The 72,089-nt window shown below is 40.6% G+C and overlaps 1 protein-coding gene and 1 long non-coding RNA gene across 4 annotated transcripts; one reads left to right on the forward strand and one right to left on the reverse strand.

Annotated features, from left to right (window-relative positions):
* Positions 1-8,394: 8,394 nt before the first annotated feature.
* Positions 8,395-54,263, reverse strand: snx1a (sorting nexin 1a). 3 transcript variants are annotated; one of them, XM_062546916.1, is made up of 15 exons: positions 54,117-54,263; positions 39,709-41,452; positions 35,791-35,927; positions 35,611-35,668; positions 34,806-34,849; positions 31,360-31,501; positions 31,186-31,264; positions 26,274-26,349; positions 23,060-23,173; positions 22,803-22,896; positions 22,462-22,667; positions 9,702-9,845; positions 9,470-9,550; positions 9,304-9,375; positions 8,395-9,210 (listed from the first exon to the last, which is right to left on the reverse strand). In XM_062546916.1, the coding sequence occupies exons 1-15, from the start codon at positions 54,228-54,230 to the stop codon at positions 9,160-9,162; spliced, it is 3,156 nt and encodes a 1,051-aa protein (XP_062402900.1). In that variant the 5' UTR covers positions 54,231-54,263; the 3' UTR covers positions 8,395-9,159. The 3 variants fall into 3 exon arrangements, with proteins under 3 accessions (XP_062402900.1, XP_062402899.1, XP_062402898.1); XM_062546915.1 differs by having other exon boundaries at positions 35,611-35,671; XM_062546914.1 differs by having other exon boundaries at positions 35,611-35,689.
* A 5,571-nt stretch (positions 54,264-59,834) lies between these two features.
* LOC134093718 (uncharacterized) lies at positions 59,835-62,067 on the forward strand. The gene is made up of 3 exons (XR_009940378.1): positions 59,835-61,026; positions 61,716-61,920; positions 62,016-62,067. It is a non-coding gene; the product is annotated as an uncharacterized LOC134093718 (long non-coding RNA).
* Positions 62,068-72,089: the final 10,022 nt, after the last annotated feature.

Genomic DNA, 72,089 nt, shown 5'->3' on the forward strand with positions numbered 1-72,089 from the left:
TAGAGAAATTATCTGGAAACTATTTCTCTGAGCATGTGGTATCAATCACGTCATGTAAATTTACACTTTGATATTCAGAAAATCAGACCTTACCTTATCACTTTACACTATTATTGTAATGATAATGGTTATTGAAGTCAAAAGTATCTACTAAGAAACATCAACATAAACATTTGTGTCAGGCTAAGCTTGGTGGTAGAGGTAGGTCACTTCCTTGTTGTATGAGCCACACACTGAAGTCAAGTCCACCAAGATTACATAGACCAGCTAAGTGGACAAATGACTCTCTTTTTCCTGAACCCCTAAACTTGGAATACTGCAAACTGCCTGTCCATCCAAATGTAATCTTTTATGTAAGTCTCTTTATACTAAAAACAACACCAATTCGATTTTTGATCTTAACAGAAGATAAACACTTGGTTATAAAAGCAGTTTTTGCAGTGAGGTGAATTAACAGTTGTGTGCAAAAACACAACTGATTCACATCATGTCTGCAATGAATATCTTGCAGTATCTTGCACTCAATAGGACATCTTAGGCTCAATCAAACTGCTTCAGTGCATTTACAGAAGCAAAATGTACAAATAAGAGGAACATTTTCACTCTCGCAGTGACTTTCCTGACACACTGAAAGAAGTTATTCAAAGAAAAGAGAAACAGAAAACAGACAAGGGGATGTGAAACTCAACTGGGTTTAAACACACTTTTATTCTCAGAGGCAGTTCCAACTGTAGCAGCAACAGAAATCTTACAAAAACTCAGGCTAAACCATCACCAAGATACATTTATCTATATACTATAAAACAATTAAACATAATATACATCATTAAGAGTGAAATGAAGTATAATAGCCCAAATATTTTTTTGTTTCCATAAATCAATCAACTAGAAGAGTAATTAGGCTAGGTCTAGTGTAGTTTGGCAGCTGAAGGTCCATACGATGTAATCAGTCAATGACATGCTAAGTGATGGATTATCGGTAAATTAAACCACAGAGTAGGTGGCATTGTGTTGCACTAGTGCAGTGAGCAAATGATCTGAATCTTTAGGATGAAGATAAGGGCCAGAGGAAAGGGGGTTGGTATGGATGGTGGTTTAAAGAAATCAGCCGTAAGACATGTAGTCATCCATAAATACGGCTACAATTAAGAAATAACTGTCTGCTGGTCATTATCGGAAAACAAGACCTGACAGGGCAAAAAGGTCTGTTTCCTCCAAAAAGAAGACAGTGACCCAAACCACAGGTCCAAACTATCCAATAATCTTGTAGGGAGGAAGCAGTCAGTTGGTATTCTGTCTATAATGTGGAATGGAAAGTCAAAAAAGTGACCCAAAACGTTTGAAAGACAATGTATATGAAAACAAAAAAAAAAATAATCTCAAACTGCAATTGACTCGTCCAAATGGTTCTCAACATAACATTGCCTTGAACATTATTCTTGCCCAGATGGTCAGCAACAGGAGATAGGGTAACTCTTCCTCCACACAATAATAACAGTAATTATAAATCACTGAAGCAGCCCATCTTGCTGCTGGTGATGTAAACATGACCTGTTGCTATCTTGACATTTCTGCCCGATAAATTACTTTGCCTATCTGTAATGAGAGTGAAATTTGCCTCTTGTGTTGTTGCAAGGGAGGCCGCCGTGGTTAAAGAATATGATAGTGACGTCAAGTCCGACACATCAGGGCACAAAATTTACGCGCGAGTCTCCGAAAAATCCAACCTAATTTTGCGTTCAAGTCATTTTTCTACTCCACTATCGGAGGTCAGAATTTCCAAAGATCCGATGTGGCATGAAGGCACTATTAGTACTGACTGATGCTAAGCATCATGCTTCTGCTGTATGTAATAATGCAAAAATGATCAGTGAAATTTTGGAAAGTGCAACAGGGATGCAAAGTATTCAAAATATTTGGGGGCCAAGCATCGAAGCTGCATAGGCCCCCATTGTTTTTGTACATTTTGTTATTGTTTTTTCTTCCGCCATGGGAGTCTATGGCAGCCCTGATAGGGGACAGTCCCATGATTCATTTCCTCAAGTTTCATGTCGGCACCTCGAGCTCCCGTATGCCTGATCTTCAAAAATGAGGCATTGTTGGAATCCTTGAACCAAGTCCAGTTTAATGCACTCTATGATGTCAATTTCCGCCATGATGGATTTTCCACCATTTTGGATTTTATCAAAAATACAAAAAAGTTTTCACAGGTCACAAATTTTGACTAATCTTCCACCAAATTTGACATGTCATCTTCAGTACATGTCTCACAAGGGGAGTCTATGGGGCTAGACAGCTAAATTGGTCTATTTCACCTGATTGTCATTAAAAAATCGAAGATTGGATTTTAGTTTCTACAAGCTCAATATGGGTTATAGGTCGAAAGTTGAATGAACAATTACTTATGGCCCTTTGGTTTCACACAGGCTTGGTCATTGTTGCCCATAACACACTAGCACCCTGCTAAGGAATGACGTCATTGACACGTTTGAAAGGCTTTTTAGAGCGATTAAGAGATTTAAAAAATCTAATACTCAGCCGTGTGTATTTTCCTTGACCCCCCTTTCACATGCAATATTCCGATTTCTACTCAAAAAAATATATCCAGAGAAAAGTGGATTTTAGGAGAAACTCCATTCACCTCCATTCATTCTCCACTTGCTCGCGATCGCCCTCTAGTTGCAGTACCATGCGGAAGTATTCAGCGAGTGGTCATTCTCCCCTTATTAGACATTCTCTGATCAAACCCAAACTTAGAACATGAACTTCAGACCCCATTGGAAGGATGCACAATACATTTGGTGACCTTTGACCTCTAGGGGACACTGAGATTAGCAAAACTGCATTTTGGCCTGTGGTGTTTGGTAATACCATCGGAGGTCTTTAGGCCAACACAGGCCAACTCGTGACACCATCATAATTGATTCGGCCGCCATTTTGGATTTAATCAGAAACACTAAAAAGTTTTCACAGGACATACATTTCATCTAGTCTTCACCAAAATGTTTATTGGCGCAATTGACCATTCGCAAAACCCCGCCCTCGAACGGCCATTGTCCAATCGTAGCTCAGCAACGGTAACTAAGTAGAAGGACGCCCGTCAAACATTGCGAATTCTGCTAGATGGTGCAATGATGCGCCTATGGCACGAGAAAGTCATACACCAGGTGCCCCAAAAGTTTAGAGGGAGGGGGCGTTTTTTCGCCTTTCCAAAGCCCAAAACCCAAGTGGAAAGATGCCTTCAATGGATTAAGCAGTGTGAGAGACCTCAATCACAGCTAAATGTCTCAAAGATTCATAACTTTCCATATCAGAATGACCTCACCCTCTTACATATGTGGCACTTAACATTAATCTCGTTACACAAGACGGCGGATCCGGAAAGAAACACAAGCACCCACACCTTAAGTGTATCTAAATTAGCTACCTACCTAAAATGACATTTTACCGTGACGAAGAACAGTGTTATGTTGAAAGATACTTGTAGGCTACAAAACTGCTTGGAGGTTACGTCTGCTCGATCGAGTCAACTTGAATGCAATAGTTTTAATCACCCAAGCAGCGTCAGGTGCACCAGTGCAACCTAGATTTTTTTTCAGGCTCACTCTAATACATTTTGGGCGCATTTGAGCTCTGTAGAACGTCTGTTCTCATTTGTTTGACTGGCGTAGTAACAATAAGTAGGGGGCGCGGCTTTTGCGAACGGTCAATTGACAGACGGGGTGGTTGCCAAAGAGGGCGCCATTTATTCAAACGGACCATTTCAATACCCAGCCTAAATATAAGGTTTTAATTGGGCGTGTAAAATTGCAATTGAGTTTAATTTTTATGAATCAACGTTGAATACTATTGTAACATCAAAGAACACAGTACAATACTCGATTCATCCATTCTATGTCCTCTTTAACTAAACTGCAATTTGGCTTGTACCTGTTGATGTGTTTGGAATTAAAACTTACTCGTAGTGTATTTTAATATTGTTCAGACTGAGCCTTACAGTGGGTACGGGTTGAGAATGCACCTTTTCCCGTGGGACTCCCGAAGAGATCCCGCAGGCTGTCAAGCCGATTTTTTTCGAGGCTAAGGCAATGTACCCAAACAACCACCAGGTGGCAGAAAGTTTCAACCCACATTTCAACATTTAATGATGAAGACCGCATATTAGTGATGCGCGGGTGGGCTTTTTTTAAAACCCGCCCCAACCCGACTCTTCAGGAGATCCAAACCGCCCCGCCCAATCTGCATAAATATGTTCGAATTGTGACCCAAATCCGACCCGACCCGACCCGCGGAGAGGAAAAAACGCACCTAACGTCTTTCGTAGCTTAATTAGCCTAATTCTCCCACATGAGCACAACAGCGGGTTACAATAATCAGTCATTTTGACAATCTGCGCTCTTCCACACCATAATCTGCAGCCTAGACATAGCCAGTGTTAAATCTTCATCTTCATGGACATAACAAGTTTCCATTCATATTTCCCCTTGCAACTTCATAGGCTAGCCTACTTTTGCGTGACACACTGCCAAGCATTTAACAAGCACAGCTGTTTATTCGTGTATGACAGAAGCAAGGTGTTCTCGCATTGTGCACAACCTTCGATATCCCAGATCAAAGGCTCCATGTCCATAAAGTAGCGAATGCGCATTGGGTGCTGAATTTATGAGAAATTATGTTTTGCGCTCGACCACACCTGCTGTGTATTGCAGGCGCATCGCCACCTAATATGTCGGAAGTTATTGTTAACAAGTGAGAAATGTGCATTTTTACTTTTTTGACCCGACCCACCCGCAATATTTCGAAAAAACTACTAGGCCTACCCAAATCCGCCCCGACCCGCGGGTAAACCCGCGGATATCCGTGGGTAATGGGCTGAACCGCGCATCACTACCGCATATCCGTCAATAGTCGACTCCTAAATCTCATTTAATCATTAAAATGAAGGTGATGACTGGCGAAATTAATCAAACGACGTTTCAATAAACCATTGTTGAAATGAATGAAAATAGTTATAGAAAATCGCCTACAGCCTACCGCCGACACAGCTGATTCTTTGATTGATTCTAAGCTGTTTTGATGTAGGGGATGGGTAAACTGGCGCGCTACAAACATGCTACCAATCAAATGTAATATTAGTAGGACTAGCCTACTTAGACACTTTAGTCATAGGCAACGTTGCCATGTTAATTTGGGCTAGAAGTGCTTGCTTGTGGTGGCGCTCCTGTCTGCTGCTTCTCCCGAATTGTTTGGCAAATTTGTTATTGGGGGAAACGCGGAGAAACGAGATGGTCAGTCCTCGTATTTTTTCTTCACGTTTCGGCTAAGTAATACGTTAAAGTCTTCTTCCGTATTGAACAGACGCTCGACATGTCAGATTGCAGTTGCAGAGTTTTCGAATGTTTTACAACCCAGCTGGTATCCGCTGTTCATTCCGACATATCCCCACTCGGCGGTATTTAACTTTTTTTTTTTTCAAACAACGTGCCATTCCGACATGAGGTCATTAATAGGCTATTAATGTCATAACTATTAGGCTATCATTAGGCTTACTATGCATGGCTGTAGGCAGCTATGAGGCCACTGAGATCTGGACCTCATCGGTTTTGAGAGCTGGAAATACATGTTTGCTAAATATCGATTGTTGTGCATGTTGCGTTCGCGACTCGGGGAAGTGAAAGCAGTTCTGTATAGACATTGCAAGTTTTCATGGTGATCATCTGCGCCGCGCAGCTGTAGCTGATTGTGAAAGCCGATTGGAAATACATAAGTTTAGAGCGAACGTTTAAACTATGTTTGCCATGGTAGACAAAAACACTCAAATAAAACAATAGCCTAAAAAATAACTGTAGTGCGTAATGGACACGGCTCTATATCCTAAATAATTTTCGAGGTTCGCCATTTGGTAATATGACCTATCCTTACTGACAATAATTTAGATTGAGCACAACTAAAGTTGCACGAAGGCAAAATACAGTCCTAAAAGCCTATTCTAGCCTGGCCAATATTGTAGATGTGCAAAAGCAGCATTTGCGTGCGTGCTTGCCGGTGAGGTGTAGCCTACAAAAATGAGCATAACATCTGATTATTAACTCATTCACTGCCATTGACGTCTTTAAACGTCAATTTAGACACATACGTTGACTGCCATTGACGTCTATAGACGTCAATTGCCTTTTTCAATGGGGAGGGCTCCTGGGTGGGCTTGGGAACGATCTGGCAGAGTTTCAGGCTTGTAAACAGACTGTACTAGCGATCCCAACCGCTAGATGACAGCAGTGCCATTTGGATGATTAGTATCTGCCTATAGTGCACATGCAGAGGCAGCATGCAACAAGCAAGACACTGAAGATCGACCACAGTGGATCTAGTTTGCACGCGATGCAGGGAATAAATATGCTTACTTCTTACATCAAGGATGGAAAACACGTTAACGGTATGATCCATTTACATTGGATATTGCTATATAGACTAACAACTTTGCTAGTGCTAGCTTGCTAAGTCTACCGTCCTGTTCAGAGTCTTTAGCGACCATCAGAGTCCCTAGCAACCTTGTCGAGACTGACGAGATAACAGTGCAATCGTGGCAGACATAATCCTGAATCGCTAACGTTAAAAAGTTGATTTTCACAAAAAGATCATTTTCTCCATGTTTTGGTCAAAACAGGTGTTTTTAGCCAAACTAACCCTTGTTCTACTGACGATTACTAAAGAACGGAAAATGATAGAAACAAACCGTTTTTTCCTGGTGAAAGAAGAGAGTCTACTCTTTCATTTGGTACCTTCAGTGTTTACATAGTCATAAAGCTCACCGTTCGGGTGATCTTGGAAAAACAGTCAAAATGCTGTAAAACGTCTGGCAGTATGGAGCGCTCTGCACTGAAAATCGCTGGCAGCCAATGAGTTAAAGTATGGCTATAGGATATAGGCTACTGGTAAGAGAAGAGCTGGTTTAAAATTCAAGTAGTAAAAAAGTTTGTGCACATCCCCGGTCAAGGTGCAGAACAAGAGTAAATCATAAAAAATGGAAAAAGGTTTGCACACTTGAAATCCTTCTTTTTTGATTTTCTTTTCTTTTCTTTTCTTTTCTTTTCTTCCCCAATGCTTCCACGCAGCCATATTCACAAGCGTTTGCCCAACACAGCCAACCGAGATCCATAGAGAGCCGAAGTCCCGCCCCTTCCGTTTGCCTCCATGGGACCTATCTTTGGATTTTTTTTTTTATGGCAGTCAATGGAGAAAGATAAATTATTTTCTGGTCCCGATTGTCTTGTGCCTTGAATTACCCATATGATGTTTGTCAATTTTAATGACAATTTTTCACGTCAAGACATTTGAAAAGTATGTTGTAACTAGTGAATTTCAACATTGTGAAAGATCGTGTTTCCAACGACTACAAACACATCAGTCGCGTTAGTGACGTTAGACCAATTCGCAGCCACGGGCGCCAGCAACAGGTCTTATTTGAGCTTCCCCCTTGCCGATGAAAATATCATGAGTCAGAGGATTAAACTCATCAGATAAGTTGTATTTCATTCATAGACTGTACAAACACTACTGTTAAGTGACTTAGCTGGCAGCAAGATGTAACCGTTAACTAGCATAATAGCTAGCTAACTAGCCAGCCTCTCGTTTGCTAGTTGGTGACGTGCATCGTTTGAGACGAGAGATGTAGTCCACTGAACGGATTCGCACAAAACTTTTAACTTCTAACGAAAAACAGAACTTTATTAATGTGAAAAATTATCTTTTAAATTCCCACACATCATATGTGAAATGCACGGTCCAACTGGAACGGGACCAAAAAATAATTGTTATCTCTCCATTGACTCCCGTGCATAAAAAATCGTGAAATAGGTCCCATAGACCGGAAGTAGAAGGGCGTGACTTCGGCTCTCTATTGTGATCCTGCCAAACAGAGAGTGACTTCATATCTCAGTCTTTGGTTGCTAGACATGAAACTTATAACAACATTAAGTTGTCATGGCAACTCCAGCCTAACTGCTTGGCCCCTCATTGCTGCTTGCAGCTATATTTTTTATAATGTATTTGCACTTATTTAAAGAGACCCTATGCAACTTTCTGCAGGAGACGATCGCTCCTTGTTTACATCTGGAAATCTGAGACGAAGAACTACGCTTGCAATTTATATATTTAAATATAGCCTATACATGTATAAATATACATGCTAAAGCTGTCGGGGAAAATGTCGGAGAAAATGCAAGCATAAAACGAGCGAAAACGAAAAACGAAACCGAAACCAGAGATGAAATCGCCAATCCTGCATAGTTCCTCTTTAACTGTTGCAGTGACAAAAACAAAGTATTGTATGTAGTAATTTGTTGTGGATTAGATGAGGGGTCTGACTGCTTAAAAGAAACTGACAATGAAAGGGGATGTTTATAACGTTTTATTGTGCCATCTTCTGTATCTTTAGATACAACACTTAAAGCAACCCCTTGCCACCTAGTCTAACTATTGTTGCTTACATAGCCACTGGCTAAATTGTGATACATAGTCCTAATTAGTGGCACCGATAATGTGGATGTCGTAATCCAGAAAGTTCATATCTGGATCAGGGTGATCCAATCCAATATAGCTGAGGTAAAAGAAAAATAGATTACCTGATCCTGAATAGTAAAACATAGAGTTTTCAAATCCGGATAATTTTTATCCAGATTAAACAACTGGGCCCTGGTACTCCCAAGTAATCCAGCTCTGGGCCCCTATTGATCCCTTTTACAGTATGTGTTTTTAAACAGTTCTTCGTTATCTAGAATAACTAAAAATGAGCTTGCAAAGCAAATATATTTAAAAATGTTCACCCAGAAGAACATGCCCCTGAATCCTCCTAGTTGGCTGGTTTTATTTTTCTACGCAATGTACTCGCCTTTTTTCCCCTTACCTGTTTGCCATAAGAAAAGTCATTGCGCCAGGGAGACAAATATGTTTTCTCTAGATTCCATCTCTCATTTTGACCAAAAATATCAAATTTTGTCATCTAAAACATTAAAAACAAAACAATCAATTCAGTGCTGAGCATTTTCAGCCATGTGTGCTAGACATCTCTGGTTGTTTGTGTTCATTTCTATTGTGTTCTGCTTTTAGACAAAACGTAAACAATTGTAAAAGAACCTCTTCTCCTCCAACGTACATGCACCATCAAGCAATGGCCTTTGCTTCTGGTAGGAATGACTCCCAGTATTTTGTCAGCTGGAATAGAATAGAAAAATACAGTTCAAATATACTACATGTATTCCTCCTAGGCAATGTTATGTATTCCACTGACAAACCAATATACTGTACCTGTTGTTGTGAATGTAGTAAGACCTGCAGGTATTTTAGCATCTGTTTCTTAAAGTCCTTGGCCTTTTCCCTCTGTTGGAGAAATGCAATCATTTATAGTTTGCCCCTTTCTGTTTACTTAATACCAGACAGATATATACCATTCTTAAAGAAATCATAGTCACACCTCAAACCAAATGACTTCTTTTCGAACAGTTGCTGAAATCCTTTCAAAGTCTCTCTCATACTGAGTCACCCTTGCCTCCCACTGTGAATAAAGGACAGACAAAGAAACTGTGTTAGTTTACACGTGTGGTCCCATCACATTCTCACTTGATAAAATACACTATAAAAAATATTTTGAATTCAAAGGAGTTTATGATCTCTGTAGAACAAAATGTAAGAGTACAGAATGTTACCTCAGTAATTTCATCCTTAGCTAACTGTAGTTTCTCTGGCTTGTTGGCCCATAACAGCTTGGCCTCAGCTTCACGTTTCTTCTGAAGCATGTTCTGAGCATCCTGCCAGCGCTGCCACGTCTTCATGCGCTGGTCAAAACACCCCTGGTAGAAAACAGACCAGAAATGCACTAAATAATATGCACTAAATACCTTTGTATAATTTCACCAGTAATTACTAACTGCATGTTTGCATAATAACCAGACAAATGTGAAAAGGTATTTGAATCTGTATTGCAGATCCGTCTGAACTCTCATTCCAAAATCACCAAAACCATATCGAATATGAGACAGAGCTGCACCCCTTAAAGTGTAAGTTTGGCAGAAATTGAAAATAAAGCTATTTTCTGAATGAAAATACATCAACTAAGCCGTGGAGGAAGTAATTTTCGCTCATCTAGCAGTACAGAGCTATCACGGGCAGGAGCGACAGCCCAAAATCGCAAACAGTGGGTTAGCATGGGGATTAGAGCCACACGCTTTCAAAATCGCATTTTTAAACCACTAACATTGCTCAAAACAGCGCCAAACCTCATCAGTAGCTTGCTCTAGGTGTCTACACATAAAACGAAGCACCAATCAGTCTGTAAACTTTGGAATAGTCAGTATACACGTAGAATCAATTCGAGACCGCAACCCCGTCTGAACCACAGAAATGTCTCGCGAGATCTCACACGGAAGTACGGGAGCTATTCCTATGGTTAGTCAAAATCGCATTTTTAAACCAATAACCTTGCTCAAAACAGCGCCAAACCTCGTCAGAAGCTTGCTCTAGGTGTCTACACATAAAACGAAGCACCAACAACTTGGCTCATGAACCCGACGTTTATAAAAGAAGACTGTTATGAACTCTTACCCCTTCCAGCTCCTCACGAAGGAAAATCCACGACCTCTCGTGTGAGATCTCGCGAGACATTTATGTGGTTCAGACGGGGTTGCGGTCTCGAATTGATTCTACGTGTATACTGACTATTCCCAAGTTTACAGACTGATTGGTGCTTCGTTTTATGTGTAGACACCTAGAGCAAGCTACTGATGAGGTTTGGCGCTGTTTTGAGCAATGTTAGTGGTTTAAAAATGCGATTTTGAAAGCGTGTGGCTCTAATCCCCATGCTAACCCACTGTTTGCGATTTTGGGCTGTCACTCCTGCCCGTGATAGCTCTGTACTGCGTGATGAGCGAAAATTACTCCACGGCTTAGTTGATGTATTTTCATTCAGAAAATAGCTTTATTTTCAATTTCCGCCAAACTTACACTTTAAGTAGTCTGGCTAACACCGGACCGATACTCAAATCTCATCTGCGGTTGAGCTGTTGCATTTTTATAGAACAGTATATAACTGGTGATGGCTAGATATACAAAAGTGTGTTTCCAAGGACATGGAACTCAGCTTCATCCAAGGATTCCAATGGTACCTCATTTTGGAAAATCGTATCTTGTCGTGCTGTAAAATCGCTATTTTAATTCGCCTTTGGCTAAGCCCCGCCCCCCTTAGTTATTGTTGCGAAGTCCGTCAGTCTAACCGGTGTTCAGACCGGAGTTCATTATCGAAGCCGTATGCCAGTCTGTAAAAGTTACAACCCATGAGGCTTTTTTACAGAGCCACGGAACTGTATTTTATTTAAAATCTGTTGAACAACCCCAGTACGACATGGATACACACGAATACAAATTAATATCTAGGTTTGTTGCGTGACAAACTTAAGACAGGGAGCCAATTAAAATCACTGTGCTAGATAGACTTGCCTGCATATTAGACTACAAGGACACCGGGTAATGTCATGTAAGGAACTAGTAGCCTACTGCAAATAAACGGAAACATAGTCTATATTACGAAATGACTTCAACTTTATTAATGTATGGTGAATAAATGGTACACTACTGTGCACAGACCCAAGCTTTTCTGAGGCGAGCACGTTAGGAGCGGTTAGCTAACTATGCTAACGATAGTTATCTACGAGTCTCCTCTAAGTGACAATCATATTATACACAATGCTGACAGTGCTGAGAACATCCTCGTTTATCTTACTTACATCCGTGTTTATCTTACTTACACTGAGTTGACTGTGTGGCTTAATCCACAGATGTGGTGCAGCTGTTTCATTACGGTTTGCTACGGAGTAACCCTTTGCTTAAAATTGGGGACCGCTGGGAGAAGACACTTTAATCTAATTTAACATAATTACAAAATAAGTATAATCAATATTGAAAGCCATCATCTGTGTATCGGTGTTGCGTTAATCCCACACATTTCCTTTGCCCGTCCTTTTTAAATTTACATCACTATAAAATAATATAAAACCGGAAAAAAATCACGGCTTCCAAAGCATTTCTATGAAGCCATAACGTGAAACCAGAGACGGTTGAAAAAGCGAGACGATTCACAGGAGGCTTCTTCCTGTTCCCCTATGACGTAGGGTTCGAACGCGCCACGCCTTTTTAGGAGACTTGGGGGAGATTTTTTACAATGTAACCCTATGGAAGAAATCTTTTTTTTCTTGGATTTTGCCCCAGCCTTAATTTATACAGTTCGATATTGAAAATGTTAATGCATTTTCTGTAAATCACATATGTTTTTCACATTCTGACACCGACATGGTATTTTTTTAAATAAGCAATTATGGAGAAAAACGACTTTGTTTGTCACTTGTCTGGCTGTTTCTGTAATCCACTGGCACGCGATCAGATGCAGGTTCGGCCCATTCTAATTTCTGGAGCCCAGCACCCTTGACGTTCAGTCTAATATCTCCACCATACTTCATCCGATTTTGTTTATCAGAACTTCCCCATAAACGCCACATCATAAGCTTTACGGTGATATATCGGTTAAGGAATTTATGGCGCGAATCTATTTAACTAGCCTACGTGAAATAAATCAAGAGTTGACGTAACGTTTGCTTCAGCTGGAAGAGAAACAGGGGGACATCTTCACGTCTGATGGAGAAACTGCTGGATGAACTAAGGTAAATATAAGTAATTTTACGTTATTATTAGGCTACTTGCTGTCCATATTATTACACCAAAATCGTTTGTAAAAGTTATTTTTGCCTGTAATTACATCTGTGTGTAGGACTGGCACTTAAAAGATTTCTTCTATTTTGACTGATGTTGTTTGTCACGTAAATGTTGGAGGAACTAGCTTTAATTTTGGTTAGCACCAGAAAAGGCTGCTTGCATTGGCTTATGTCCCTGTGGCGTCGTCTGAAATCTGGTAAAGTTTAGTCAAGGGAATAGGTCTAGGCTACTGTAAGTAGTGAGCTGATATGACCTCTCCAAGCTGTGAGTCCTCAAGTAGCCAACAATACTTAGTGAAAAGAGTTATGGTTGGTTGTGATTAAGAGTATGTGGAAGTGATGTATAATAAAGCTAAAAACCTATTCACTCAGACTTGTTTTTTCCCCCACAGATGGCTGGAGATAAGTAGGCCTAGCCTACGTGCAACTACATGGGGTGGAAGCACCCGACTGCAAATATGAAGTTGTTTGAGTCATTTCTAAATAAAATGAAAAACATCGTTTTCCTTTTGCAAACCTAATACCTGTTCCAGTGTCTTTGTCATGTTTTCATAGTAGAATGTGGCACACAGAGAAGCAGTCACCATCAGCTGTTCTGTACATCAGCTTTTGCCTGTCCTCCACACTTAGCCCCCATATTTAGTTAAAGATTTAGATGGTAAAACATCTTGACCATGACCATTATCTGTATTTTTGGGGCAAATGTCAAAAACATGAAAACATTCTACCCTTTAAAAATTCTAGTAGTTACTGCAACTTAAGTTATGAGTGAATTGATTATAACTTCTGATCAAAGGTGATGAATTGATTGGGTTTTTTTTTTCACTGAGTAGATGACAACATTGTGAGTTTCAAATACACTCTAGGTTTTTCTGTATTTACAACAGAAATTGGGGGAAAATTAGATTAATCTTGATAAATTGGTTTGTAGGGGTTACATTTAAAAGAAATATGTGTGTTCTCCTCAACCTTATTGAAGATATTTTATACCATGTTAACAAGCTCTTTCTCCTGAATACAATGGTGGGTATAATGTATCTCTGTTATGTAGCATAACCACCATAGACTAAAAAATAACCACACAATAACCCTCTCTGTGCCACAAGGGCATCAAGTATAAACAAATGGAATGTTCTGTCGAAGCATTATGACACGCATATTTAGGAGACAGGAAGTGTGTACAATTCCATCCCATTGTAAATGCCTGAGCTGCTTCATCTTGGGTATTTAAGTATCTTTGGTGAAACTGTCAGACTCTATCTTCATGTGCAGAGCTACTGCACTGCCATTGGCTCATCCGCGTTCGATAGGCGGGACTTAGCCAAAGGTGAATTGCATATAGAGCTCCACAGTCCTGCCCACAGCCTTGTACGGAAGTAAAAATCCAATACAATTTCTCCATTGACAACTGGAGAATAAGCCATAAAATCGTAATCGTCCATGGTAGACTTAAAACCAGCTACGATGTGACTAAGCGATTATACTGGCTCATATAGATGTCAAAAGTTAACGGGGCATCAACCTTGTTTTTGAGAAAACAATGTTTTATTCACGATTTAACGAGAGTACTACACTACCCAACACCCTACCGTGTAAAACTGGTGAAAACAGAGCCTTTGATTGGTAGAGATCGCCGTTGCCATGGCAATCCCAAACAAACTGTACTCAATTTTTCCCGCGCCCATGTCCGGCTAGCGTCTCGCTGGAACTTCAAAACTTAAAATGGCTGCAGGGCTGTCAGGACCGATGTGTGGTCTTCCGAAAAAGAACAGTTTTCTCATCTTGAAGGTTGAATTTACTCAATGGAAACGGTAGGAAGTAATCATCTTCTTTTCTCAGATTAATATGGAACCATGTTAAACTATCGTTAGGCTGCAAACGTTGGAAATGTGTGTACGTTTGCAAAGCATCATGGGATTTGAGTTCTCTAACTAGGAATTTAAGATATGTACACAGTCTTGTACCTTTCGCTTTTTTTACATTTTCTGTTCATTTTTTCACTCGAAATTACAAGTTATATGCTTATGAGTCACATCGTAGCTGGTTAGCCTAAGGCATGGTCTAAAACTCTTTATATCCGGATTTTTCCAGAAGTCAATGGGAGAAATGAATGAGAAATTTTCTTCCGGACAAGCACCTCTCTCGGAGGAGGGGCGGGACTGTGGAGCTCTATTTCCAAGGGCATGGAACTCTGCTTTATCCAATGATTCTAATGGTACCTCATTTTGGAAAATCGGAGATATAGGTCAAAAGTTACATGCACACACCTTCATAGACAAAGACAGCCCAGCCCAGCTTCATAATTATGCAGCTGCCAGATGGCTTAAAACTCTGCAAGGTGTTCGCAATCAAGAGTCTGGGAGCTAGAGCCATGGTGTCATAATGGACCAACATTCTGCCATTAATTTAGGAGATCTAGGAGAGCAGGGCAGGGTGGTAGAAGGTCCTTAACCCAGTAGCAGGATCAGTATCTGCTCCTTCTGCAAAGAGGAACAGTAGGAGCCCTGCTAGAGCCCAACAGAATGACCTCCAGCAGGCCGCTGGTGTGAATGCAGGGTATAAAATTAACTTTTTGACCTACCAGCCAATGGCAGGCAAGGTGTGAATACTTACCGGCCAAAATATATTTTTACCAGCCACTAATTTTTTATAATAGTAAAATGGTATGAAATTCTGTTAATTGTTCATCAATTAATTAATTGTAAGTAGGGAACTATATTAATTACTGTTTTCTGAGGCTGTTAGAAGAAACATCATTTATTTTCATCATACTTTATAAAACAATTGGGTTTGATGGAACTATTTATTTGCTCCTGATTGGCCGAGAGACGTTCCATGAGTTTAAATATCCCATGATAATCAACTCTGACGTTAATAATAAATCACTCCACGATACAATGTGAAGTTGTGAAGTCTGTCTGTCACGTTGCATCCAAGCTGAAATACAGACGCTCAGAACGTAGTATATGACGGAGGTGAATGGTAGCTAGTTGGATGGCATGTAGGCTAAGTAAAATAGTGATGTTTCAAAGCTAAAAGCATGTCCTAATCAGACGCAACGCGAGCTAACGTTTAATTAGGCTACATTGCTTGACAACAGGAGAGATAGAACCAGAGAGGGTTAAAACTGAGCGGATAGTGAAGGATCTTTGATAGAACTAACGAACAACTCACTAGCCTTTGGCCATAGCAACCATCCATTTAGAACTAGTAACGGCAGTTTGTCCTGCACGTAATAGAAATTTGTGGCGGAAAGAAGTAGTTCTACAAACAAGACCGTTTTAGCGATTTAAACGTTTACATTATATTGGGAAATTAAGCCGGCCACTGGCGAGTAAGCCTATTTTTTTGTCCGCCAAAACATATTTTTACCGCATTTGACGAGTGGCGGGTGCTAATTTTAAACCCTGTGTGAATGTCTCAAACCACACTGTCAGAAACAAACTTCATGAGGGTGGCCTGAATGCCCGAAGGTCCTCTTGAGGGACCTGTGCTCACTACCCAGGACCGTGGAGCTCAATTGGAATTTGCCATAGCATACAAAATTGGCAGGTCTGCTACTAGCGCCCTGTGCTTTTCACAGATGAGAGCAGGTTCACCCTGAGCACATGTGACAGACACGAAAGGGTCTGGAGATGTCGTGGAGAATGTTATGCTGCCTGCAACATCATTCAGCATAACCCCACAACATAGGCTGTGTCTCATTCCACCCACTTCTACCCTTCGACTACTAAGTTTTAAAGAGACCCTATGCAACTTTTTCATAGTCATAAAATCGCTCAGAAATCGTTGTTTTGCTTGACTGACCAGTTTCATCGAAAACAGTAATATTTCCTCCCGCCCCCTGTGTCCCTATCCGCTATGGCAACCTTGCAGTTTCTGCAGGAGACGTATCGTCTCCTGTTTACATCTGGAAGTCTGAGATGCGTAAAGAACAAGAAGAACCACGCTTTTAATTTATATATTTATATATAGCCTATATATGTATTAGAGATGGGCATAGATTAAGCTATAGCCTAGAAAAAGCTTGAAACACAATAAAAGAATATATTCTTTACAAAATTATTTAAATAGGCCTATTCTACATACTGAGATTTCTGATATTCATGACAGCACACTTTATGCAGATTGATTGTAGCCTACTATTCATATTACAACTCCGCCTCTTTAATTCAGCTGTCTGCTTGAAGCCTCAAAATGTAAACAACGTAGCATAGTTGGCTAGTTTATCATAGTTTACTGGTTGGACTGTTCAGTTTCACTTTTTCTCCTTTCGAGTTTTGGAGTTGCAAAACATTGGTATTGAGATCATCAGTCAACTCGTGCAAGAGTGACAAATGTAAGAGTTTTAATCAACTTTCTGCAGGAATGATGCTAACCGGAATTCTGAGCTTGCTCCTCAGTATGCGTCCCTACCTACATTTGGACAGCACTAACTAGTTGGCGTCACCTGACTCGGGGAGGGGGGTGTGTTGACAATTTGCATGACGTGTGGAGCTTGACCTGCGCTGCGCAATGGATTATGGGATACCTGAGGGCAAAAAAGATGCATCGATGCACGCTTGGAAATCACGCCAAACGAAGTACCCAACTAGTGAGAGCGCTTGACTTTCGGACAGTCTATTCTGATGTAACTTCCGGAAAATGCACACTGCCCAGCGTGCGTACTGATGTTTCAGACACAGCCTTGGCATGTAACTTTTGACGTGATATACATAAAACTTGCTCTGACAGCTTACGGTATATGTCTGTTTGCAGCATTGAGCAATCAGCACTGAGTTGTCATGGTTACTCCTGCCTACTGCTTGGCCCCTCATTGCTGCTTGCAGCTATATTTATTATTATGAGTAGTAGTAGTAAACCCAGTTCTCATTACAAATTGTACTGTATAAATTATAGCCAACTTTTTTCAAGCCACCTGCATGTCCACACACAGGCATATATTTGAGATGTTTTGCCACACAGAACACATATGTGACCCTGCAAAGCGAAACCAGTCGCTTCGGTTAAATTTACAAAAAGTTACAAGTCATTGTGCTCACATGAACGGCCATAAACTAAGCTTTCCAACGATATGTATATCGAGGGTATTACACAAACTATCACTAAGATAACCGCATACAAAGTTGACATGGTTCTCCTGTCATGATATGCCAGAAGAGGAGAAAATCACCTTTTTAAGCGACGCGGGGACAACGGGAATGACTGCAAATGTGTTGAATCTTCGCCGAGTTTAACAGTCAAAACGTATGTTTTTCCGTGAAATGAGTTCACGATATGAAACTGTAGACTGTATACTGCCGAATTATGCGAAAACGTGGAATTCAACATTTTAAGCTGGAAGTTTGTTTATTGTGGATTTTCTCAAAATAACGTTGTGCGCAAAGCGACTGATTTTGCTTTGAAGGGTCACATATGAGCAAGGCAGCAAATTTGTCCTTGGAAAGTGTATGGCATTTCGGTGATTTGATGATTTATTAGCCACACAGTTCCAGGTTTGGTGGGTCCAACGTGTTTATTTCACATGTACTGTATAATGTGAGCAAGTTGTAGCTAACCATTGGACCACATAGTGAGAGCAGTATTAGTGGGGTCGGATGCATGTGTAATTTTTCTCAGTCATTTCAAATTTGTGTTAAAGTTTGATTTTCACTTCTAAGTTGAAGTTTAGGGTCTACAGAAAAATTTGAGTCCGAGTGTCAAACACACAGATTAAAAATGGCCTCTAGGGGGCGCTGCAAAATAGTAAACTGCTACAATTTTTGATTCGATTTTCCAATTTTAACAAATGAGGTATGCATGGATTCAGAATTAAAAGGAGAAACTGGTATGCCAAGCATTTGGTGACCAGATAAAAATAAATACACTTTTAGCCCAAAATATTACATGGACACAAGCAAAATTATGCTTTTTCAAAGATAAAGTCTGAAAATGTCCTCACAGTTGCTAAGGAATTGTACTTTTTAATGTTATTTCACAAGTCAAGACTGTGTGGTGATTAAACTGAAATTGAAATGCTCCTCACTCTCCTATTCTATGCCCTAGGGGGCGCCGCAAAATGTAGTAACAGCCATAAACTTTCTATGTATGGATTTAGGATCAGGAGTCTCAACTTTTTTCAGTCAATCAATCAATCAATCAATCAAGCCATCATTTATTCACAATAAATTTTCACATAAGAACTTTATATCTGGAAGAAAGTAAATCAATAACAATAAGAAGATAAACAATATTTTTTCTGGCATTCAAAAAATGAACAGAAGACCATTGGGCTAACATTTATTCTGAGAACTTCACTCTACAATGATAACTATAATTTACTTCTTTGATTTATTCTATGTCAGTCTTAGAAGTTCTGACAGTGCACTTTAACTTCGCCTTCATGCACTTGCACCGAGAACTGGCAGGTCGACTTGTACAAGTACTTGTACCACCACACTTCACATCTAGTTGGAATACGTCTTTGGCAAGTGGTAGCGTAGTACAAATGGGAAGAAGTTTGCTGTCCTCTTCTTTCCACCCATGGTCAGTGGGGTTGTTGTCAGACATTATTGACCTACAGTGAGGAGAAAATGTATTTGATACCATGCTAAAGTTGCCTAAAAAGAGGAATATAAAATCGTCATTTGACAATTGATCTTAATGTCTTAATTCAAAAATTGAGTAAAAATAAAACCGCTAAGTACGCCAATTTTCTTTGTGATGGAAGAATGTTTCGTAAATAAATAAATGTTCTTCCTAAATGCTAGGGGGAAGTAAGTATTTGACCCCCAATGTAACCCTATGGGAATTCAACACATAGGGTTAACATAGGGGCGGGCAGATTTTTATTTTTTAAGGCCAGCTATTTTATGGATTCAGGATATTATGCATCCTGATAAAGTTCCCTTGGCCGTTGGAATTAAGATAGCCCCACATCATTACATACCTTTCACCATAGCTAGAGATTGGCATGGTGCTTTTTCCAGTAGGCCTATTAGCCTGTTTGATGCTCATTGAGCTCAATGCAAATCAAACAGGCTAATAGGCCTACTGGAAAAAGCACCATGCCAATCTCTAGCTATGGTGAAGGGTATGTGATGATGTGGGGCTATTTTAATTTCAAAGGCCAAGGGAAATTTATCGGGATGCATAATATCCTAGATCCATGAAATAGCTGGCCTTTAAAAATAAAAATCTGCCTGCCCCTATGTTAACCCTATGTGTTAAATTCCCATAGGGTTACATAGGGGGTCAAATACTTCCTTCCCCTAGCATTTAAGGAAAACATTTATCTATTTACGATACATTCTTCAATCACAAAGAAAATTGGTGTCCTTGGCGGTTTGATTTGTACTAATTTTTTGAGTTAAGGCATTAAGATCAATTGTCAAATGATGATTTTATATTCCTGTTTTAGCAGGGTATCAAATACATGTGCTCCTCACTGTAAATGAATGAATACATAAATGCATGTTTTTTTTTTGATTATATAGTACTCAAATCCATACAGGTGCATACTTACATGTGGGCTGTTGTCCACATGCTTGCTTGGAAGACACTCCTTTTGAGATGTAGATCCAAAGCATCCATTGTTGGCGGGATTCTTTCAACATCCCTCGTCTTCTGTGAGAATAACCTCATTCGATGAAGATCAACATCATTTTTCTCCTTTGATTCACTTGAGTACAGCCTACAGACAAAGTTTACTGCAACTTCTTTCAGCCGTGGAGAGGTTTGGAATGGAGTCTCAACGATGGTTGCGAACTCCTCTGTCAAGTGTGGAACTTCGTGCATCAATTTGCAGCAGGATTGCTTACCCCTGAACTTGAAAGAAGATGTGCTGTCTGATCCCGTGAATGCGTGGAAGAGAGCCATGGCTTTACATGTTTCTGTGCCCAGTTTTGTGGCGAGAGTGTTCAGGGAGATCATTCTTGATGTCTTTCCAGTTTTGAAGCAGATCCAGATTTCTGCAGTTGCATTCAAAGCCTTGAGATGATGGAAATTACTCAGCAGGATTACAACATCTGTGTCTCCAGTATAGACCATCCCAACTGATGCTGTTTGGAGGGCATGGAGAAGATGCACTAGGACACGAGTGTCAGCTTCCTCGTGGTTGCAGCGATCCATTGGAGGGCTGTTTCCAACATGGTCATCAAGAATGATCTCCCTGAACACTCTCGCCACAAAACTGGGCACAGAAACATGTAAAGCCATGGCTCTCTTCCACGCATTCACGGGATCAGACAGCACATCTTCTTTCAAGTTCAGGGGTAAGCAATCCTGCTGCAAATTGATGCACGAAGTTCCACACTTGACAGGAGTTCCTCTCCAAGGAAAGAAGTTGCAGTAAACTTTGTCTGTAGGCTGTACTCCAGTGAATCAAATGAGGAAAATGATGTTGTTCTTCTTCGAATGAGGCTATTCTCACAGAAGATGGATGCTTTGGATCTACATCTCAAAAGGAGTGTCTTCCAAGCAAGCATGTGGACAACAGCCCACATGTAAGTATGCACCTGTATGGATTTGAGTACTATATAATCAAAAAAAAACCCATGCATTTATGTATTCATTCATTTAGGTCAATAATGCCTGACAACAACCCCACTGACCATGGGTGGAAAGAAGAGGACAGCAAACTTCTTCCCATTTGTACTACGCTACCACTTGCCAAAGACGTATTCCAACTAGATGTGAAGTGTGGTGGTACAAGTACTTGTACAAGTCGACCTGCCAGTTCTCGGTGCAAGTGCATGAAGGCGAAGTTAAAGTGCACATGTCAGAACTTCTAAGACTGACATAGATTAAATCAAAGAAGTAAATTATAGTTATCATTGTAGAGTGAAGTTCTCAGAATAAATGTTAGCCCTATGGTCTTCTGTTCATTTTTTGAATGCCAGAAAAAATATTGTTTATCTTCTTATTGTTATTGATTTACTTTCTTCCAGATATAAAGTTCTTATGTGAAAATTTATTGTGAATAAATGATGGCTTGATTGATTGATTGATTGATTGACTGAAAAAAGTTGAGACTCCTGATCCTAAATCCATACATAGAAAGTTTATGGCTGTTACTACATTTTGCGGCGCCCCCTAGGGCATAGAATAGAAGAGTGAGGAGCATTTCAATTTCAGTTTAATCACCACACAGTCTTGACTTGTGAAATAACATTAAAAAGTACAATTCCTTAGCAACTGTGAGGACATTTTCAGACTTTATCTTTGAAAAAGCATAATTTTGCTTGTGTCCATGTAATATTTTGGGCTAAAAGTGTATTTATTTTTATTTGGTCACCAAATGCTTGGCATACCTGTTTCTCCTTTTAATTCTGAATCCATACATACCTCATTTGTTAAAATTGGAAAATCGAATCAAAAATTGTAGCAGTTTATATATTTTGCGGCGCCCCCTAGAGGCCATTTTTTATCTGTGTGTTTGACACTCGGACTCAAATTTTTCTGTAGACCCTAAACTTCAACTTGGAAGTGAAAACCAAACTTTAACACGAATTTGAAATGACTGAGCCCTATACGACCCCACTATATGAGCACATGAATCGTGACCTTTGGTTTTACACTGTATGAAATTTGCTTCAGAGTTGGTATATAACAAAAACATCACTATAATCACAGTGTATATGCCCAGCTTAACTATAATATTTCTAATCATTTGTGAGTTTTCAGTGGTGTCCTATATGTGTTAAGTGTTAATGACAATTATTCATACCCTAACTGCTCCCAGAAGACGAATGTAATCAGCCAGCAACTCAGCAAAAATGAAGAAATCATTTCCAGCCTGCTCCTGGTGCAACTGTTCAATCTTGTCTTCCACTTCCGCCAGCTGACAGAGAGCACGTGAGAGAGCTGTATTGTCCTCGGAGCTGCCCAGCATCCCAATACTTTTGGCAAACATCGCTGTATTGGCTGACAGGTCTGATATGTGAACAAAGCACAAGTTGTATTCAGTATTCAAACAGTCTAGACTAAAATGATTTACTCATTTACTGATTGATTTTGTATTCTGTGTTCTTAACAGCATTCTCTCTACCAGGGAACTGGGGTTCTTACCCTTTCTATGATTGGCAAGCGACTCCACCAAGACATGAAGTTTCCTTAGCTGCTGGTCCTCACCCTCCACTTCCTGAAGTTTTTCTTCAAACCACTGGAGCAGTACAAGGAAAAACACTAATAAAATAGCCCATCAACAGTCCAATAACACAGGTGATTTTCTGCAACCACAAAAAGCTCAAGATGGAAAATACATGTTTTTAAATAATGTCAATTTCAAGAAAAACAATATAAAAACCCAGCTGAATCTTACATACTATATCTGATTCGTTCATCTTTATGGTCATTTTGGTGACCGCATCTGTGGCCCTGTTGATGATCTTTAAGAAGCCGGCGCCGCTGAATGCATGTGTGTTAACTGCCCTGGGTAACTGGTGAAATAAAAAACAGCTTATGAAACTGGCAACTGTTAGAACAACCAACCACAGACAAAAGCCTCCATAAATAAGGGATAATGGATGACACGGCATTCGGTTCTCAGAAAGAATTGCATGTTCCAGGTGGCAAAACTGCCCCAACGTGGCAGCTCATAAGTGCACTTCTTTCTGTGAACTGAACACCATGGAGTCCATTACCTCGCTTATACCACTGTTGCTACTTGCGTTGTGTTCATTTGCTGTTGTAATTGAAACAATGTAATCGCTGAAACTGTCTTGTTTATAAAACCAAATATCAATTTGTTTCTCAACTTGCAGGACACACTGTTGTTACTATTTCTAAATGGATGGTTACTATGGCTACGTTAGTTCCATCCCTCCCGTTTTCAAGTGGGCATATCCCAGGATTCAGATGTACCTTAGCTTTGAAATATTGCTATTTTACTTAGCCTACTGCCATGTAACTAGCTAAAAACCACAGATAAAGAGAAATATGTTCATTCATTCATTCATTCAACCTTTATTGAAATAATAACTTAATTGAAAGATTTACTTAATCTTAAGTAAATCTTAAGTAAATCTTAAGTGCAAGAAATTCAAAATTATTTTGGATGGTGATGGCATTTAAAATTGTTACAGAAAAATTAGACTTAACATAAATGACTCCTCTAAACATAAATGACTCCTCCTCTTCCAATTCTATCCACTCTATACACGTTATAACCATGCAGAGCTATATCATTGTCGTTGATACTACTTTTAAGCCAAGTTTCACTCAGAACAAGTATATCAGGGGCTGTCTGTAAGACTAAGACATTTATATAATCAAATTTCTGAATTAAACTTCTGATGTTCAAGTGAATTAACCCAACACCGTTTCTGTTCTTAAAGATACATGGGTTGAAATCAAAGTTAGAAGTGACATCAGGAGTGATGGGAAACTGTAAGGGGTTGGTTAATGTAGATGTAGATGCAGATGCAATAGGCATACGGTCAGATGGTAAGTCCGTGTCATGTGATCCGATGTCCGAGACGTCAGCCGGAGTAGAACTAGTCAGCGCAAGGACTGTTCTGGTGGATGGCACCAGAGAATCCGTCGCCATATGAGGGACGCTGCTGCGCTGTGGTGTTGGCAATCGTTGAGTGCAGGCACCGTGCAGAGACGATCCAAGAGGACGTTGTAGGTTGTCCACTGTAGCGCTACCCTCGGGAGCCCTCTGGGTGCGGGAGCGACCAGAGCCCCGATGGATGTACCGTTTTCTACGAGAAATCCCCGCTGCCCGGAAGAGATGGAGAGTCTCGTCGTTGAGTGTGGCAGTTTTGGAAGTGATCTGTTTCAGCTCAAATGCTGTGTACCGCAAGGCCCCCATGGCCAGCCAGTCGCAAACTCCGCTACACAACTTGTCGTGTGCTAGTGAAGTCGCGCAGGTACCAGCCAAGACATGCCTCAAAAAGTTCAGCGGCAGTGTATCATAAGGTCATCATATTCAAACGCAAACAAGCCTGGCCTGGCTAGCACAAAGCCTCAATCTCCAAACAGTCAACCGACACCAGCTAGGACACGGTGGGAAGGGAGAGAGACACTAGCAGGCAGTGCAGAGAATTGTTTTTTTGCGTCAACAGTGGACCAGTCACCAGATTTCTCGCTGATAGCAATCGGCAGAATAGAACAGCTGATTAAGCGCTGATCCGGCAGCGCAGGTAGAGCGCAGAGGCAGGCATCAATGGAAAAAGTATGGAAAAACGAAATAAACAATTGAAGTAAAAAATCTATCTATGACTGTGCAGCTAATCTAAACGAATGTACAATAATTAAGGAAAGATAATCAGGAATAAAATAGTAAATGTAAAATAATCTGAATAAATACAGTCAGACGGAGCGGCTTAAGCGGCCAGCGTTCCCGTTGCTAGGAAACCAACTGTTATACGTTCGACCGGCGTCGCGTCACACAGAGCAGGTTGTTTGCTCCACGCCCCTTTTTTGGGGAAACAAGCCCTCAGAACAAGCCTGAAACAAGCCAAAGTGAACGGGTGTTGTTCACGGTCACTGATCTATAACGAATAACTTATTATTTATAGATCAGTGTTCGCGGTAGACAGACATGCCGAGAAGTTGCTGTGTGGTTGGGTGTACCAACCACAAAGCTAAGAACCCCTAACATTAGGCTACACCAAAAATAAATCAGACCAACGAAAACGGAAATCTAGGCTAACACTTGGCTAACACTAGCAGCTAGGCTATCGGCTATGACAGAAATTATCATATGTTGGAATTATCTAACGAACATACTTTACATCCAAGCCTGTCAGTCAACTACACAACATTACAATTAAAATAAGAGGCCAAAAATACAGGAAAACAATTTAGTTATTTAACTGGAGATTCAATGAGATAAGAGTATGTCCGGGTATGACACTGGCCACTGCTACTGCTAGCAGGCTACTCGGGAGACCGAAGGGACATGTTTTTACTTTGATTGAATTAAGCTTTTGAACGTATTTTTCATGGTCAACGACCGGCAAAGTGGTAATATATTGAGTGGTCCTATTGATTCGTTGTGTTTTCTGTTATCATTTACTCCTACGTTTTCAGTACGAATTACGTTTATTGAGCCTAATTTGCATTGGAGTTAATGGGAGACGGAGTTTGTTTCCCCCAAAAAGGGGCGGGAACGTTCGTCGCGAGTCAAGTTGCCGGATGTGCCGGTCTAACGTATTCAAAATGATGCAAATCCCCAGGCAAGGCCAGTTTATTTACAGTATATCACATTTCATACACCAAGGCAATGTGTTTTACATAGACAAAAGTCAAGAAACCATAGAGAGAGTAACTGTAAAATGATGATAATAAAATAATGAGTAAAATACTAAAGCTTGTTTAAAAAAATCAATAAATATGGAAATGTAATTAACATGGAGTTAAAACATAATTGACAGTCATAAAACATAATTAAAAGTCATTAAATGCAGTAAAACAATGAGTGCATCTGATAAGTAAAAGCATTAGATCAGATCAGGAGAAAGCAACTGAGAACAGTTTTTTCTTCAAGATTTAAAAATCAAGATAAGCGAGAAAATTAAAACCCATTCCTACCTCCTCTTTCTCAAGAAATTCTCTTACATCAGGGTCCTGCAACAGTGATGGATGACACAAAACCCTTTGGAGAAACCTGGGAGAGACAGACAGACAAACTAGGCATTAATTCACTTAGGACAGTAAGCCAGGTTTCCATCCAAGGCGTTTTTGCGAGAAAATATTTTAGCGCTTTTATTTTTTACCGATATAGCTGATGGAAACGCTAATTAGCGACAGAATTTTGCAAATGTCGACAGAATATTTTTCCGTTTAACTTACGCGCATTAACACCATATCGATTCTTCAAATGTCGCAAAAATTAGATTGGAAACACTTTTTGTCGGGAAAAAAGGCTTTATCGCACATTCATGTATCCCATGATGCATTATCATCACGTTGAAATAACACAAATATCGCGAGCGGTTCGCATGGACAGATGAGGAGACCCGCCGGTATTTCCTCAATTTAATTGAGGAAAATGGTATCACAGCTATTTTTGATAGACACTGAAATTACTGTTAGCTGGCAAATTTAAAAAACTGTCCGACTAATCTCTCCATTTTTGTTAGTTTGTGGAAGGGGGTGGAAGAGGGTGTCACATGGAAAGTAAAAGGTAGCTAATTTGCGACATACCCAAAATTCTGTATGGAAACGGCTCAAAGGCAGATTTTTTTGGCGATACACCAAGACTTTTGCGACAGTTCGTTTTAGGGGTTTGTGACGTCATCACGCACAGCATTTTATCGACAGAAAGCTAGTTGGATGGAAATAGGCTGGAGCCTATTGGTCCGGACTTGGTCCGGACCAAAGCAAGTGAACTAACGGACCTTCCTGGTGTGAATACGCCCTTTAAGTAAGCACTTCAGAACTATGCCACAGTGAAAAGTTATATTTGGCTTTTAGTCAGGCAGCCATGGGGTCACACCTGTTTTTTTGCAGAATCTAATAGACTAGGGGTACCTCTTAAGATTCAGGAGGGTGCCCGGTGATATCCCTTAGGCAATTTTGTTAAGCCTTTCTCCAAGGCGGCGATACTACAGGTGAATAGGGTAAAAAAAAATAACAAGCAGATATCACAATGAAACTTCACCACTTGATTGCTTAGATCAGGGCTATTCAACTTCAGTACCAAGAGGGCCAAATGGAAAAATCACTGGGTTTTCAGGGGCCGCATAAAATAAGACGCCGCAAAATAATTGTATCCAACAATATTTTATAAAATCAGAGTAAAATTCAGTTCAATTCAATTGAATTTTATACACTGGCATAGAAACTAAGAACATAGCCTATTATCCATATCCATAAAAAAATCTTCTCACAGGTGATAGGCTGCCACACAAACTACAAGTATTTGAAAACACCCAGGCTAACCATAGTATTTCATACCTGATGTCTGATAGCTGCCATATCATGCATCAGTGGGAAAAATTGCAGTTTTGATTTAACTAGCCTACTTCAAGATAATTAGGCTCATAAGTGTTTCAAACACACACAGTAGCCTACAGCGCCAATCTCTCAAATATACTTAGCATTGAATTTAAAGAAAAAGTAATGCCAGCTCTGCCTCTGTTTATCTATTTCACGATTTCTTACCGCCAAAGATTCTAAACTTCGAGCCTGCGCAAATCACAAACAATAACATTCCCACGAGTGGAGTGAAGATGGCTCTGTCTAAAGAAACGTCTAATTGACAACGAGAATCGTTAATTTTACCCTCTGCAACAAGTACGAGACTTTCATGTTTATTGTGCAACGAATCCATCGCTGTAAAGAAGGAATATAAAGTCAAGAGGCAATTCTCTACAAACCACAGCTCCTTCACTAACTTTCCCGAGGGCTCGGAGGAACGGAGACCGGGTATGATTGTAACATTTTTGATTTGCGCACGCTCGAGGTTTAGAATCTTTGGCGGTAAGAAATCGTAATTTAATCAACATTTAATGATAACATTTAAAACTAGTTACACATTTGGAAATGTCAGTTTGTGTAGTGATGTGCTGTGTTCTCTGAGTGAAGATAACTGGAAGAATTAGTCTGGCCAATAGGGGCAGGCCGACAGTGCGCTACTCGCCAATCATATGAAGATCTGTGAGTGTGCACACCCGTCAAAGCGAGTTCATTCTCATGACGAGACACGCGGGCCACAGGAAATTTGAAGCGGGCCACATCTGGCCCGCGGGCCGCTAGTTGAATAGGTCTGGCTTAGATCAATATGAAAATTAAATGTATTACAAGTCTTCTGTAATTTAATGTTTGAACATGCAAATTAGGCGTGATGTAATTAAATATGCACTGATTTGCATAAACTCAAAAAGATAAAATCTGAACATTGGCTAAAGCCAGTTTAAATTTTTTCTTTTCATTTTGTTGACATAAGAGATGAGATCAAAGTATCTTACAGAGGGAATTATGGATATTTCATTCAGTTATTCAGTAAATCAGAAAATATTACCAACATATACTGTATATATATATATAAAAAAATCGCCATGTTTTTTGGAATAGAATTTCATATAAATCAGGCTAAGAATAATATATTAACAACCCCCTCTGTAAAAACCTTCTAAACATGGTTAGGTATAAGACTGAAAAGTTTGCTGTATGTAGATGCTTGTGAAAAGAAGATTTTGTTGTGAGAGAGGAAACTCATCCATGGGTGCTATCTCACTTGGACTGTATTTAAGTACATTTTATTTGAGTTGATTGCATTTGATAGGATAGTGATAGGAGGTATTTCCTATTTTTTCATGATTTTGATGATATTTCATGATAGTTATCATTATAGTTATCGTTCTGGGTGTGAACGGCCCTTAAGAGATGTGCAAGTGAGAGATGCTAGCACCCATGGATGAGTTTCCTCTCTCACTCTGAGAACAAAATCTCCACTTCACAAGCATCTACATACACCAAACTTTTCAGTCTCATACCTGACCTTAATTATAAGGTTTTTACAGAAGGGCTTGTTTATATATTATTCTTAGCCTGATTTGCATGACATGTTATTCCTAAAAACATAGCGAAAATTGACTTTTTAAAGGCTATTGGCATTATTTCCTTATTTACTGAATAACTGAACGAGATATCCACAATTCCCTCTGTTAAATACATTCAATCTCTTATGTGAACAAAATGAAAAGAGAAAAAAATTAAACTGGCTTTATCCAATGTTCATATTTTATCTTTACGTTTATGCAAATTAGCGCATATTTAATTGTATTTTGCCTAATTTGCCTATCCAAACATTAAATTACAGAAAACTTGTAATACATTTATTTTTCATATTGATCTAGGCAATCAACTGGTGAAGTTTCATAGGGATATCTGCTTGTTAATTTGTTTACCCTATTCACCTGTAGTATCTCCGCCTTACTGTATATTCAACACATTGGACAAGAAAGGCTTAATATACGAAATTGCCCAAGGGATTTCACCGGGCACCCTGCTTAATCTTAAAGAGGTACCCCTAGTCTACTAGATTCTGCAACAAAAAAAACTTTAACCGACAAAAGCAGGGTCACCTAAATTATGGCATTTGGCTGCTGGACTATGATGTATTGATTTCAGAAATAGACAGTTTCTGGTAAAGGCATTTGCTAAACAATATTACAATACTAGAATGATGGTAACATGTTCAATATTATTCCTTAAGGATGAATGTATGGGTTTAGAGGCCTGAATAATCTTTTTTATGTTATTCAATTTCAGAGAAATGGACCTTTTTCAAGCAAAAAGTGACCATGGCAATACATTTGACATGAAAATGACCCGAATATGGGAAGATAATATCAACATGATCATTCCTTGTATCAAATCAAGTATAAAAAGTGTCATTATACAACAATTTATGACTAAAGGAAACTGAGATATAACCTTTTCTCTTTTCAGTGGGGGCCATTTTGGATTTTATGGTAACTGGGGGGGCCACCCCAACTTGTATCCATGGATTTTTAAAAACCTTAGGCCCATACCCAACACCCTGCCAAAAATCAAAAACTTTTCCAGAGGTGCCCAATTTTCATGATTTTTCACGTATTCGGCCCTAGCTATATGGGAATTTAACATAGGGGTCAAATACTTACAGTACGCCCCCTGTATTGAAGGAAGAACATTTATTTATTTACGATACATTCTTCAATCACAAAGAAAATTGGTGTCCTTAGCGGTTGAATTTTTAGTCATTTTTTTATTAAGACATTAAGATCAATTGTCAAAAGATTATTTTATATTCCTATTTTTAGTCAACTTCAGCATGGGCTCAAATACTTTGTATGTATGGAGTCTTATCAATCTAAGGTTTGTTAATCTGATGTAATGAATTCCTGGACCCCAGGAAGAACAGCTGGGACATATGCCCCAGCTAATGGGGATCCTACAGTATAAACAATAAACAATAAACCCGAGCCAGTCAGCACCTCCATGTTATGTATATTGGACCCGAGTGAAGGTTAGGTTATGAGTCACGTGATGGCAAAAAATAAGATAACTGCAAAAAATAAAATGTGTTATTAATTATGTCAAATCATTTACGAGAAAGGTACTAGGTAAGTCTCTTTATTTTAAAAACAATACCAACTACATCATTTGATCTTAATATAAGATTAATAACATTTAGTTAGATAAGCAAATTTTGCAGCGTACAGACTCTCAAGATTTCTAGGAGACTCATTACATGATTTTACTTCTCTGCTGGATATCTAGGGGATCAAGGAGATCAACTGAGTGCAGAATGTGTTTTTTTCATCAGCCTGACACACACATTCACTTACAACTATAGCAGTGAATGTGTGTGCAATACAGTTGCAATCCAAAAAATTTGAAAAGCGAAATAGATTTTTGTCATGTTGAAATTCCAAAGTCGGGTTGACTAAAGGCATTGCAATGTTTTATGTTTTATGTGTGTATTTTGTATATGACGTGCTCAAGACAATACCTCTCCAGAGCAGCTCTCCTCTTCTCAACAAACTCTGCAGATGAGGGGTCCTCTTTCCCTACTTTCAGTTTTGTCATCCCTGTTGTAAAACAGACACATTTAAATTAAACACATAAGTAATGGAACAAACAATAGATACAGATTCTTTAATAAGAGATTTTTTTTTTTTTTTACCCAAAATGCTTTTTTCTGGTGGTGGAGGGACGATGTAACCGTTCTGTGAGAGTTTCTCTGAGAGTTTCTCATACAGCCCAAGGAAATCACTGAAACGCCTTCTTACTACAAAGGTCTTGCTCTTAAACATTGGTAGTGTAGTCTGAGGAAAAGGCCTCATGGTTAATTATTTGAGACAACAAGCAGAGGTTTCATTCTTCTATCATTTTCATGGCTGAAATGGGATATCTAGAAGGATATGGAAATGTCTGTGGAAGTATCTCAATGTATGGTTTGATGCACAAAGGGCTAATGTACCATTACATTTGGAGCATTTAACACAATAATAGGGAGAATGTAATAATTGCATGAGAATTGAGAAAGATTATGAGAAATCACAAGATGGTAAGGAGATAGATACAACACCACATAAAATACAAATAATGCTGTAAAAATTGAAAGACACTGTACATAGCAGCAGTACAATGTAAAATAACATGAAGAATAGGCTAAAATATAAAAGTGAGTTAATTAAAGGCTCTCATATACAGTATGTTTTCCAGTCTTTTTTTCAAGATGTTGACAGAATTTGCCTGTTTGATGTAAAAGAGTGTTCCATAGCTTTGCGCTTAAGGCACTGAAAGCAGCTTCTCCACTTTGTTTGTGGAGCACTTTGGGCACAACTTAAAGATTAGCATTGGAATATCTAAGGTTACTTTGTGGTTGAGGATATATTAAAAAATTCTATATGAGGGTGCTATGCCATTTAGAACTTTGCAAGTAATTCACAGAACCTTAAAATCGATTGTATAGGAAACAGGGAGCCAGTGCAGTTCAGCGAACACAGGGGTGATGCAATCTCTCTTCTTGATCTAAAAAAACTAGCAATAAAGTTCTGTATGAGTACCAATTTCTTTATATGCTTTTCTGGGAGTGCATTGCAGTAGTCTAACCTACTAGTAATAAACTGCATATTGTTGAGTTAAAAAGGGTGCACTTTGGCCATATTTCACAGTTGGGAATAAGCTGCCTGGATAACTTTACTAATATCGTAACATTTGAGTGCTTCATTTCTTAATTTTACGTGATCTCTCAGGTACAATATAGTTGTATATTATTTCCAAGAAAAAAATGAGTTTTTTTTTTCTCTTTTCCATGGAAAGGTACAGTACCAACAATTTTAGCTGTTACAAAATATTAAATGGTGCTCCAAGCGATGTTGGGTAATAACACTTTTTCACTTTTTATACTAATTACTAAATACAATGACTAACTACTGTATACTGTTCAATTCCTGCAGCAGTGCTTTCACTTGTGTTCACAATGCATGTGTAATATACGGTAATCAAATTGTCTTGATCATGTAATGTATAATATATGGTAGAAATTAGGGGTGTAAAGATTAACCGATACGTCTTTGAAATCATTCTGAACATTAACAATGCGAGTGCATCGGAAGGCAAACTCCTGGATCGGTTTAAATGTACTATGAACCGATTGATAAATCGATTTTAAAATGACGAATCGGAAAGCTAACGATACTACGTTACATTATGCTACTTTCAAAATTCTAACACCGACCCTGATTTGCTAACACACCAGAGCGTTTAGCCTTCTCCAATGAAGGTAAGTAGCTTCACTGCTACAGTGGCAACAACCTAGTTGTCGAGTTTAGTGAAACGCAGATAACGCTGACGTTAACGTGTGTTGCAGTGTGTTGGCCACGTTCATATTATCAAAATGTTTGTTCAGTCTTTCAATCCAGTCAATCAAGACTTTTGGAAAAAATATACCCAATGGCATGCAATTGCAACTTTTCTCATGGCATTTAAAGTAGCAAAAACTGTTACATCGTATTGCATCATATCGAATCGAATCGTATCGAATCGCACTGAATCGTTCTGTATTAAAACGCATCATCTGTGAATCTGCTTAAGAGTTTCGTAGGACCTTCGTAAGAGCACAGTTAAAGGAACACTTCACCGTTTTTTCATATTAAACTACGTTATTCCCTTAACTAAGACGAGTTGATGCATACAGTACCTCTCACGTTTCAATGCGCCAAATGCACCACGTTTTATTTTGTCTCACCATACTTGGTCGTGTGACTACTCGTGTATCTGTATTTTAATAGGGAAAACATGGAGGTGTTTGGTCACTTCTAACTTCATCTCTGTTTGGATCCTAGTGAATGCATTGGGCTAGCTTAATGCTATCAAAGTTGCGCCGCGCGCCAGAGCCAGTGAGGGCACGCATTGAAACGTGAGAGGTATGTATCAACTCGTCTTAATTGAGGGAATAGCATAATGTAATATGAAAAATCGGTGAAGTGTTCCTTTAAGTTAAAATTCCCAATGTTCATTTATGATTTTGGTGAGGACCACATGAATGACAGTCATGACATGTGAGCTAACGGGATAGTTTGCTAGAAGGAGCTCTCTTCAGATGTAAAAGTTTGCATAGCTTATTTCTGAAATATCATTAAACCCAACAGTAGGCCTAAATTAACTAAATTCCATAGCCTAGGTAAGGTAGCAACACAAATTTGAAGTCAGCAAATCAACTTAACATTTGTCTACTATTATTTGTTGCTCTGTGACCACAGCATCACACTTGTAGTCATGTCTCATTGTAGGCTATTATCACAACAGCTGCCAGTTGAAAGCTGACTGTCTTTGTGTGTGTGTGTGTGTGTGTGTGTGTGGAGAAAAGACACAGGCTACGGGAAACACTAGAAGCATGCTTTGCGCACACTGACATGAAATACGTATATCATTTCAAAACAATACAGTCATTCTTAATGGATTTAATTGCCGGAGTCGAACAGAAACCCAACTGAATTCTCTCTGGTGCAACACTAGACCATAGACTGTACAAAAAAAAAAACATAGGCAGCAAAGCTTGGGAGTTCGGAGTTCATACAGGTTTTGGCGAAAGTCTGTTTGCTGCACTGCCACATGGACATTGTAGTTGTGAAACACTGTGAAAACACCCAGATTCCTCAGACAGAACTACAAAAGTGGAATGAATGAATGCCACCACAAGCACAGTTCTCGGGAGAAAAAGCAATGGTAGAACGTTCTCTACATCTCTACATACTGTGAGGGTGGATGCATTCATATGGGTGAATAGCACAAAGGAAAATCCAGTCAAGATTCAGTCAATGGACTTACAGTAGGCTACTGTAGGTTGTTAATTATTCAGGATTAATTATTCAAGAGTCAGGACAACAAAATGATTTAACATAGATAAACGTAACATGGTTATTACTTAACTGTGCACTTCATCTAAATGAATGAAATTGACCGAGGAGAGACATGATATTTCAATTTGTTGGAGTTCAACAGATTTTTCTGGTCAAACTCAGAATAATGGGAACTCTGTCGATGGCCAAGAGAAGTCGTTTTTCCTTTTCTTTCAACAATAATGTATGTACAAATATGTAAATGATTAAAGTTCTGTAATACCTGTGTGGATACTCTGTAGGCCAAATAGGCGTTGATTCCATCGCCTATAAATAAAATAATAAATAAATAAACATACAAACAAACAAACATACAAACAAAGCCATGCTGAATGTAAAAATACATTTGTTAAATCTTATACACCACCAAAATATAATTTCAGTTTTTTTTATGCAATTCAAAATCTGTTTTGTAGCAGTAAATGACATAATTACTGCCAATAATGTAATTGCCTTTAAAGTTTCATTCGTAAGAAGCTTTACTACACATAGCATTGTGTAGGTTTAGATCAAGGATGGGCAACCAGAGGCCTGCAGGCTGCATATGGCCCTTCTCCTCACTCAGTGTGGCCAGCGGATCACATCTGAATCGGATCCTTATTGTAATTGCCATGATATTTCAATTTCAATTTCAATTTACTGTCGCTTATAGAGCGCCAATACATTACACATGTCTCATGGCGCTTTACAGAGTGTTAGACATTCAAAGAGAGCCCATGAGTAACAGGGGCAAGGAAAAACTCCCTAGAATTGGAGATACATATAGGAAGAAACCGAATATTTGGTCCTTGTCAGTCACTCAAATCCTTACACTTACCCATTTTTACTACTTCTAACACATCAACTTTGAGGACAACATGTTCACTTACTGCTGAATATCTCAGTTACTGATAACAAAATAATCAGTGTTTTTCACTTCACCGGTCAGTGCCATAATGTTATGGCTGATTGGTGTACAATTAATATCCATGGCTTTTCCAGCATGTGTTTTATTCTGTTGTAGTGTTATCCAGTTAAATCCCACTTACCAACTTTCTCGGGGTTAGTCACAGAGATATTAAGCTCAAACTTGTCTTCTTCTTCAACCTGCTGAAGAGAATGCACACACTGACTAAAATGAATTACAGTTCAAATAAATCCCACCAAACAATGCAGCGCTTAAATGAATAGTTAACTAATGTCTAATGTGTACACTTTAACTGGGCTACCTCTTCCAGTATTTTTTGCCGTTGTTCGGACATGCTTGAGGAAGTAGAGGTGGAAGAAGCAGCTGGTAAGAGCCTGGACGGCTCAGTTCTCTTTCTTTCAATTGCCGGACTGTCCAGTGATAATTCAACAGTGGCCTCTTCAGGGGGAAAAGAGTAGATGAAGGTCAAAATTCCATAAGAATGAAACAACAAACAACATACAAATCATATTGCATGAAATAACTAATGCTCACACAACTAGCACAATACCAATACAACCAAACATTATCTACACCCCCATTTAACAGGTGCAGAAAAAAACATGCATGATTCATATCAAAACTTCACTTCTATCCTCTCTGTCTCTGGTCCTGTGCTGTGCTGTGTGAGAGGGGCCGCGACTAAAGCAGCAAAAGCCAATGTATGCTTCTCATGCCAATATATTTAACAATATATTTAGCATTTCTTGCATTCTCAAACAACGTCAAACTTGACACTGCACTTACTGGTGCCCGTAGCAAGATGAAAAGGAAAAAGAAGTGAAAATGAAAGAATAAGACAAAAATCATAAATCAATCAAATCAATTCAGAGTTTATTAGCCAAAATACACAAATCAATATGTGCTCTAACAGGGCCAATTAAAGTCTGAGCCTTAAGTGCCCTCAAAAGCTTACCCTGCTATAGACCAAAGAGCCATGTTCGGTCATAGAGCTTTGACTAGCCTACCAGCCGACCATTAGCATGATCAATCGGAGCATCACTAGTTATTAGAACTTTGAGCAATCTAAAAGAGAAGAATGGGTGTGCATTTTGTATTTTTCGCCTGTCACAGCTCATTTCTCAGGAGGAGGCAGGGTTTATCTCTGAGGAGGTGCTGCCTTCACCAGCTTCCCCCTAGACAAGCTGCTAAACAGTTTTTTCTGCGCAAATTAGAAACTTGAGGCAAGATAACATGAAACCAATTGAAATGAGTTAACTGTAGACAGTGATGGGCAAGCTACTTGATTTGTGTAGTGAGCTAAGCTACCAGCTACTCTACAATAAATTCAGCTTCACTACACAGAAGCTACCACCCATAAAAATGTAGCAAGCTAAGTTACAAAATCTTGTCAAAAGTAGCTTGATACATGGCAGCTACTTTCAATTAAAACTGCAAGTCGACGCAATTGTAGTGATCAACACAACTTTCAGTCAGATAAGGGCTAAAATATGATTAGATTGATTTATTGAACAATTAGCCCAGTACACAAAAAACAGATGCAAATCAGAGCACATTTTAGCTCTAGTTATGCAAGAATGCCTTTTGAAATTGTAATAAAATAAATGTATTTTCAAGGAAGAGAGTAGTGTAGGCCTACGTGATAATAGTCGGTATATGCATATCATTACAATTCATACATGGCCGGTCGTGATGGTTAAGGTAAACTTTCGTTTCGCATGGCTGCATTAACCAATCAAATACGCGCAGCTGGATCAAGATACTGTCAGGAAAAATAGTAGCCTAGGATTGCATAAGCAGAACGTAGATTGTATTAGAAGTGAACATCAGGTAATAGGCCTACTTAAAAAAGATAAGAGTGCCTTAGTTTGCAACAAAAAAACAGGACATTTGGGAAAGACATTTAAAAAAAGAGAACAATCCCAGGAAAACGTGTGGCAACTAGGGGTGTGAATCTCTCATGTGAAAGACGATACGATTCGCATCTAGATACATTGTCACGATACGATTCAAAAAAAGATACATGTTAATAGCAAACGATTCGGTACGATTCAATTCGATGCGATTCGATGCAATTCGATGCGGTTCAATAGTCGAAAGCATTCTGAAAGTTATTTTTCATTGTGCACATTCACTTTACAATTGTGCACATTTTACATGATCAAGTTAATGGTTATCAATAGGACAAACAACTTGATGTATGAACATGACAAAACATTTTATTGTGAAAAGGTGAGGTTTTTCATATAATATTTTAGTAATGGCACACACTGAGGACACCATAAAGAAATAAACAGAAGAAACACATATCTCTGTATATGTTGCATAAAAAAATTAAAGACCAAAGAGGTGTCGTTACAAAAGAAAATAAAGCAGTGCTTTGCCCTTGGCCTTTTCTCATGTAAAAGAATAAATGATTCTCTGCTTATCTCCCTCAACAATGGAATTCTCTTCTCTGATTGGCTGATGGGGTGGCCATTAACTTCGTATAACCTGCTACCTTTGAAGTAGTTCCCGTATCACACTTGAATATTAATTCGCCAAACTCGTTGCGAAGTTTAAATGAACTGTCACGTTGCATCCAAGCTGAAATACAGACGTGCAGAACCATAGTAACATTGTAGAATATGACGGAGGTGGATTGTAGCTAGTTGGATGCAATGTAGGCTATAAAAGTAGCGATCTTTCAAAGTTAAAGTTAATCAGAATCCTGGGATATGCCCGCTTGACAACGGGAGAGATAGAACCAGAGCCATATAAAGAGACCTTCTCTTTTGAAAAAGCCAAACGACTTCCAAACTTTGGATTTAAGTTTCGCCGGCGCGTTGAATATAGGTTCGGAGTTGTCAGAAATCTTTTCTGAGGAAGACTAGCATTTCATTCCTTCAGGCACGTCCAGGGCACGTTTCGTTGGAATGGATAGAAGAACGTGATAGGCTATGCCATCTTTGACCAATGAGAGGCTGTCATTGTTCTCAAATCAAAATTGGGATGCACACAGCCACGCACCAGGCCAGGAAATCGAGTATTTCATAAGAGACGGTCAAGTCAGAAACGTTTGCGAATGTGAACCGATTTGTTTCTTTTAAATCGAAACAATAACCGATTCATGTCATGAAAAATTCGAAACGAGGCTTGATGCATCGATGTAGTCGTCTTTTACAGGTTAAAAACGAATATCGATATGTATCGGTTATTTTTTACACCCCTAGTGGCAACCCTACCGCATGCGCTTGTACCCGGCGTGTTGTCATGGACACATACACATCCTGGCTGTGTCTTCCTAATTTGTGGTGTGGATGGCTGCAGGAGACGCTGTTATGTATGAACATCAGAAATGTCCAGGAGAAAATAGCTTTCGAGGATGCTACTGCGCTACTTGATCAATAAAATAGCTTAGCTACAGAAAAGTTACTTGGTTTTGTAAATAGCGACGTTACCGTCAAGCTACTGAAAAATGTGGTTATAGTAGCGTCGCTACAAAAGTATCATCACTGACTGTAGAGCCCTGAGAAGGAGCCCTGAGAAGGAGCAGGTCCATTGTTGGACAGAGAAAGAGCAGGGCAAGGAGAGGTTGTGAAAGGTGCACATAGCTCTACAATGAAAAAGCTGTTACATTCTAAAATTATTATTATTATTTTTTTTTTTTTTTATATTTTTTTACCAAACGAAGTTAAGAAAAGAGGCATGTGTCGCCTAGGTGGTCACCAAAGCTATAAAGCACCGCTGGAAACACTGAATTGTTGATGATTAAGGTTTTTGTTATATAAATATGTATTTGAGCTTGAATTAAACAGGACAGTGAAGACTGTGAAGCCCATGTATGGTACAAGATGCAGGCATTACCACTGATCCAGAGTTTAGATTGTACATTAAAAACTCAGAATAAATAAAGAAGCGCGCTCAACACCTTAGTGCTTCGAATTGGGTGCTTAAACTTACTTGATACTAAATCATAAACATTGAAAATAAATAAAGCAGGCACACGGCAGTTTCCTTTTACTTTTTTAATCGCCTCACAGACGTTTCGGGCTTTACCCTTCTTCAGTGAAATATGGCGATCGCCATATTTCACTGAAGAAGGGTAAAGCCCGAAACGTCTGTGAGGCGATTAAAAAAGTAAAAGGAAACTGCCGTGTGCTTGCTTTATTCATTTTCAACATTAAAAACTCATCAATTTTCAGTGTAAAAACATGCAATGTATTACATAGAATATTACCTGCAAATATATCTTGCTCCTCATCTCTGGTACGACTGTCAGAAGAAGAGTCCGAGTTTGGGCTTGTAACTTTCATCACACAATCCTCAGATAAAATTTCAGATGGAGGATTGTCCACATCATCACCCAGGGGTCCAGTGATCAGGGTGTTTTTAGCTTCTCGGCAGATATCCGTTGAGTCAGAGCTCTTCGGCTCATTTTTACCATTGAGCAACTCACTAAAAAGATCATCAGGGTCACTGAAGAGGTCTCTCTGTTGTTTACTGGCAGGTTCACTTAACAACTCTAAAAAGTTGTCACAAGGAGGTGTTTCTCTGATATCTGTCAGTGGTTCATTGAGACACACAGCTGAGTTTTCACCAACAGCACTCCCTTGATCAAGGAGGACATCTACCATTGGTTCACATTCATCCAATATCTTACCAGGGCAGTCAGACTCAGAATTCCCTTCCTCAAGGAGGACATCTACCACTGGTATGTCTTGGCTTTCACTGACAGGTTCACCAGTTGGTTTGGCCTCTGTCTCTTGAAACAGGTCATTAGTTGGACCATTGTCTGTCTCAAGTTCACATTCATCCAATATTTTACCAGGGCAGTCAGAATTAGCACTCGCTTGATCAAGGAGGACATCTACTGCTGGTATGTCTTGGCTTTCACTGACAGGTTCACCAGTTGGTTTGGTCTCTGTCTCTTGAGACAGGTCATTAGTTGGACTACTGTCTATCTTAAGTTCACATTCATCTAATATTTTACCAGGGCAGTCAGAATTAGCACTCGCTTGATCAAGGAGGACATCTACTGCTGGTATGTCTTGGCTTTCACTGACAGGTTCACCAGTTGGTTTGGCCTCTGTCTCTTGAGACAGGTCATTAGTTGGACCATTGTCTGTCTCGAGTTCACATTCATCCAATATCTTACCAGGGCAGTCAGACTCAGAATTCCCTTCCTCAAGGAGGACATCTACTGCTGGTATGTCTTGGCTTTCACTGACAGGTTCACCAGTTGGTTTGGCCTCTGTCTCTTGAGACAGGTCATTAGTTGGACCATTGTCTGTCTCGAGTTCACATTCATCCAATATCTTACCAGGGCAGTCAGACTCAGAATTCCCTTCCTCAAGGAGGACATCTACTGCTGGTATGTCTTGGCTTTCACTGACAGGTTCACCAGTTGGTTTGGCCTCTGTCTCTTGAAACAGGTCATTAGTTGGACCATTGTCTGTCTCAAGTTCACATTCATCCAATATCTTACCAGGGCAGTCAGAATTAGCACTCGCTTGATCAAGGAGGACATCTACTGCTGGTATGTCTTGGCTTTCACTGACAGGTTCACCAGTTGGTTTGGTCTCTGTCTCTTGAGACAGGTCATTAGTTGGACTACTGTCTGTCTCAAGTTCACATTCATCTAATATTTTACCAGGTGAATCAGAAGAAAATTCATTGATGAGGTCATTAGCAGATAACCTATGCATGACAGATTCACTCTGGACAACAAGGGGAGATCTGACATCGTCTTCTGGTTTGCTCACAGTCGTACTCTGTGCTGTCCACAAAATGCTATCAGGTGCCTTGTTTGGTTCTTCCTTTGGTTCGATGTCAACAAGTTGTTCATCTTGCTTGTCAATTGCATCCATGTCTGACTTGATTATGGAATCAGTTATAGGATTAATGAAACTGTCAGTTGGTAATTCAGAAAATATGTCATCTGGAGCATTGTTGGCCTCTGCCTCTGCCCCAATCACATCCTCCTGCATAGAAATAGCAAAGAAAAGTAATCATTCTCCCAACCCATGATACGTAAAAGATATCTTAAAGGTACATCACAAGAAATATATAGAGCAGTGGTTCTCAAACTGTGGTACAGGTACTACTGGTGGTACAGTGGGAGTTGGTTGACATTGGCCGCTTTCACGTGAGATCCTCATGAGAATCACACGTGAATCACGTGTATTTTATTTATTTTTCCCAAGTGAAGCTGCAATGTCCCAAACAACCACCAGGTGGCACTTGTGAGCAGGGTTAGGAATGTCGGCATTTACCACTAGCCAAACAGTCCCAAATTGAATTCAATCCCGAAGCAAGCTGAACATCTTTTCTGCTTTTAATAGCCTAGTCTCACGACAAAACTTGTTATTGTTTATGAAGGTGTCTTCTGTTAGCCTATTTTATGAAGAGGCATCTGGCTGTTTCGTTTAGGTTTGTTTTGCTGTCAATGGTTTCATGAGGTAGGCCTAACCACTAAAAGCATAAGCCTATGTCCTAAGCACAACTGTGTTCTCGTTTTTGGGTCAATTCATACATTTTATTTCAAATGAAATGAACGGTTTTGATCAGGCGGGAAACAATTAAATATAAAAGGTCCCATTTTCCGAAGCACTACAAACATCTTGCCTATTTGAATATTCTATTATTTGGGCCTATTATAAAAGTTGGGACTTTTTCGTTACAAAACTATTTCATTTGAATTATGGACTGCCTTTGAATGAAGTTTGATCGGACTTTCAGTTCACAGAAGAAAGTTTCAAGACGCTAAGAAACACGTTTGCCCCGTGGCATTAACGGTGGCTTAATTTATTTCAAAAGGATGAATCCGGTTGTTTGCCGTTCTACTTGTCTTTTTTGACCTATAATGATTATAGGGGATGCATCTCATATATCACTGCATTGCAGTGTAGGCCTATTGAATATTGACAGGTTTGAAAATCATAACAGGCCTAGGCCTATTTTCAATCAATACAAGTTGAAAGCCACACATGTTTTGTCTTTGTTTTGTCTTCTCCTATATTTTGTTCGGCAAATTTGACAACTGTCAGCTTAAATGTCAAATCATATTTCCTTCCCTTTGTCGCCCTAGTAGGCTATTGAGAGAAACGCAGAGAAACGAGAGAAATTGAAAATAAACACAGAGAGTTTGTAAATAGGCTAGGCTAAATGTTTGCATGGGTAATGGACAATTTCAAGAATTCTGGTGAGATGCCGTGTACAATAGCTTGGATGCTCATGAGCGATGACGAGTGGATGAGCGATTTTTAAAATCAGCCATGCGATCAGTCAGAGGGTCGGATTCGGATATCTGTGTGTGCGGATTTTTCTGTCCGAACCCAATACAGTTAAAATGTCATTCTCTTGATGGTTTCTCATACTTAGGCTATGACAATACGTTTGTTTGTGTGGCAAGCCTGATTTAATTAGCCTAAGCAACTGTAGGAAGGCATTCAGAAATGTCAAAAGGTGAGCGCAGAAGCTCAAACGGGGCAACAAGCGCCAACACAGGCACACACAAGAAGCCCAATCATATAGCCACTTGAAATTAAATGAACATAGCTCAACCACAAATGGCCAAACTAACAGAACAAAACACAAAAGGTCCTATCTAAATGAAATTCTAATCAACGCATGTCGCCAGCGATAGCTTAACATCAACATAGCGCAAATGAGGGTCATTGACATGAAAATCAGCTCTTGCCTTTTTCATCGAAAACAGTAGGCTACCTACAGGCTACTTAACTGCAACATGAGATCTATTGGTATAATCTACCTATGAAAGTTTGGGCTATGTTCTTATGCAGAAAAATGATTGCATCAAAGGTGGATGGAGGCCTATTGCATCGTTGCGCTGACACAATAGCTTAAACTAGAGATGCACCTATTGCAATTTTTTGGCCGATTCCGTTCCATCCAATTTTTCATGGAATTTGACCAGCCGATACCGATTTTAGCCGATTCCGATTTCATTTCTTCTAACCACTTGTCAGCACACACAAATAGTTATTTTCTATCTTTTCTTTAATACTACATGTTAATATAGAAATGTAATCAACTTATCAATGGCTGGTAAAATTGGAATAGACAGATTCTTCTTCAAGTCCTCTTCAGCTGCAGTATTTCCAGTGTGGGACATTAATATCACACACTAGGCGACTAGGCCTAATAGAAATGCACTGTGGGAACACCTATGTTTTTCTTCTCACATCAATATCCCACTGTAAATATCTTCAGAATATGCTACTGATAAGTGTTACTGGATAATTTGGTAGGCCTACATAGGTGCTACCTAGGCTTGAGATGTTGGAAAATTGCAAACAAACAAATTTTGAGAAAACAGCCTTGAAACAATGACATGCAATTCTCAGCATGCAATTCTCAGTCTACACTCTTCTCTGAACTTTCGCGATTGCTTGCGGATACAAAGGAAGTGTCCTTATTTGGATGCCATAACGTCATGCGGGAGAAACACAGCTTTCCAACGACATCACACATGATATGTTTTGTATCACGGTCGCGGTAGACAAAAGGTAATGAAATTAAGCCTCTAAATGTGAAAATCGGACTTTGTTGTTGTAGTAGTGCGAAAGAATACATTCTAAGGTGGCAAACCGGAGCAAAATGTTTATTCCTGCCGTGTCTCGCCTTAAGTGCAGTATAACTAGGCTACTCCTAGACTATGTCGCTGCTTGTTGACAGCGCGTGTGGTTCAGCTGCACGCAATTAGCGGCAAAGACAGGCGGAGATGAGCGCTGTAACCTGAAGTGACAGCTTAGTAAATTCCACGCAATATGGCAAAGCACAGCGTTCGCTGCATAGAAAAACTCAGTATTAGCTTTATCCAGCCCTGACTGTTGGCCTTTGCTAGCTTCATCAAACTTTGCTAACTCAGCTAAGTGATGTTGTTACAAGTCCGTGCGAGTGCATTTGACCGGCATAAAATCGGCATGTCTCAGACTGACCGGCCGGTCGCCGGTCATGGCCGATCACGTGAAAATCGGCCGATTCCGGTCACCAGCCGATCGATCGGTGCATCTCTAGCTTAAACGCACGTATTTTGTTGTCAGTAGTTTAACACATTTCTGCACATAGGAAGACGGATGTGAGGGAAATATTTTACATGTATTTTATTTTAAAAAAATAAAAAATGTTCAATGCCTTATCACGCTAATCTGACCGAGTTCTATCCGCGAACCTGATTTGTTTTTCTTTCTGCAAACACCTCGGTAGGCTACGCCAGAAATTTGTTGTTTGTTATTTGTTGCAAATCTCCCGACCACTATGTCGACCAGAGACGGCAAGACCAAGACAAGACCGAGGCAAAGATACTTAAATACCCCTGGCTTTCACTTCCAGTTAAAGTAACTGAAATTGTTTTTGGAAAAGGCCTATATTGTTGCAGGTAGACAACACGGCTATTTCGGTCCATTATGCGTTGGCATTGTCGATCACAATAGGTTTATCTGTAGCCCTGGGCAGTGGGCACCAATTTTTTTTTGATAAATTGATAAACATTTAAAAATTGGTGGGGACAAAATCGTTCGTCATAAAAAAAAGTGGTGGAGACATGTAGCCTACCCGGTCCCCGGCAAAAATGACGCTGCTGTTTCTGAAAGCCGAGAAGGAGTAGGCTCACTGTTGCAGATGCACACTCAACATAAGATTGCTAATGATGTGTGAAACTGCTCTGGGGGGGTGGGGGATTTTTTGAATTCGTCTTCTAAGGCACAGAGGTCAGCTCACAGAGGGGGGATGGTACAGTTAGCTTCCAACACTTGATGGCTCGCTTTGTGGTAGGCTAGCCATCTGAATGAAATGCCTCAGTCGGCACGGCATAGATGCTTGGAAAACCACTCAAAAGTCAAAGACTAGACTAGACTAATCGTTATAATATTTTCTATGTTTCAAATCACTTGATCGCAGATGTAACAGAACCCTCACCAATTTGAGTTGACAGTGGGATTAAATTAAGAAGTAGGCCTATTTAAAATAAGTATTTAAATTAAGAATTTAAATTTAAATTAAGATGTATTTCCTGATTGGGGAAACCGTTAGCTGGTTTATTTTTCTTTCAGTCCATGGTTCCATAATACCATTTAATCGTGCTGCAAATTATCAGACTTGAGAAGCACGCATCGCATCGGCAACTTCGCTGCTCAGTAGCCGAATTTTCTGTCCAGGAGGCCAGCAGTTCGTGAAAAAAGCTGCAGATCATAGACAGAGAAAGCATATGCTCTGAGAACAGAACACAACTGCATGTCAAGTGTAGCCCAGGGTCTGTCTACGCATAAACAACACGTTTTGATCGTGCGTTTCAAGTGTATGCCGCGAATATCAAATTAACTCGACTGACTGAATCCCTTATATTTTTTGGCAACTGTTAAAATATTCAAAACCATGCACTGAAATATCAAAGATAATGGTAAGGCATGGTAGGCTACTGTTCTTCGATAAACAACCAATATTTAGATTCACTGCTCCCGTCCTCCGCTGATCAGAGCGCAATTCGAATAGCCCATGGAACTACGATTAAAATATTTATGCTTTGGCTACTGTATTTCAGCGCCTACACCACTTTGAAAAATGTCTCTGCCCCCCGAGAAAGTAGGTCTGAAGCCTACATATTCTAACCTGACTTTCGCCAGATCCTGTAGTTCGCTGTCTGCTTCACACAAGGATCTGGGACTTCTCGATAGGAGATGTATTTCTGAAGGCGGGTCCTTGTAAAACATCCTCGCATGTGATTTGATAAACCACTTGCCTGTTATCTTGAATGACGTGCTAGGCTTCTTCAAGCTCTTGCCAAACCCGGTCGGAAGAAGAGTAAAAACATCCTTGCCACCAATAAATGTCTTCAAAACTATTCTCTGTTAATCTTTTAAAGAATGAATACTCGATAGATTCGACAAAACGGTTGAAATAGCAGAATCAATGTCAGCACAAGACTCCTCGCTGCGTGCCGCCATTGTTATTTGAATCAAACACTCGCTTCGGCGCTCCTGATTGGTTGCTCATTTTTTGAGATCACTGGCAGGGGTTTGGATTGCCCTCGCGTCCAGACCCTTGTGTGGAGCTCAGCGAAACGCCTCTGGTGGAGCATGGCGGAACTACAAGGGTCTGGCGAGAGTCAGGCTATACATATTCACCAATCCTTATGGATTACTCCACAAAGCAAAGCAGACTAACCAGCGGTGGTAATTTTCGTGGAGTTAGAATGAACTACTTGGGACACAGACCGGTAGGCCTACGCGATTTCAGCATCACTCTGGCTCCGTTTTTTTTTTCGCGCGAGCCGAGTCCTGAGGACATTATAGAAGCCAGCGAACTAGCCTTCATTCTCCTCGGAATGAGCCATTTAAGTACGAAGCTGATAAAGTAACCTAAATATAGCCTAGACGTGCGTTTAAAACTGGTTCTGGCGGCAACGGCGCAGCAGAGTCAGAAACGCAACAAGTCCTCAACATCGTTAAGATCAAGAGGTCAAAAAGAGGTTCCCGCGCGCCTGGTTCGTTCGGACCTTTTGGCCGCGGTCAACACTGTCCCCATCTCAAGTGCATGAGCGGGGTTTTTCGCAGATTAACTTTGCGCAGCAAATTGAGCTTTTTCCCCCTCCTCTGCCATCTCCTCACAACTCTTTATTGGCCTTGACGGCCCACTGCTTAAGCTACCCGGTTCAATCCCATTCCCTACGTGAAATCATGGATTGCCAAAGGACATCTGCACGGGATCTGAGGAGTAGGGAAATATAGGCAGGTGTCTATCTATGGATACTGTATGGGCTGTTTTGGACAAATAAGATATATGTGTAAGTGAAATGAAGTCTTAATTGTTCTCTGCTGATACTCTCAATATATTGTGTTGCGTTAACGTGTGTTTGGAGAGTTAACGGGCCAACTTTGAGTGAGTATTGTGTGCTTGTTTGGAGTTCATCCTTTTACTCTGAGCGTTGTCCGTTGTGGTGAAAATAACCTTGGCTAGCTTACTGTCTTGCAGTGTTGGCGAAATAAAGCCTTAAACATGTGAATCTGCACTCTCTGTCTCCGCACTCGGTAACTGGTTTAATTGTAGGCTAGTGCACACAGAATCCTTGTGCGTCGTCGTCCCGCCTACCTTTATTTTAATTATTTATTTATTTATTTATTTATTTATTTACTTATTTTTGAGTCGCCGGATCCACCCATCCTCTGCGTTCCGGCACCTCCCACTTTACAAATTAAGCACTGGGGCCAACGAGCTGAACGCATTTTTCAACAGGTTCAGTACAGGCAACTCCCCTACCTCACCCAGCCATTCAGACCTCTCATCTTCCTCCCTAGAACATCCTGTGCAAGCCTCCTCAGTGAGAATGGCTAAGGATCACTGTCCCCAGCCTTCAACTCCCATGATGGACATCACCTGGTCAGGAAGTGCTGAACCTGCATCATACCCCTCCCCCTCCATCCCTCCCACTTGTTTGTCTGTATCTAGCAGTCAGGTGAAAATGCAGCTGAGGAGACTAAACCAGAACAAGGCCCCAGGTCCAGATGGTATCAGCCCAAGAGTCCTGAAGGTCTGTGCGGAACAGCTCTGCAGTGTTCTGCAGCACCTTTTCAATCTCAGCCTGAGCCAGGGAAGAGTGCCTATGTCTTGGAAAACATCCTGCCTTGTTCCGGTCCCAAAGAAACCTTCTCCATCTACCCTCAACGACTACAGACCAGTTGCCTTAACATCGCACATTATGAAAGTACTGGAGAGGATGGTCTTGGCCCATCTGAGACCACAGGTGACCACCTACATGGACCCATTACAATTTGCATACCGTCCAAAGGTGGGTGTTGAGGATGCCTTAATCTACCTGCTCCATAGAACACACTCTCACCTTGACAGTACTGGCAGCACTGTGAGGATCATGTTCTTTGATTTCTCAAGTGCTTTTAACACCATACAGCCTGTGCTGCTACGTGAGAAGCTGCAAAGGATGCAGGTAGACACCTCCACAACTTCATGGATCATTGATTACCTGAGTGAAAGACCACAGGTTGTGAGACTGAAAGGGTGTGTGTCTGAGCAGGTAGTTAGCAACATAGGAGCACCACAAGGGACTGTGCTGTCTCCTTTTCTTTTTACACTATACACCTCTGACTTCCAGTACAACTCTGAGTCATGTCACCTGCAGAAGTTCTCTGATGATTCTGCAGTTGTGGGGTGTGTCAGTGATGGTGAGGAGACAGAGTACAGGCAACTGGTGGACCGCTTTGTGACATGGTGCAAAAACAACCATCTTGTCTTGAATGTGGCTAAGACCAGGGAAATGGTGACTTTAGGAGGGCCAGGCCTGAGCTAAATGCCATTTCAATACTGGGTGAGGAAGTGGACATTGTAGAGAACTACAAATATCTGGGAGTTCTTATTGACAACAAACTTGACTGGAGACACAACACGGAGGCTGTATATAAGAAAGGGCAAAGCAGACTCTATTTCCTGAGAAAGCTCAGGTCTTTCAATGTGTGCAGCAAAATGTTGCAAATGTTTTACCAGAGTGTTGTTGCAATTGCAATTTTCTTTTCTGCCATATGTTGTGGAGGTGGCATTACAGCCAGGGACACTAACAAACAGCCCTAGAGCCCCTGGAGTTGGTGGTGGAGAGAAGGATGCTGCACAAACTTTTCAATATATTGGACAATACCACTCATCCACTACACAATGTACTGGTAAAGGACTGGTACTGGACGTAGATTCGCCAGAGAAGTGCAGGACTACGTCAGCATTCCAATAGCATTTTGGACCAAAATGCCATGGCATTTTTCAACCTGTAGAAGGCGCGGAGAGCTATATCTCCAATACAAAATCATACGAAATTTTACTTTTCTCGGGAAACACGATTTTTGTCAATATTAACCCTGGTAATAGTGTAGTTCACCACTCAACAGCTCAAAAAACATATTTTAGGGTGCAGTTACACTGCACAGATTTTGTGAGCATGCTCTCTGTAGCATTTTTTACATATTGCTTGAAATACTCTTCACACCCCCATTGCAATTAAATTAATTAAAAGTTTTGACACAAAAAGTTTTAGTGGCCTCTAGAACGAACAATTCAGGAAAAACACTATCCAATCATACTGAACGGACTGTTAACGATGATTGGGTTCTGATGCATCTATCAAACTGCAAGCATTGCACGTTCCTGTAGCTTTGCTGGAATCGTTTTCCAGGATCTTCTACCCTACCTTTAAGAGATGAGCTATCAAGCCAATTACAGTTAAAATCTCCCAGAATAATCATGTCATCTGAACAATCTAAAGCAGTGGTCCCCAAATGGCGGCCCGCGGGCCAGATCCGGCCCGCGCACAGTATTTTTTTGGCCCGCCACGTCAAGTCTGAACAAAGGTAAACAGTCATGTTGGCCACGCGTGATTAGCGATCTCTCTACTTCAGTGGGTTACAACATCTGAGTCATTCACTTTTCATACTGTTCGTATCCGACGTCCATGTCAAATTTATTCCAATTGATTACAAATGCTACAATGAAACTCCATCTCATTCTCAGGTTTTCATTGCCTGTCCTCACAGCACGCATAAGCGCACACACGCACAGACAAATGAGCAGTCAATTTTTAGCTGAAGTAACCGCTGGAAGTGGCTACAATACACTCGCGAAATCCTTCTCGTTTTGATTACGTAAAATCCGTGTCAATAAACCACTGCTAATATTAATGCACAGTTTTTGCGAGAGCTAGCCTACTTTATTAATATTTGGGAAAGTGATAAGGGGCTGCGACTGCTCTGCTGAAGTGCCACGACAGCGCAGCACAATGAGCTTCAGAAACAATCACGACATTCAGACTACCCCAAAACGTTAACGGAATTCTCCCGAAGCTCCCGATTAGCCACTCAGGGCCTGCATTCAAAACATTAAAGAAATTAATTTAACAGATCATGGCAACTGCATGCAAGGTTAACTAGGCCTATCATGAGGTTATTAAAGCTGGTTCAGAATTAGTAATTGAATCAAAAGCTTTACTTTGCAAGATAAAAGTCTAATCTAACAACCTGTTCAAATATACCAGAATAGAGGAAGTTGCATCTAGCAGAGCTCATTTTTTTTCTGCTGATCTGTACCACCCACTTTCAAAAAGCCTCCAACACCCATGGGTGGATGTCCACATGGGTAATTGTCCACAGTTTGCCTCTGTTCACATCAGGCACTTAGGCCTAGATAAATGTGTGGCAGCTGATAATGCTTTAAGTTTCATTTAGCAAATGTGTACAATTGTTTGTTTGCTATTAGTAATAATAAATAGTTTTTAACCTGCCGTATCACACAGATTTCGAGGGGGGGGGGGGGGTTGTTGGCCCTCAGCCTCACTTGCTGTACAGAATTTGGCCCTCGGGGAAAACTAATTGGGGACCACTGATCTAAAGAGTTAATGGTCGCAATAATCAAACTCACTTTGTTGAATAAGAAGGAGAGTTTGGAGGTCTATAGATGTTTCCTATAATCAGCTGCTTATTTTTTATGAAAAGTAATTTTAACAAAAAGACTTTCAAAATGGAAAGGATTCTCATTTGGAATAATAAGCTCAGAAGATAGATGTGAGGAGATATAAGTAGCAACTCGGCCACCACGAGCTCAGCCTTTGGGGAAGAAGGTGGGTCAGGGAGAGGAGGATAGGGAATAGGAGAGAAAAACATGCAGACACACACACATACCCACACGCTTCTCCATGTACAAACAAACAAACACAGACCAAACCAAGACATGAAAAGAAAGAAAGCAGGCTGTCGGCCAATAGTAACTGGGAATACTTTTACTGTGCATTAAGTAGCTGGAGTAACAGTAAAATCTGAATGAGAGAGAGAGAGAGAAACTAAACAAAACAAAAGTTTAGGCAATAAATAATGCCTCCCATATTCTCAGGCCAAATAAGGTCCAACTTATCATGTTCAACAACCATTGGCTTATAAGATAAAGAGAAAGGAAAGAAATCACTTAAATCCTTGGTTAAAGTCCTAGATTCAAGTGATTTTTTTCTTTGAAAAGGTGATTTTTTCTGTGAAAAACTGCGTAATGCAACATATTATTTTAACCTTGTGCCTCAAACAAGTGTATGTTCACAATGACTGGTGCACGAACAGAAAGATCATACACTGCTCCCCTGAAATAGAAACAATGACTGTTACCTGCAGACTGCTTTATCTACCCAGAGAGCTGACAGTAGTGATTATCACTGTTGTCTATATTCCACCGGACGGCAATGTGAATTGTGAACTTATATTAACCAAGAATGCTTAAAGACTTTTCTTCTCAAATTTGTATACAATGCTCCACCAGAGGGAACAACAATCTGAAGCATGCTTGCGGGGCAGTCCCCCTCCTACATCTGGTTCTGCCTGACCATCTCTCACTGCTCCTCATCCCAGCCTACACTCCTCTCAGGAGTAAAAACCAAGCCAGCGATAAGGACTGTAAAAACCTGGCCGGACTGGAGCATCTTTGAACAACACAACCTACAGGACTTCACTGACACAGTGTTATCCTACATCAAGTTCTGCATTAACAATGCCACAGTTGATAAGCATATCAAGGACTACCCTAACCGCAAGCCCTGGATGACAAGCAAAGTACAAGTCACTCCTGAGAGCCCGCAATTTTGCCTTGAGGACAGGTGATAAGGCCCAGTGCAGCCTGACTAGGGTAGACTTCAGGAGAAGAAGCGAGGCCTTCAAAAAGAAGGTGGATGGCCAACAACCCACGTCAAGTGTGGCAAGGGCTAAAACATCTCACTAACTAGAAAAGTAACACCCCATCTGATTTTCATCTCATCTAAATCTGCAGCAAAGTTCAGATGTCATTATCTCAAAAAGTCTTCAAGCTGGATTTTCAGTAAATAATGTTTGCTACAGATTCCACATGCACATTTGTCAACTGTATTTGTTAATACTGACTGTGTTATTATCTTGTGAAATCAGTAGAAAAATTGCAGATTTTTTTCAAACGCCCACATTGGGTGCCCCATTACACAATTTATAAACATGTTACAAATGGCTCCCTTCAGAGGTGTTTCAGCGGTCTTTGAAAAAGTATTTAAGAGGTGTCTATATTGATTTTTTGTTCAATTTGAAATTTGTTTTAAAACAAAACTGAAAAATAATCCATTTGGATTATAATTCCTCTCTCCATCACAGAGGTATGACAAGCTATACTAATGAAATGAACAAATCTCAAGATGATATGGCTGCAATTAGCCTATTGAAATTTTATATATGAAATATTGGTCTATTACAACAATTTGCATCGGTTTTTGGTGCTATTGTTTCATGATCATGATAACACTCGTCTTATTCCTAATACCAGTGATGTTTATGTCTATATTGTTCAACATTACATTTTTTATTTAGGCCTACTTGCTGGGATATGAACTAACAAAATATTTCCTGAATAAATTGCTGATGTCACTATTGAAGTTTGTGCTCAAATGCAATTTAGCCTTTGCATCAGTGGGAATGTAGGATCAGGAAAATTTGCTTGCCACCGTCCCTGTCAGCAATGTCTTTATGGACATTCACGTGACATCATCAGGAGGTATATCCATCACCTGATGTAACGAACCATCCATGATTCAGGAAGTACGTGCAGATTCTTTATTTCCTCAGGCGCAACAAGCGGTACAAGCTCAGCAGTTTTTGCACAAAAGACAGAAGGGCATGCATCATCTAACTTTGGGGAAGACGGCGAGTAAGCAAATTTCCCGTGTCGGTGTGTTCCTTATAATATCTTGACGTCCCTGATCAACATGTAGGGCCTACAATGAAAGTTAGACCAAAGAAGTCTAATTGTAGGCCTAGGCCTATAGCTTATTTACAAATTTACTGAATTACTTTTTACTGACACAATAATAATGACCGTATGACTGTTTTGACATGTAGCCTAGGCTTAGATCATAGCCTATAGAAATGCTCTAGACTTCACAGTCTGACAAAATAGCTGTGACTGTGAGTGTGAAAACTTATAATTCCACTGAAGCTTTCTTTCAGTCTTGGACTAGGACATTTGTAGCACGTCTTCTAATTAATTTGCTTCTGGAAATGCGGGACTGAACCGCACAGTCAACATAGCCTACACATCTTAAAGTCCAGCTGATAGAAGTTGAGAGCGTAACCAGCCTAATCTGGGCACCTTTATTATTTATTTATTTGTGTCATTGTCAAAGGAAGCCATGACACATTTGGCAACTGTTCCGCACTATTATCCTAAGATGTGCAGATCGGGCAACTCTGAAAACAACCTAAACAACTAGCAAACGTTTTTTAAAAACAATTATTATTGGTGACGTTACGTTGGTTTCCATTATTAGCACTAGAAAAGTTTGTTTGTTTACTCAACTTTCTTCTCGGACCAATAGTGACATTTTCTATTGGTCTCAAAGTATTTTAAATTATTGTCAACTGCGGACTTGACAATGCCATGCGATGTGACCATAAATCGTGGTTGTGACACACACACACAAAAAAAAAACAACATTCGTCTATAAGCGTACGAGTTAGTGGACTGGCCTGCCAGGCACTTTCTAAGCTATCGCTTCCTATATCGCAAGTAGCCAAGGTTGTGATATTGTGTCGTCTCATAATTAAGTTTAAGAGGAAAGACATTTCTGAAGTTACTCACATTTGCCACAACACATTCGTTTTCGTTGCTCTCTGCGTCTCCCATTTCTGTATCTAAATCCATGTCCTCTGATTCAGGAAAAGGCGGAGGTGTGCGTTCAGAACTGGTCGCCATCTTGAGGATTGATTCATTATTTTGGCTCTGGGCAGCGCAAACGTGGAACCGAATAGGCATCATTTAACACCAGGGGGCAGGATTTGTTTCGATCCATTCAACAGGTCTGGGGCTGCTCGATTAGGACTAAAATCATGCGCTACTGCTTTCGTCACCTGAAGTTGGCTTGTGCATCGTTTGTGGACGATTGTACAGGCACATTAGTGCACAAACTGTTTTAAGGATATTACATTTTAACTTGTTTTGTGACCTGAGGTCAGCACCCCATAAACATCCAAATGACTTCAAAATAGTTGGAATCGTTTGCTTCCTTTGTGCACGGTTGTGCAGACGAGATAAACACATTGTTTTTTTTACATATTAAGCATTAGCCTATTGTTGCGTGGATCCACCCAACCCCATTAAGAGTCATTGGATGAGAAAACCATGCAGGCAGTGCAGGTCGGAAGATGGGGGGCAAAATCGCGTCACTTTGTATGTGTGAATGTGGAACTATGAACAGCCTTTAAAACCCTCCATCTTTTTGTGTTATGGAGTTCTGGGATAGGCTACCTCTCAGACCCTCAGAAATAACACTCAAAACAATTCATGGCTGAAAATGACTGAAATTGCAATGACTAGGCTACCCTGACGATCCTGATAAAGATATAACATAAGCTTTATATTTCCATAGAGCCTATAGCATAGCCTAGTTTTAAAGACCAAAAGGTGCACTGGGGGGTATCTGCACCACCGAAAGCAGAATTTTCATCCCTCTAAATTTCCGTCATTTTCTGTGGTTTTGGTGGATGGTTTTACTGTTGCTGGAGAGAGGAACATCTACTGATTCAAAAACAATCGTCTAATTGGGTCACACATAATGGCCCTCATTTATGGAACGTGCGTACGACCAAAAACAGGCGTAAAACAGGCGTACGCTTGTTTCCACGCAAAGTATGGCATTTATCAATGTGAACGTGATCAGTAGCCTGGCAAGCCAAACTACACAGAAATGAATAGTCTGGGGTCGGACCATTCACAGTGCTGAAGCCTGTGGGTGGGATGAACAGTTGTCTTTCAAACTGCCTCTGCACGTAATAGGCCAGCATTTGTGACCAATCGTAGCCGGTCGGCAAAACGGCAAATACATCCTTCTTTATAACAAATGTCTTGAGTGCTTCTTTCTGCACAACCTTCAAAGAAAAGCCCAAGTCTAACTCTTCCAAAGCCGATTCAAACGTGCGCGCTTCGTTAGCCTCATCCATCTTTTGTTTTTCTCTATGGTTGTGCAACACGTCTCACACCCAACTCATCAAACGAGGACGCATGGTCCAGCCCCCTGGCGTCAATATCGGAAGCCGAAGGTTAGCTAAGGCGGGCTCAAGGACTCCGTACACAGATAGAGCGTTCTGATTGGCTAGGCTGGCCTGGAGCCTATAGCGCAGGCTTGGCTTCAACGGTGCGACCCTAGACCATCCCGCTAGGCAATAATATTTTTGGCCGCTAGGGTGCGTCTAGATTTCTAGGCTACGTGATCGGTGCTATGCGCTCAAATCTCACGTCTAGTCTGAACTCGCGTAGGCCTACGCAAGTATTTCAGGCGGCATAGCACTGTGCAGCAGTAAATCGCCGGTGGATTACAAAGTTGATTAGTTGAATTTATGGGACATAACACCTTTCCTGTACATGTGCAGCCTATTTGCTGTAATGTAGCAGGGAAGCGCCGGGTCAATTGAGACAAGGGGCAATTGATACACAGCGATTTCCTCGAAAACCATGCAAGCTTGAGCCGTCAGATTTTGACACTACGTTCAGCACATAACACCTACCAATCCTGGCAAAGCTTGTGAAATTATGTCACGCCTTTCAAAAGTTATTGGCGGGAACCGGTTTTCGTCTACGGTAAGTAAAATCTTACATGCGGTAGTTTTTTAGGTTGTATTTTGTGTGCCATGCAATAATAATATGATCAAACAACAGATGAATTCATACTTAAACAGGCCCTAAAGTATGCAATATCATAGTTTTGAAGTTTAGAGGCAAAACAGGTTTATGTGTCAGTAGTCAGTGGAGGTTCGATTGATACAGCTGTTTAAATGTCCCTCACGCTAACCCGGAAGTGGCCACATTACATGATCAATATCTGTATAAATCACCGAATTAATAACTGTTTTGCAATGAATAACAACTGATTTGAATGAACAACATATTTTGAATGAACAAAACATGTTTATGACATGAATCAATCCACAGATATTCAGTGAAGTGAGGGGAAAAAATATTACGTGCGGTAGTATTTTTGTGATCAGAAGTTACGCACAGGAGAAAAATATTTGTTTGACCTATTTATATTGCGAGAAATGATGTGACATTTTCGGGATTACGAATACACTAGTAGCCTATGTTGTCCGATATGCTTAATAAAAACGAGAGTAAGGTCCCCAGATAACAATTTCCTTTGGGCCGGATCCACATAAAAGCCTTTAGATCCGCATGTAGCGGACCTACGGTATCTGACTGTGAGCTACGTGGGTACGGGTTGAGAATGCACCTTCTCCCGCGGGACTCCCGAAGAGATCCCGCAGGCTGTCAAGCCGATTTTTTTAGGCTAAGGCAATGTACCCAAACAACCACCAGGTGGCAGAAAGTTTCAACCCGCATTTCAGCTGCATTTAATGATGAAGACCGCATATCCGTCAATAGTCGACTCCTTAATCTCATTTAATCATCAAATTTGACAACAATCAGCTTAAATGTCAAATCATATTTATTTCTCTTTGTCGCCATGGTATTGGGGGAAACGCGGAGAAACGAGATGGTCAGTCCTCGTATTTTTTCTTCACGTTTCGTTATAAGAAACATATAGGCTAAGTAATATAAGTTAAAGTCTTCTTCCGTATTGAACAGACGCTCGGCATGTCAGATTGCAGTTGCAGAGTTTTCTAATGTTTTACATATTCACTTAATTGCTTAGATTATTAGTTTGATGTAAGTAATATTTAGAAATGTCCGTAATCGCTAAATCTAAATGTTTACATGGTTGCTAGGTAACTTATAAGTCCTCGGACAAGCTACTGAACGTAATATTGTTACAATGTATTTGTACAGCATAATCCCTATCATAAATAAGTTTAATGATTAATATTGTATAACAAAGTAAATATTTGATTTGTTAAAATTACATTCCGTTGGCTGTAGCCTATTGTAGGCTAGCTCTATGTTAAAAGGTATCATAGAATTTATTAGTCTATCTCTTTGTTTCAGTTTTACACTTTCCCTGTGTCAATAAACCTGTTGACTTCAGAACCAGATCGGTCTTCAGAGTAGGCTACTTGATGTTAGGAAAGGGTTTAGCTGGCTGTCAGCGTATCAAGCACATACCGAAGACGGCACAATCGGTATGACCCAAAAACAAAGAGGAAGATGATGCAGGAACATAAAAACGTTAAAAACACAGACAACACAAACAATATAACAAAAAACACTAGGCTATGCCAGCACAGCCGGTCGCCACAAGAGCAGCACCACGGCGTCGCCTAGCAACGTGCCCGTCCGTAATATAATATATATTAATAATATAATATATAGTAATAATATATGTCAGTAAGCCCTACCACATAATCAGTCACTGCAGAGAACCTTTCCCTGTGGCCCGTGTCCCACATCACATCCACAGGGAGAATTATTTTGCGGCCAAACAATAGAGCTCCCCAGTCCCGCCCCTCCTCCGAGAGAGGTGCTTGTCCGGACGTAAAATTCTCATTCATTTCTCCCATTGACTTCTGGAAAAATTCGGATATAAAGAGTTTTAGACCATGCCTTAGGCTAACCAGCTACGATGTGACTCATAAGCATATAACTTATAATTTCGAGTGAAAAAATGAACAGAAAATGTAAAAAAAGCGAAAGGTAAGACTGTGTACATATCTTAAATTCCGAGATAGAGAACTCAAATCCCAGGATGCTTTGCAAACGTACACACATTTCCACCATTTGCAGCCTAAAGATAGTTTAACATGGTTCCATATTAATCTGAGAAAAGAAGATGATTACTTCCTACCGTTTCCATTGAGTAAATTCAACCTTCAAGATGAGAAAACCGTTATTTTTCGGAAGACCACACATCGGTCCTGATCAGCCCTGCAGCCATTTTAAGTTTTGAAGTTCCAGCGAGACGAAGCTGGACGATAGGCGCGGGAAAAGCTGAGTACAGTTTGTTTGGCATTGCCATGGCAACGGCGATCTCTACCAATCAAAGGCTCTGCTTTCACCAGTTTTACACGTTAGGGTGTCGGGTAGTGTAGTACTCTCTCGTTAAATCGTGAATAAAGCATTGTTTTCTCAAAACAAGGTTGATGCCCCCATTAACTTTTGACATCTATATGAGCAGGTATAATCGCTTAGTCACATCGTAGCTGGTTTTAAGTCTACCATGGACGGTTACGATGTTATGGCTTATTCTCCAATTGTCAATGGAGAAATTGTATTGGATTTTTACTTCCGGACAAGGCTGTGGGCGGGACTGGGGAGCTCTATAGAGAATGGGAATGTGACGTCGCGGACATTTCGCGGTTGCGCCGCGGTGGCGTCTGGGATACATACGTGAGGCCACTTGTACGCTGCTGCCAATGCTGTACCATTGTAAACATCGTAAAACATTGCTAACTCGCTGTTTCTAACACTGTTTCTCACACATCATGGGACGAACCTGTTGTGTTGTTGGATGTAACGTCCGTGCCCACGATCGTCAGGTAAAAAAAATCAACAACGGAGTGTCTTTGTATTACTTTCAGGGTCTCACGTCCACTCTCCAGACGGTCTGTCATAGGGATCCATGTTACCGATCAAAGATATCTTTTCTATATAACGTTTCCTCGCGTCTGGCAGGAGCTTGTCTCTGTACGGTCCATTACTACTTCTACTACTAGTTTTTAGCATAGTAGCCTAAATGTTTACATCTAGTGTTACTGTTTTGGCTAGCCGATCTTGTTCGAAATATCATAGGTTTCCATAGGTTTCTTGTTTATAATTCGCGCCGCGGCCTCACCTAATGGAGGAAAACGCCCTTTTTGTCCCAGAATGCACTGCGCCGCTAACTTCCGTTCCCATTCTCTATACCTTATGCGGGGTGAACCCAAGGGGGCAGCGAACGTTCTGAGAGTGTAGACAGTATGGCGGCCGCCATGCTAACGAGAAGACCGTGGCTAGCTGGCCATTCCATTGAATCCTATGGGGCGTAAGCGCCACTTTGACATCAAATTACGTTAGAGCTGAAGCGTTTTAAGCCTTTATATGAACATTTTCTATTGTCGGGGTACATACTACATTGTGAAATTGACATAATAATCTCGTAATGGTCTTATCGGCTGAGTAATTAACGTTTTTTCGAAGTCAATGCTAAAGTGTTAAAGGCGCATGCGTCCAGCGAGAGTAAAGCGTCGCCATAGGTCAGACTCGGTCAGACTACGTGCCTACGTCACATGTACGACAACTGAGCCTGCGCAGGAGACCTATGACGGAATAAGAAGACCTAAAAAAAACCGTTGAAATTTGCTTCCTCGGTCTCTGCTGCCGTCTACGTGATAGCTCTGTCCATATCTTTTACTGTCTATGGGTGAACCCAGTGGAGGCGTGAACACAACTCCTATAGGCCATGAGCACGTAGGGCAACAATACATCCCAATTAGATTGGTTGTCTTCTATAAACAATGCCAACATGGACAATAGGGTGCGATTAAACCTCTCAACCATCCCATTAGATTCAGGATGGTAGGGAGATGTTCGTGTCTTATTTATACAGAGCAGTTGACAAACCTCTTAAACATGCAGTGTGGACTCGAAATTTCTCCCTTGGTCAGAGTGGATGCTACGGGGAGCCCCAAACCGACACACCCACTGCTCTAGGACCCGCGCCACCGACTTTGCTTCCTGATTTGGCAGCGCATAAGCTTCGGTCCATTTGGAGAAGTAATCACCCACTACAAGAATGTATTTATTTTTATTTGGAGTTTCAGGCAAGGGACCTAGTATATCCACGGCAATGCGTTCTAGTGGTCAGCATGTAGCGGAAGGATTCAAGGGAGCCCTAGGAGCAGGCCCCAGGGTCTTACGAGAGGCACAGTCCTGGCATGCTCTACAGAACTGTCGAACATCCCCAAACCATCCGGGCCAATAAAAACGATCTTTAACTTTAGCTTGCAGTTTTTGAATTCCTAAGTGAGCCCCAAACACACTGCTATGCAGCATTTGCAGCGCCGCCTGCACCATAGGAAGTACCACCTGCGTAGGCCTACCGGCTGCATCAGAATATGTTGGTGGCACCCGGACCAAACGTTGCCCTGGTACTTGGAGTTGGTCCCATATAGATAGCAAATCATTTTGGCTTTCCTTTGGCATAAATGTGGCCTCTTTGGGCTTTGTTTGGCACAGGAAAAGGCCACTCAAAGGTTTTTGGGCAACCTGTGGCTTAATTATGATCTGCCTTAATTCTGGCCAAGTTATGGATTACGTCTGGTTAGCCAGCCGACAAGGTGATGAGCGGGACCGCATCTCATGACTTGCGCGTGCGTTCTTTGGGCGACCTATGGCTTAATTATGATTTGCCATAATAAATAAAGGGCGCCATGTAATTCTGGCTAAGTTATGGATTACGTCTGGTTAACCAGCCGACAATGTGATGAGCGGGACCGCATCTCATGATTCATGGGTGAGCTTTGGCTGTATCATGGCTTGCCAAAAGAATGCACAGAGACCGGGGATTTTGAACATTTGAGCCCAGAGAAGAGCCTCCATCAGTTTGCCGTTGTGATAACTGAAGGTATGTAGCCTACATTTATTCTCTTTATCAAAAAAGATGTTGTTCTTGTGTATAATAACGTTACGCCTTGTGTTTAATGTAGCCTAAAAAGACGTGTTAGATTTGAAGTAGGTAAATCGAGTACACCCGCTACCTTGGCGAGCAGGCTAGGCCAATAAGCGAGTTAGCGTACCGGTTGGAAATATGCAGACAAAAAAAATATAGCCTTTGCGTATTGCAGAAAGCTCTCACCTTTAAACCTACGAATCCGTTGGCCCAACTTGTTGCTAACTGAGGATCTTGCTCTCCTGGCAGTACATTAATCTCTTCAGGAGACTGTCATTGAGAGCTAGTGGCATAACTGTAACTTCACAACATAACGTAATCAATCACGTAGGCCTAAAGGAAGTTAGATAATTGGAGAAACGCATTTCCCCATGCAGTAGGCCTTGTTCCTTTGTAAAAAATAATGTCCAATTGTACATTTCAGAATATTCTATGGTAATTAGGCCTAATTTATCTGGATGTGACAGAACTCTGTTTGGATGTTTTAGGAAAAGGCTATGGCTGTCCTATGCATGGTGCTAGGAGGGTGTAAATAGATAGATGGATGGCTAGCTGGGCAAATACATAGCCTACATGACATACCTACATATGTTGAGGATTCAGAACTGCCTTTTTATATTAAATGATGCTTTTGTATTTTTCAGCTCTTCTGCGTGACCTGTTGGTGAACCAACAAATCCTGTTGGACCAGCAGAGGAGCATGTGATACAAATAATTCAAGACCTACACTAATCCATCAAGATGTCCCCCACCTCCAGGCATATTGCCTATTTTCCCCTGGGTGACACACAGGTTCTGGAGGCCTTGGAGGGTGACCTGGCAACCCAGCGGGACCTTCGTCAGGAATTGGTGAGCTGCTTTGATTTCTCTAAGAGTGGGTAATGCTGAATGAATGGTAAAAATGTTATGGTAATACAACCGGACCGGTTATTTTTCTTTTGTAGGTCATCACTATAGGATTGGCAGGGGGAGCCGATGTCAAAGATTTCTTTTTTTTTTGAGAAACTGCATCTGAAGACAGTATGATGAATAAGCATTTAACTGTTCATCACTGTTTATTACAAGCATCCTGTTCTAGGCTCTGATAACTCTTTTCCAAAAGCTCCTGCACCTATATGCGGATTCTGTCAGACAATTATTCTTAGTAGAATTTAACAGAACTGAACTTCCAGAAAACTTCCTGAAATGTTTCTTGGAGACACAGACACACAGCCCCACAAACCTATCTCCCACACTATGAGTTCTATTGGAACTTGCATCGTGAAAAATTGCTGTTTAAACCCAGTTATATCTGTTAAAATCACTGACACACACTTTCTTTGTGTATGTCTTCAATTTCAGATGCAGTGAGGCGCAATCCAACCTGCTCGGCTGCTACAGATTTACAGATCGGCTACAAAGGCTACGAAGAGATGGTTTTACTGGGCACGATGTGAGGAAAAAACGTCAGCCGGCTCCCAACCAGGAGCTGCAAACTGAATGAATACCAATAAAAACAAAAATTCACTTTAAAATACATTGTCACATTTTTTATGCATAATCCACATAGAACATAATTTAACATTTTAACTTATGAGCCTAGGATACTAGGACATTTTTGCGTAACTAATCCACATAAATAAATTAAAAAAAAAGTAATGAATTAATAAATAAATTAATAAATAGCTATACTATTTGGGTCAGTTATGGCATCTTTTTGGCAAGGTTTTGGGATTTTGGCCACTCTCTGGGATACTTCTGGCTACATTTTGGTATTCCACAATAGGTTTCGGCTGGGCTTTGGCCTGCTTTTGTTTTTCTTTTGGCATGCCTAACTTGGGCCAAATTTGGGCCGTACATCATTCCAAAGCTTTGCCAAAATGGCATGCCAGTTTTGGCCCAAATTTGGGCCATAATGATTTTGCTATCTGTTCCGTAACTCGGGACGATGCTGCCCCACGTCCACCCCTCCCTGCGGGTCCAATTTTAATTTAATAATTAACCCTTTAAAGTCCGCACCAAGAAAAAAGCAATGGAAAAATTATCTTTTTGCATTTCTTAATTAATTAGGACATTAATAACAAAAATCTATTGTTTTTTCAAACTCAGACCCCACAGTTTTCTAGATATAGGCCTCTACCAAACGGTTGAGATGTCTGTTAACAGTATAACGCCAGATATCTTTATGCATACAAAAAACATCAAATAAAAAGGTTATTTCGTCCATGTCTTTATTATTCATTCTTATGTCATTAACTACATGGGCATAGGCAACTTTACGAATGTTTTGGAGGTCGTGCAACAGATTTGGTAAATCTTGATAAATGTCATAGTAGTAGGGCGGCTAAGCGCAAAAATCGATCACTTTGCGATAAAAGCATGAAATTTGGTACGAAGGCTCACAAAGGGGGTCTGATAAGATTTAGGACCGTAGGCGCTCAAAATCTGACCCCTGGGGGTCATGGCGGCCATTTTTCAAAATGGCCGCCAAATATGGATTTTGTAATGGGAAAATGGATTAAAAGCTGCCAAAAACTTTAAATACAATAACACATTTCACCATGATGCATATAAATATGAGCACACTTTCACATAGAAGGCCTTTAAACTTTAAAATATATGATAAAAAAATTCAAAATGGCCACCAAATATGGCGTTTTTTTGTTGTTTCATTGTTTTAGTTTTTTTCTCTCTTTTTTTTTGTCTTTTTAATGTAGGCCTGCATAACAAGAAACAGAACAAAGAACCAGTAGTTCAACTATTCTGCAGTTGAGCTTTGAATAGTTACATAATTTAATTAAAAACATAAGATATAAGATTCCATGCTGAATTCAATGACCACTTTTGTCTCGGTCAAGAAGCAAAGAAATTATTAACACAGCTTTACACTCTCTGATATTCTCACTCACAGAAACATAAAGCAGTACACTGCAGTGATGCTGCTCTGTATTTGCATTGTTTAATACAACTTTTTGTACATTTGCAGACAATAAGTAGCCTGGCAAGCCAAACTATACAGAAATGTATAGTCTGGGGTCGGACCATTCACAGAGCTGAAGCCTGTGGGTGGGATGAACAGTTGTCTTTCAAACTGCCTCTGCACGTAATAGGCCAGTATTTGTGACCAATCGTAGCCGGTCGGCAAAACGGCAAATACTGTACATCCTTCTGTAAAACGAATGACTTGAGTGCTTCTTTCTGCTCAACCTTCAAAGAAAAGCCCAAGTCTAACTCTTCCAAAGCCGATTCAAACGAGCGTGCTTCGTTAGCCTCATCCATATTACTGTATGTTTTTCTCTATGGTTGTGCAACATGGTTTCACACCCAACTAGTCGAACGAGGACGTATGGGGACCCCTGGCGTCAATATTGGAAGCCGAAGGCGGGCTCAAGGACTCCGTACATAGATAGAGCGTTCTGATTGGCTAGGCTGGCCTGGAGCCTAGCGCAGGCTTGGCCTCAACGGTGCGACCCTAGACCATCCCGCTAGGCAAAACTATTTTTGCCCGCTAGGGTGCGTCTAGATTTCTAGGCTAGGCAATAAGTTCATAGCAGGCTTTAGATGGTTCAGCAAGTGAGGTCCAGTATGGTTCAAAACTGCCATTCTTTGTTTTGACCCTCCCCCTCATTAACTTAAAAAGCAGGGCCACAAACACTGATCCTGGTGCTTCACATACTGTAACAATGAACGGTTCTCTATCAGTCAAACTACTCAGCGTTAATCAATGGGAATACACTCCTTGACCACATAATCACCACTGAAGTCCTCCAATAGGTCCTGTTAAGGTTATATTGGCGTGAAATGGCTCGGCTAAATATTAGACGGCACAGCCAATAGCAAACACACTTTCATTCCTCAGCGACGTCTAATTGCCACTGGTCCGAGAGCGGAAGAATAGGATTTAAAACAACCAACGGAAGACAGAAGAATAAACATCTTCTCTGAAAATAATTAATAAAATCACAAAATAGTAAGTATGTCCGAGGCCGCCCAAATGAAGTGTCCAGGAGTGTGGGCTGTTCATCCCCACCCTGGACCCACATTCCATTTGCATGTTTTCATGTTTCCATTTGCAGCGCTCTTGGGGGACACCCTATTCAGCGCAATCACCTGTCCAGAGTTTTGGGCTTTCTCTGCCCTACACGGGGCTGAGGGAATTACTTACCTGCCCGAGGTGGAGGAGGCGCTGGCGGCCTGCCTCGACCCCATCAGCACGTATCCCAAATTGCATTCAAGATGCTGAGGCTGCAGCGCATTGTTCAGAGCGTGCAGCAGGGGGACTGGATGGCCACAATAGTTGTAAATAGTAAAGGATGCACATTTCCACGTTCCGATTCACCCTTCACCCTCGGCACAGGAAGCATCTTCGCTTTGAGTTCAAGGGCAGAGTTTGGGACTTCTCTGTCTTATGCTTCGGGCTAGCGCCATCACCCCATACTTTCACCAAAGTCGTTCAGGTAGCGTTAGTCCCTCAAACGGGGGGCATATAAAACACCCTATCAGGGACAGGAACAAACGTATTCAAGTGGACGAGAGATGCTGGAGGGCTCTCTGGTGCCTCCCCAAGAACCTCTCCATTGGGGAGGGTATCTCACAGGCATGTGGTGACTACGGATGTCTCCCTCCTAGGTCGGGGAGCGGTGTGCGAGGGGCAAGCAGACCAAGGGACATGGAGCAAGCAGCTGCAGCGGCCACACATAAATGGGCTGGAACTTTTAACAGTGCATCTACTGTAGCACTGAAGCACTTTCGCCGGCTAATCATAGGGCGTGATGTATTGGTGAGGTCAGACAATACACTGATGGTAGCCATATGAATCGCCAAGGCACTGCAGCAGTATTTTCTCCCGCAGCTATGCGGTTTGGCGAAAAGCTGGCTGTTATGGGCGAGGTGTCACCTCTCAGTCCATGCAGTTCATGTTCCGGGAGAACTGAACAGGGCAGCAGATATGCTCACAAGAGGCCCCCAATCACTAGCCTGGCACCGCCTTCCAACGTGCTTCCCCTCAATTTTCATTTCCCATCAGTAAGTCGTCTGGGTCTGCGGTATATTCATGGGCTAGTTTGAGAATGACATAGACCAAGATCAAGCCCAAACGTTAGCGATTGGTTATGGCATATCCAGTGTGGCTCTGGGCAGATTCAATAGTTTTAAACATCAACAGAGTACCCGCATTGAAGGAAGTCAATGCTTGGCAATTGAAAGTGGCCAGACTCTCTGTACATTATGAAATATGTACCAGAGTTTGGTACCCTATCATCAGGAGTGGCGTCTTCACCCACAGGTGGTGGAGGGGGTGTGGCCGAGTTCGGAAAAGCTCATGTTGATCTCTTTGCCTTGCGTGAGATGATACACTGTGTGAAGTTGTTTTCCCTGACCGAGATGCTCTGCTGGGAGTCGATGCTCTGGCACATGAATGGCCGAAGGCTTTCTGTATGCTTTCCCCCCATGGCGAACCGTGGAGGGACCTGCTGTCCTAGGTGAGCATGGTAATTTGGCACCCAACTCCGGAGAGATGGCAAGTAACTGCACTAACCAACAATTCTATAACCAAAGAAACCATTCATTTTCATGTGAAGCACCAGGGTCAGTGTTTGTGGCCCTGCCCTGCCCTGGCTTTTTGAGTTTCAGCTTTGACCCTGGATTAGTCTCAACCTCTTTATGGACAAGAAATTATGTTCAACTTTACACAAACTAGAACACATTTGTCACTGTCTGAAGCTCGGGCAACATATACAGATCAAATAGAAGTGGTCAGACAGTACTGACAGGACCAGCAAGAGCAAAAATAAACTACAAAACACAAAGCCCAGAAGATGTTTGAGTATATAAATTAAAGTCAGAGTCCAACAGCAAAGGAAACCTCAGAGGTTGGCAAAACGGCATGCCTGATATAAAGCTGAAAATCACCACCTCAGAATGAGATAATATGGGTATTTACAGTGAGGAGCACATGTATTTGATACAATGCTAAAACAGGAATATAAAATCATCATTTGACAATTGATCTTAATGCCCTAATTCAAAAAATGAGTAAAAATCAAACCGCCAAGGACACCAATTTTCTTTGTGATTGAAGAATGTATCGTAAATAGATAAATGTTTTCCTTAAATGCTAGGGGAAGGAAGTATTTGACCCCCTATGTAACCCTATGGGAATTTAACACATAGGGGCAGGCAGATTTTTATTTTTAAAGGCCAGCTATTTCATGGATCTAGGATATTATGCATCCCAATAAATTTCCCTTGGCCTTTGGAATTAAAATAGCCCCACATCATCACATTCCCTTGACCATAGCTAGAGATTGGCATGGTGCTTTTTCCAGTAGGCCTATTAGCCTGTTTGATTTGCATTGAGCTCAATGAGCATCAAACAGGCTAATAGGCCTACTGGAAAAAGCACCATGGCAATCTCTAGTTATGGTGAAAGGTGTATAATGATGTGGGGCTATTTTAATTCAAACGGCCAAGGGAACTTTATCAGGATGCACAATATCCTGAATCCATGAAATAGCTGGCCTTAAAAAATAAAAATGTGCCTGCCCCTATGTTAACCCTATGTGTTAAATTCCCATATGGTTACATTGGGGGTCAAATACTTCCTTCCCCCTAGCATTTAGGAAGAACATTTATTTATTTACGAAACATTCTTCGATCACAAAGAAAATTGGGGTACTTAGCGGTTTTATTTTTACTCAGTTTTTGAATTAAGAAATTAAGATCAATTGTCAAATGATGATTTTATATTCCTCTTTTTAGGCAACTTTAGCATGGTATCAAATACATTTTCTCCTCACTGTATATATTTTCTGACTCCAGAGTCATGCCAGTATTTCAGCGTATGCATTTTGTATCTCTGATGCTCCCTGATGCCACATGATTAAAAGAAAAAATATGATTTAGGCAGAAATGGCAGGAAAATGTGTGCAATTAAAAGTTTGAAGAGCTCCAGGGTCGGCTGTATTTGTCCAAAGCGTTGACTAAAGGATTTGAATGAAAGCTCAGATTGTCCTCTTTAAAATGATACCTAACATTATAAAATCAGTCTTTAACAAAGGCCAATAGCAAGATAGACACCTGCATCAAAACATTTATTTTTTTCCCAATAGGTTAGGTAACAATAACAGCTGATAACACTAATTTAGCTGTGACTCCAGAAGGGTTATTAGCATAAAAAAACTGACATGTATCTTTTCAAAAAGTATAAGAAGCCTTTGCCACCTTCAGTGGTAGGCTACCGACATCTCATCTGGCCCATGGACTAATTATGACATGAAATCCATATTTGGTGGCATTTTGAATTTTTTTAACATTATCTTCTATTTTAAAGTTTAAAGACCTTCTATGTGAAAGTGTGCTCATATTTACATGTATTATGGTGAAATGTGTTATTGAATTTTATGTTTCTGGCAGCTTTTAATCCATTTTCCCATTACGAAATCCATATTTGGCGGCCATTTTGGAAAATGGCTGCCATGACCCCCAGGGGTCAAATTTTGAGCGCCTACGGTCCTAAATCTGATCAGACCCCGTTTGTGAGCCTTCGTACCAAATTTCATGCTTTTATCGCAAAGTGATCGATTCTGGTGAAAATCTGCGCTTAGCCGCTCCACTATAGGCTAAAGTGACATCTCAACCGTTTGGTAGAGCTTGATCAAGGCGTAAAAGGACATCTCAACCATTTGGTAGAGCACGTTTGAAAAAAAATTTTGACTGTTATAAGAGGGGTTTTTTTTGCATTAAGTTGCATAATTCTGTTCAATAACACCTCTGAAATGATAATGTGTCGAAAAAATATTCTTATTTTGGAAAATATCGCTGAAAATCAGCCCTCATGTAGGCCTAACGATCGAATTTTCTCGGTCTCACTTCCTGTTTGAAGGAGTACTTGCAAAGCATACAGCTCAAAGACGCAGTGCCTTCTAGAGGATTTTTTTAGCATAGCTCAACTAAACCAAGTGGTAGAGAAGGCTCATTCAGGTTGAGTTAAGCTGAATGCATTATACACGGAGATATTGTGACTCAAAGTGTGGTCTACCAAACGGTTGAGCTGGACCTTAAAGGGTCAGATGTTGGGTCGTCCTTCTGCGCTTGAGTCAACTCATCTTCTGAACTCAATATGCTACCTGTCAGGGTTTGTGCTCCACTCTTACTGTACACATTTTCTCTGTAGACATGTTTTGTTTTTCTACAGAACGACAAGGAAAACTCTCCATAGTCACCGTCTCAGATGGAGGCAAGGGTCTGCGGGACAACGCATCCGCATTGGTGTGCAATTTGCCAGGCCGGTGTATCATTTTATAGTGAAACGTTGCCAGCTGCTCCACCCACTGAGCCAATTGTCCTTCAAGGTCCTAGAAATTATGTAGCCATCTTAGGGAGCTATGGTCAGTACGTAAAATAAACTCTTTACCCAATAGATAATGTTTAAAATGTTTAGTAAAAGCCACCATACCCATTCCTTTTTTGTAGCTGCATATTTTCGCTCCTCTTTAGTTAGCTCTCTACTGGCATATGCCACTATCCTCTCCAACGTCATGTGCATCGACGAACAAGTAAAGCATGGACGTAAAAATAACAGTCGTTTTCAAAATAAACCAACGTTGTTGATTTGCGTGCATTATGCTAAAATAGGCTGTTGACTAGCCTACATTTCACGGACCTTACCCGGTGCTTTGCAAATTACAGTTAATCTCTAATCAGACTCATAGTTTGCATGTCCCAAAATGCACTTCTCTATACAGTTATCTGTTGTATTTTAGTAAACACAGATGGTTCCTGTAAAATATTGCTGTAAATGTGCAGAATCTTTTTACAATGGGGATAGTCCGGCAGCCAAATGCCATAATTTAGGTGAACCTGGTTTTGTCGGTTAAAGTTTTTTTTTTTTTTTCAGAATCTAGTAGATTTAGGTTTAATACTCGGCATAGTTTAAATATTGTCTTTTTTACTAGGCTATGCCTCCCTCACATTTTCATCTGTACAGTGGCAACCAAAACTGTACAATGTAGCCTACATGTATTATTTGCAGCCTATAGTACCCTACATTGTTAGTTTAATTTGTCTGATGTAAGTTTACACCATTCTATGACCCCCCCTCTAGATGCAGTATCGTCACTTCTCCAAAAGCAACAGGAAAACGCATTGTGGCCACTTCACTTGAACAGATAGTTAAGACAGAGGATGCATCACAAGGGAGAGCACCATACACTACCCATCCACTACTTCGGTCCAAAGCAGCACACTGGCCAACCAGCCGGACAGCTACAACAACTTATGAGATGGCATAATGCATGATAGGACACTGAATGGGATTCAAATTGTATACATGAAGCTCTTGAAGACCCAACTCTTCCAAAGAGTAAGTGGATGGTTTCCACTGAAGGACAAATCATATGTGAAGGGTCCTCATTCTTCCCTGGGCTGGCTGTTCTGTTGGATCAGATGTGTTATGTTTCTAATTATGTGTTCAACCTGGAATACCAGGATGAACTTGCATCAACCCTTGTGTTTATTCAAAGGTGAATGAATATTGTTGATGGACTTGTTCATTGGTATTTTTGACACGCACGCACACACACACACACACACACACACACACACACACACACACACACACACACCATTTCATGTCACTGAACACATACACTGTATTGCAAAAGTATTGGGTCACCTGCCTTGACTCACAAATGAATTTAAGTGACATCCCATTCTTAATCCTTAGGGTGTGTGAATTTGTATAGGAGGAGTGTGTTTTTTTTGTCTTGTTTTGTTTTGAATTTTTTGACCATTCTTCCAGAAGTGCATTTGTGAGGTTACACACTGATGTTGGAAGCGGAGACTGGCTCTCAGTCTCTGCTCTAATTCATCCCAAAGGTTTTCTATTGGGTTGAGGTCAGGACTCTGTGCAGGCCAGTCAAGTTCATCCACACCAAACTCTGTCATCCATGTCTTTATGGACCTTGCTTTGCACCCTGATACACAGTCATGTTGGAACAGGAAGGGGCCATCCCTGAGCTGGGCTTGGCCCCTTAGTTCCAGTGAAAGGAACTCTGAATGTTTCAGCATTAACCAAGAGACTTTGGATTCCATCCTCCAAACTTTGTGGGAACAGTTTGGGGATGGCCCCTTCCTGATACACAAACAATGAGCATTGCATAGGTGTTCCGCAAAGAACTTTCTTCTGTAGCCTATGCTTATGTGCAAACATGTAATGTTTTATAATTGTGCTAATAAATTTGCATTGTTTTGCAATTTGCATTGCAGTATATCATTAATTTCACAAAATCCTGTTCTTATATCCAGAAACATCATTTTACTGTAATTTAGGTTGCTGTAACAGTACTGTACATATACAGTATCTTGCCAAAAAATTACAGGAAAGGCAAGTACAGCTTGCTGTTATTTCACAAGACAATGCTGTATTTGTACAGGTAAATACTGTAATGTTGCATACAGTGACTTTCTGTAATTACTTTTTACAGTTAGCAATGTGAGCAATGCACAGATGCATTTGATAGACATCCGTGGCGCCCAATGAACGGATCTGGGCATTTTTTCAAATACGAGAAAATTAACGTCTGGTTGCCAGACCACGTCTCATTTGAGAAGTGGTAGGCGCTAGCCAGGCTATTTTACATTATCAATACTGTGCAAATAGTCAGTTACTGGCATAATTGCTGCCAGTACTTTACTGTAATATTACAGGTTTTTTTTACAGTGCACATATTACAGTGCTTCCATTAGCAGCTGATGCTGCCCCCTGATACCCAGTTAACTCCCCCACCCCCTTTGTTATTTGTAACCACCTATGCTTAGGAATAATCGAGGCTTGTGCCCCAGTATCTACCAATACATGTGTTAAGAACCCACCTATTTTTGCATTGAGGTAGACGCCTGGGCTATCCGGATGGTTGTAGGCCAGTCTTGCGGATCTGCAGAAACGGGCGGCATTCGGCCCACTGTACCCACCCCTTCTAGTTTCCCTGCAAGTAGGGGCAATTACGACGCAGGTGCTTTGTGCACCCGCATTCCCAGCA

The sequence above is a fragment of the Sardina pilchardus genome, chromosome 10 (genome assembly GCF_963854185.1).
Source record: "Sardina pilchardus chromosome 10, fSarPil1.1, whole genome shotgun sequence".
Classification (NCBI taxonomy): Eukaryota; Metazoa; Chordata; class Actinopteri; order Clupeiformes; family Clupeidae; genus Sardina; species Sardina pilchardus.

Bases quoted from the DNA above. Each gene is read 5' to 3' on its own strand.
- snx1a (XM_062546914.1), bottom strand. From the start codon at position 54,230: ATGGCGACCAGTTCTGAACGCACACCTCCGCCTTTTCCTGAATCAGAG. The intron at 9,376-9,469 runs GTGTGACTATGA...TTTCTCCAACAG, and splicing joins AAGAAGTCATTTGGTTTGAG to AGGGAAAAGGCCAAGGACTT. The intron at 9,211-9,303 runs GTACAGTATATT...ATTCTATTCCAG, and splicing joins TACTACATTCACAACAACAG to CTGACAAAATACTGGGAGTC.